Source organism: Hordeum vulgare, chromosome 6H (genome assembly GCF_904849725.1).
Source record: "Hordeum vulgare subsp. vulgare chromosome 6H, MorexV3_pseudomolecules_assembly, whole genome shotgun sequence".
NCBI lineage: Eukaryota > Viridiplantae > Streptophyta > Magnoliopsida > Poales > Poaceae > Hordeum > Hordeum vulgare.
This window is the reverse complement of record NC_058523.1, coordinates 180,225,911-180,297,999: the sequence shown is the minus strand read 5'-3', so window position 1 is coordinate 180,297,999 and position 72,089 is coordinate 180,225,911. Positions and strand designations below refer to the sequence as shown.

Here is a 72,089-nt window from a genome sequence, read left to right as displayed (position 1 = left end):
GTATGCCTTTTTCTTCTTATTTACTGGCTCGGACACAGGAATTCTCGAGCAAGAAAAGCAAATGTCATTTCTCAATTGTCACCGCCTGGCAGAAAAGCTTTTCTTTCTTCCTACTACATACGATATTCAAGTGCCCGTTTTCCTTGTTCACATGAGGTGAACGTCCATGCAGAGGATACTTGGAATACCACCCTTAGCCCCGTCCGTCCGTTGGAAACGATGGCTTAAAATGAGTTCTTCTAGCTTAGCTCAGTAGAAGCAACGGACGAGCTGAAACTCTACCCACGAGGCTTGCTATCAACCATCATGCCGAGGATCTAAATCCGTCCTATCGGATGAGGAGAGCAAGAGGGATTGCATGACGAAGTAGATCTGCACGTGGAAAGAAAGGGGTCAAGCGGATACACGATTCCAAATTACTCCTTTCCGGCTAAGAAGAGAGGATCTACAGGGTACAACGTAAAGTGTTTTGATCACATTGGAAAAGACTATCCATACCGACCTAGAGTCGTCAGCCATCACACTAGCAGGCAAGCCAAGTTCCGATACAATTAGAGAGAAGCCAGCCTTTGGTATAAAAGCCATCCATCAGTCTATCATTGTTAAGTGACTCATCGCCCGTGGGACTTAGAGATGATTGATTCGAAACCGACCTGGACTCTTTCTTTTTTGGCATGGAATTCTTAAAATGCATATTAAAAGTGAAATAGTTGATGTGATGGATGTGCCCGGTATCGATCAATGAAACATCGGCTCGACGCAGGATTTCAATAGAATGAAAAACCTCGTAAGTAGTAGTAATTGAAAGCCTTGGGACTGCAACCGGAACTACCCGATCCGCTGAAATACGATACGAAGGAAGAAAGCTCAATACATGTTCGAAGCTTCAAACAGAGCCAGCGAATCCACGCATGGACAGACCGAGGTAGCAACACCACTATAGGAGATTAAACAAATGTTCAGTGCTCTAGTGAGGATTGAAGTTCTAAATAAAGAAATTGGCTTTTGATAGGCTGGAATCGGATCATTGTGCAATGTTATGTTTTTCAATCCAAAATTGATTTGTTTCGTTGGTAGAACCCACGCCAACTCTTTTCTCTAAATAATAGAGAGATCTTTTGATAGAAGTTTGACTTCTATCAATGCAATGAAAGAACTATCCCTTCCGATTTGTTTGTCCTAATGAGACAAAAAAGAGCCTCCTTCTTTACCACTTTAGGGGATGGGGGTGAAGGGGCGTTTACATACAACCGGGGCAAAGTGGTTTATGATTGAATCTCAGAGGCATTCTTATCATTTGGTAGATCCAAGTCCATGGCCTATTTCGGGTTCACTCGGAGCTTTGGCAACCACCGTAGGAGGTGTGATGTACATGCACTCATTTCAAGGGGGTGCAACACTTCTCAGTTTGGGCCTAATATTTATCCTTTATACCATGTTCGTATGGTGGTGGGATGTTCTATGTGAATCCACGTTGGAAGGGCATCATACAAAAGTTGTACAATTAGGACCTCGATATGGTTCTATTCTCTTCATAGTCTCGGAGGTTATGCTCCTTTTTGATTTTTTTGGGCTTCTTCTCATTCTTCTTTGGCACCTACGGTAGAGATCGGAGGTATTTGGCCCCCAAAAGGGATTGGGGTTTTAGATCCTTGGGAAATCCCTCTTCTTAATACCCCTATTCTCCCTTCATCCGGAGCTGCCGTAACTTGGGCTCATCATGCTATACTCACGGGGAAGGAAAAACGAGCAGTTTACGCTTTAGTAGCAACCGTTTCACTGGCTCTAGTATCCACTGGCTTTCAAGGAATGGAATATTACCAAGCACCCTCCACTATTTCGGATAGTATTTATGGTTCTACCATTTTCTTAGCAACTGGCTTTCATGGTTTTCATGTGATTATAGGTACTCTTTTCTTGATCGTATGTGGTATTCACCAATATCTTGGTCATCTGACCAAGAAGCATCACGTTGGCTTTGAAGCAGCTGCATGGTACTGGCATTTTGTAGACGTGGTTCGGTTATTCCCATTTGTCTCTATCTACTTGTGGGGAGGTATATGAAAGAAGGGAACGAATAAGTGGATTGAGGAATAAAAGCTCGAAGACAAAGAGAACTTCTCCGGGTGACAGGATCACCCGGGCAGCGTGGCTTCTCTCCCGAGCAGGAAGCCACAAAAAGCATTGTGCTCTTGTAACTGATCTTTTAGTAGGCGAAGTTGCCGAATTCTGAAATCACTACAGGCATAGTGTAGGAAATTGTGAGTCCTAAAAAACAGATGCCCCATGATCATTGACTTACATCACGATATCTTTTTCTTCCTCATTCTTATTTTGGTTTTCGTATCACGGATGTTGGTTCACGCTTTATGGCATTTCAACGAGCAAACTAATCCAATCCCGCAAAGGGCGGATCTCGACGTTCTCGTCATGGCCAAAGCGCCTAACGAGGGTGACTTTCCCCTAGACCAACCTCCCGTTGGCGGCTTGCCTGACCTCCGCGAGGAAATAGCCAGGACTACCCCTCATGAAGCAATTCTGTCGGAGCTAAGCTCCCGCGTCGAGACAATTTTCGAGGAAGTAGGAACCCAGGTTCCTTTAGAGGAAGGGCAGTCTTTGCACGATTTCACACAAACTCAGGTCTTATGGGATGGAGAGGGCGAGGGTGAAGATACTCTTCAGGATATCTTTCGAGCCAACCTGGAAGAGGGAGAGGAAAGAGAGTTCGTTAGAACCGCCGCAAATCTGGCAAGAAAATATCGTCACGCAGAGCTAGGAGAGCCTGAGACGCCAGATCCCGAGGATCCCGTGGTCGAGCGTGAGGCTCATTCCATGAAATCCCTTGAAGGCACAGAAGCAAATGATGGGGTTAAGGAGGCAGGCCCGTCTTCTTCGCGGAAGTGTAAAAGGTGGGATGATGATTCGGGGTCCGAAGATGATGATTCGGGGGGATCTAGGGTTTCTCCGGATCCCGTTGAGATCATTTACGAAGGGGACGCACAAACCTGTCCCGCAGATGTAGATAAGATGCGGAGTAGGTATCCATCTTTGCAAATCGAGATACTGAGGCCTCCTATACCTGTAGGGTAGAGGGGGGATAGAAGAGAGGGTATGTGGGCTTCTATCAAATAGTGAAGACCCGGGAACGACAGTCGCTCGACGTAAGGAGAGGAACGAAATATCAATAGAGGCACGAAAACTGCTGGGTATGAAATTTGGGTAGGGTTGGCAGGGAAAGTCCAACTGACACTTTCTTTGATGCCCTTTTTTCTCCAACTGGCGCAGAGATTGCATTTGCCCTTAACCTCCTTTGAATCCATCGTTTAGACCCTCTCAATTGGTATTGGCATTGGCTCGAGAGCAAGGACCTTATTTGATCGCTTAGAACTCTATGGAAGGAAACTCACTCGCTCGAGATATGCTTAAGCTAGCTCAGGAAGAGTACTAATTTTATATGCCTTAAAGAGGGGATTCAAAGAACATTTAAGTTTGAAGTGAAAACAAAACAATAACTAAAAAAATTGACTGAGGAACTATCTAATACAACTATTACTTTCGAGGACAAGAAGGATGCTCTATATCTTTTTCCAATCCTGGCAAAGGGAAAGCCAGTAGAGTATGCCTTGGTTTAAGAGAGGAGCTAAGGTCCATCTTGTGCTTACAATACATCTTATTTAGCAGGACATCTTGGGCTCTTTAGAGAAAGGCGAAGTCTCTACTTGTTAACCATGGATGCCTGTTATATTTACTTATAGAGTGAAGAACAAGCCCACTTTCCATATCTCTTTCGTCCATATGATCGATTGCCTTATTCTTCTTCTAAAATAAGTGCATTTAGCCATTGTGTTTTTCCAACTTTCGTAATAGATCTGGGCATGCATGGTTTTCAATAGATAACCCTAGGCCTTCTTCGTTTCCCCACGGGCATTCACTTCTCTTCAAGCTCGGGATTAGCGAAACATGGATCCGATGCCCATCTCTTTTTCCACTTTGCAAGGCTGAGAGACTTTACCAATTGATAAAAAAAAGCATGAGCGGTATCAGCAGAGGCAAAATCGAATAAAACGGATTATTTGCACCTTTCTTTGGTAGGCAACGAATCTCAAGGAATGTGGGAATCTTTTACAGATGTGAATTCTCGCTTTAACGCTTCGATAACATATTTAGAATTAGGTATCTTCGGGACCGGGGCTCGCCCTCAACATATATTGTCTTTGCTTCCGCTGATGTGGCGTCAATTGCCCGAGGGAGCATAACACTACAGGCCGCAATGAACATGCCCGCCGCATCTCGGATAATTGCTCCAGTTGCACCAATTCCAGTATCCGAGACAGAAAGCAGCATCCACGTGAACTTTGACTGTTCATAATATGGGAAATTCCGAGGTGAAGGATGCCTGCTCAGGTCATGATATCACTGATCCAAACTACAAAATCTGAATCCTGACTAGTTAGCGAATCGTGTGCTCTGTGCGAATGTCTTTATTAGTCTGTTTCATTTAAGCCCAAAGGATCTTCGAATACCGACTGGTCGTCCCAATCCAATCTCCCATCTGCTTATTCCAATTTCTCCTATTCCTAGAGAATCAACTAAGATTTCTGTTCTTCCATCAAGAGGAGATAGTTATAGTTATCGATAAAGCTAAAAAAACCTGTTGACATCGATAAAGCTAAAAAAGTTGTTGACATAGAATGCAATCGAAATAGAGACAACTAGGCGAAAAAAAGACCGAAAACAATAGAAACTTCTACTCCCTAGGTGGTTATTTGCCGCATAAGATAGCGGTGGAAGCTGAAGGAAAGAGTCGGCTTTGAATCTAGGTATGCTTTCTAAGGATTGTGCTGCGCCTAGCCTACCTTTACGAACATACCTCTGTCTTTCAAACAAAGCCCTGTGTGTGGAACTACTTATATTTGTTTTCTAATTGCTTTTATCGGGCCATCGAGAAGTCAGTCAGCGGTTGGCTTGAGTCCTCAAGTTGGTCTTTAAGACTTAGCAGGGCCCTACACACAGTACACCTTAGTAGAAGATAGATTTCTCTCACCCTATGTGCAATCAAGCTCAGAGACTTGAGCCGCAGAATCCCTTATTTCTTTTCTTCCTCATCGATCGAAAAAGGATGAACTAAAATGACTTGATTCGAAGCCACTTCTGACTTGGATTGATGAAACGAGAAGATTATTGGATTGGATTGTTGGTCTTTCACTAATGGAGCATCTCAGCCCTAGCCTTGAAGTTGAACATCCGGGGATATCTAAATATTGAACTAGTGATTCAAAAGAATGGCAAGTCAGCGGTTATGTGTTGACTTCAGAAACAGGAATCTTGCCACTCCAAAGGACGAGTATCCAATGCCGATAGCTGACCTACTGGTAGATTCGGCAGCTTGTATTGAGCCTCTTGGATGCCCACTCAGGATATAACCATGTGCCAATCGCCGAAGAAGATATTAACAAGAATTTAGATGCCCTAGTCTAGTTGGTGCCTATGATTTGTCGATCAATTCCTCGGGTCAAGGGGCGCACCTATGATCTATAATCTTCACTACTAGTCAATCCAGGGAAATATTCCTTCTGGCCTTTTATAGATGGATACCTTTTTCTTAGAAAAAATCCCCTTTCAGGTTTAATGATCAAGGAGCGGGGTACCGATTATCCTCTTTTTGCCGGAGGAAGCAAGGAAACAGAGCTAATGGAATTTCATTGTAAAGAAAATGACTCATAAGGAGGTGAGTCATAAAATCCTTAAACACTAGATCATGACTATATACCCGGATGTCATTCCTTGAAAGATCCCAGGTCGCTTCGCTTAATCAAAGATAAGAAATATCATAGCTGCTTATGAATGCCATCCAACGAGGTAGAACCACCTTCTAATCCTTATGGAGTTTAAGAACAACGTCCACTTGGATTTTCTATACTAGTTAGCCGCAGAAAAAGACGAAAGCGAGCCAAAACATGTAAATCAAAAAACAAAAGAAGGGAACATCCACTGTTGAAATACACTTGCATCGTCGTTAAACAGGAACTCAAAAACGGCACTATAGCATTGGAATTATGGAATTTGAATGGATTGAGTACATCAAGATGAAGAAATTAACGTAATAAGAGATATTCTCAAAAGATTCGGTCATGCCAGAAACCTCAGTGTGCATGGCACTAAAAAAGGGTACAAAGAACCTGAGATGCAAGTAATGGCTGAATAGCTGGGGAAACACTAAATAAAGACAAGTGTCATCCGGACTTACTTGATTGATTGAATCGAGAGATGGAAATGCCATTGAGAGATTAGAAGGGACAGAGAAAACGTCAGATAGAGGTCGTGCTTCTGCTCAGTCCAAAAGAACAATCTGAGTGAGGATAAGGTGGTTTATGTTAGGGTCCGAGAAAGCAACTTGACATGCCAATCCTAACAAGAATTCCACTCTTTCTGGTCATGTCAGAAACCACCTCTTGGAAAGCAGATCGAAAGCCAATCGTTTCAGAAGATGATGACCCTCTTGTGCTCCTACGTTCCTGCTAGTTGGTGGATGAAGAATAGGAGACAACTTGTTTGAGTAGAAGATAACCCGCGAGAAGGATGTTTTGTAGCGCTTTCTCATACAAAAGGAAAAGGCGTCACGAATGATCGATAAATAAAAGAACCGCATCGCTGTCGCCCACCCCACTTTGGGCACGGGGAGGCGAGAACCACCGCTTTTAGGAAAGAGGCCTACAATTTGATTCTCGTCTCGTTTCACTTGCATTTTCTTTCGTTCAGTCTCGTTTTGAGAGTGGAATCGAACCACTCACTCCGTTTGGATTTCGAGTCCAAAGGGCCCAGGCAGCGAAAGAGGATTTACAGTCCCAGCAGCCTGCAAGAACCTTTTTCTTGCTTGATTTTTATACAATTTTTTGAGCAACTAGCGCGAAAGCCGTTGCGCGTTAGCGCATCCGTTTTCTTGCTTGATTTTTATACGATTTTCTGAAGTGATCTGTCCAACTAAGTAGAAAAGGACACTAGAGTGTGGCTACACGTGGTACAGGGCTGCTCGTCCCGCCTCGTGTTGAGAAATGACATCCAATCTTTCGGTACCTAGAATATATTCTTGGTGGATAAACTTATTTTTGATCAACATCAATGGGAGATCTGATGTTTTAGAATGACCTTCCCCCGATCAGAGAAGGGGCTTTGTCTGGAACAGATTGAGACGGAAAGCGGTAATTAATCGCCGCGTGGTGGAACGCTTGTTGGAGAAGGGTAAGCGCCTCCATGTCGTAGGGGTGGGTAGGCCAATAGAAGACTAGGGAACTTAGCCTAGCCACTCAGTTGTGCCCCGAGCCAAGTCTATTTAGTGTCAGCTAACACATACCACTATCTATATATTGGTTTTTATTTTTCGTAGAGGTTGCTGCTTAGGTCCTTGGACCCTTCCTTCATGAAGCTTGAGGAAGCACTCACTTTTCTATCCACGACATTCTTGGTTCTGCACTTAGTCTTTAACCTGTGTTGGTTTGGGACATCAATCACATTCGTCAGTGGTGTGTGCCACGCACTAAGATTGCTTTCTTCTTGCTGTCAAATCCCAGTCTATCGTTCAATGAGCTTCCTTCGCTTGGAATTCAAAGTCCAAAAAAAAGAAAGAAAGCGTACTGTGAGGTATGAATGATCAAATGTCTACGGGTGTCATTGAATATCATGGGGTACGAATTTCTAAGGTCATGGCGTAGGGTATTGGATAGGCTGGTCTACTGGTCGAAGTCATTGCACGGTGTGCTACGGACAACTATTGTTCCATGGCATTTCCTTTCTCTCGTCATCAGGCCAACATACACAAGGCTTGCCTTCACAGGGCCCCACCTTGACTTTCCATCATGGCTACACTCTTTTCATCAAAGCAACTCTTCTTAAGAAGACCCCTTGGTCCCCACAACGAAGTTCCTCCATAGAGAACCCAACTGCACAGCAGCATCACAAAGGTTTCTTCGTAACTCGATTAGTCTCACTCAAGAGAACTCATCTAGACGGAAGGTCTTTTAAGTGCCAGTTGTACCCGCACAGAAGTTCTGCGCCCTCAACTACACCAGGATGCCCCCTGCAGTAGCATCACAACTTTTCTCACCATGGACAACTCGCTAGTCTTCTTGCATCAGCCACACCTAATTACAAATGACCTTGGCCTCTCCATGCTCATCATTTACATTTAAACTGCACACCCCCTTGTTGAGGTCTTACTCCAAAGGTACGGCCTCTAGCACATGACCATTCCTCACTCAAGTCATCGACACCCTCGTCGATGTACGTGTTGAAAGAATAAATTCCACTATCTCTCAAACGAAATGAGATTTTTGAACTCCTATATAACAGAGTTTCATTGATGCCAAAGGGGGTTTTCCTCAAACGATTGGAACCAGAATAAAATAAAATAAAGAATGAAAGAGTCAATCTATCTTAGTCAAGGCGCTCGCTCTGCCACAAAGGGAGGCACTGGCAAAATCTAAATAGAAAAGAATAGTGTGGTTCAGCGTTGCTATCCCCCGGTCTCCCCAATCAAGGGCTTATAGCAACCTCTATCAACACAACTATCCGAACACCTATTGCTTGCTTTAGCTCCAACTACTGCTAGCTTTAGCTGCAACTATCTTCCGACTCTCTACTTGTTCGTTGCCCGACGCGGCTCTGCCTCTGCCTGTTTTTGAGCTCAATAAAAGAGAAAGTTTCATGCCAGTATGGGCGAAAACCATCAATTTTCACATTCCCCTAATAAATGGGTGTTTTTGAGGTCCTTTTTCCGATCAGTTTCATGCCAGTATGGGGTCAAAGTATACAAAAATCACATTCTCCCCGTAGAACGCTGTTTTTAGAGCTCTCCTTTTTTGGAAAATTTCATTGCGCATAGTACGAAAACCAACAGAAATCCCACTGGCAAAGGTGTTGTGCCGGTTGCCGACCGGGCGATCGACCAGCTTCTGACCACAAGCGTTGGTCCAGTGAGGTGAGCCACGACCAGAACAGAGCTGTTACAAAGGAAGCCCACTCCCTTATGTTCTAATGGGAAATAGGACTAGGATCTGTAATAGTTGTATCTGCTTTCCTTTGGTTTGCATGGGCACGTGATACATTCCTAGCATGACGTTGGAACAAGCAAGGACCCAGCGTGATGCAGAGGGCAAGCCCATCCCGGGTAACTTTGTATCCTGACCCAAGCCGGAAGTTTGTCGAACTTGTAGTCTAGGACATTGGTAGGGATCCGCATGGGCACGCTGAACAATCCGATGGCCACCCACAACACGAAACATCGGCCCCGCTCGTAGCACTTGCCGATCATCCCTATCTCTACCGGGCCCGTATTCCCCACCTCGCTAATACTTATTCATTTCTTTGAATCGATAAAGATGGGTATCCATGCCTCTTAGTTCCGGGGAGATACTGGTTATGCCAGTGTGGACAGGTTCAAATGGAGCAAACCCGCAAGAGCATGGAGCATAGGATTTGAATTAGCCCAGGAGGCGCGGGCGAGCAACTAAAGCCGACTTCCTTCCACTGATTGGAATTGGTTGAAAGGAAACCGGAACTGGAAGATTGACTCGGGGAAACAGGAAATCCTTAATGCCGTGGGAAATCCATTGAGTATCCAAGGAAAAGGCAAGCTCAAGGTATTCTCCCCAATCTTTCCCTTTCGGTCAGACATCACTCGTCAATAGGATCGGGTGGGCTGGACACATAGCCGGAGATAAGAAATGGCAACAAGGCTCAACAGAGCAGAGAGACAAGAATACCTATATAGAGACATGAGAAAGAATAAGCCAAGGACAAAACGAGAATTCCGCATCCGGTGAAAGCTGAAGTCACATAGGGAAGGGAGTTTCTGCAGATGGAGAAAAGGGAGATATCACACTGTGTGTGATAGGTTATTAGCTCGAGGATTGAGATTGGTATATGGCATTCAGGTAGTCCTTCTGAACTGAAATCATGGAAAGACTAGGCTCACCAGGCAGGGAAAGCTAGATATAGCCTAAAAAAACCCCACTTACGGATTCACATACTAGTTGGTATGTTCATCAAGTTCTTGATTACTACTTACGGTGCCCACTGACTCCCTTTAATGGTACGCCAAGATATCGCTCATAACAACTTCAAAGGCATATTTATTAGCCAGCTGTGGGATACTGCCCTAAAGGTGATGTTCCGGTGATTAGGTCAAAATAGAGTTCTTTCTACAAGAGCATCTCAAGTTGGTCATGCGTCTCGAGGAGTGTTTCGATATCAGCAAGCACATTCTAACTATCTATAAATGGCATTTTGAGGTGAGAGAGAGTTCCAGCATATTACACAAAAGAGTGGGTAGACACATGCGTTGAGGCATTCCCTACAACAGGTGGATAAAGCCGTTTCTAGGCCATAGAAAAACATAGCATGTGACATTTATTTACATAGGACCAAGCATAATCGTTTTAGAAAAGAATCAATCAGCATTTGAAAGGCAAGCACTTCCTTCCTTGAATCCTACTCTTGCCCTAAAAAGTACTAACTAAAGCCAAATCGAATGAAATATGCCTCTCTAAGTGAATAAGCAGAAGTGAGCCCAATAGAACAGATCAGGAAAGAGTTTACTAAGCTATCGCGCGTAGTAAAGAGAATACCATATCTAGTTCCTGGCTAGCTCCCATCTTTGATGCATGGACCCGACTAACCGGAGATCGGACTCGTGTGCTTGAATCAAAAGAAAATACCGGTATTCTGTTCCAAATTAGGCTTGTAATTAGAGTTACCAATGGTAAGGATTGGCGTGGGTTTAGAGTGGGTAGCCCGCTCGCTATCTATGTCTTTCATTCCCATGGATTGGAAAACATCTTACTCGCAATGGGGCGAAACTTCTCATCGTCAGCCTAAGTGATTGTTTCTGTAAGCTCGAGAGAAGTACCCTTGATTGGGTGCTCCGAACGCCCTTTGGGAAGTGAAAGTGAAGGTTGATCAATAGCTTGAATCAGGACGATGCCACTTAGAAAAGTCTTCTTTCTTCCTTTTCATTGTGACTCAAAAGCCACAAACAAGGGTTACTATTCAGGAGTGGAATTGCATTCTGTACAATGGGCATTTTCATTTCTCTTTCTGTGCTATGGATATGGTTGACTTCTGTCTCTCGACATGTAAAGAAGCTGATCAAAAGGAAATAGTCTTCCAGATGGCAAATATATGAACCATAAACCGTAGATTTACCACCAATTGTGACTCAGGGAGATGAAAGGTAGAGAATGGCTTATTCGTAAAAGAAGGCTCCCAGCCAAATATAGAATAGAAAGGAAGGGGCATCCCCGTGACAAAACCAGGTGGTGTTACTTTCCTGCTTCCACCTGAACCTGCTTGCAGGCCTTATAGAAAAGTCTTGTATAAGATAACTAGCTTGACAACAGGAATTCTCTAACTTACTTGTAGATAACGAACTTGCTGAAGGAGGTTAAGATAGTTTTCCGTTAATGGGGAGAGAGAAAAAGAGTCCTCGCTTTCATAATCGGTAATCAGAGTCCAGGCTTCCAAAAGCCATATCTTACGACAACCTCTGAACCGACTAACTCAACAGCTGGCCTTAGAGAAACTGTCCTAACTTATCCAAGTAGTCCTAATAAATAGCCATGATGAAATACTCTTCCTTTCCCTGCGGCACTCGCTTGAAGGACTCGAAAGCTGACTAATGCTGATAGGAAAACAGAGCTTCCTTCAAACGCTGATCGATACCATCCACCAGAAGAAAACGTGATCGCAACTACTTCCCGAATCAGCACCTTATGGAGGCTTTGCATCTGTATTTGGAGCTGGGCATGCATCCATTGATTCTAGCACTTGGAGCTTTGAACGCTCGAAAGAGAAATACAATCTCCGCCCTACAAGTGGATTGATAGGTTCATACATCTTGTAGTCGGTGCAGTTCTGGGAAGGAATGGGCTAGTATGAGTTCTGGTTTAGTCAGTAGTTCATTTCTCCCTTCTTGTCCGCAAACAAAGCAAACTAGAAACCTGCTTTTGCTGAAGACAGTGCTCAATGAGAGGAGGTGGGCAAGTATTAGTTAAGGGATATCAGGAAGGAGGTCGAAGAAAGGGGAAAGAGCTTCATCATCGATTAGCAATTGAAAGTAGGGGAAACTATGATTCTATCGCATGTGCGTATCCATTGGGGCTAGTGAAAGATTACGGTAGGGGAACCCGTTTCACTACTGACTTCGTGTATGAGTGACAAAAAGTAAGGGCAGAATAGCCCCTTCAAAGTAGGGGCTTCACAACCCGCTTCTCTTCCTTAATTTAGTGAATGGTGGGTGCGCAAAGTCTTGAGTTTTGGATCTGTTACGGACAAAAGGAGAAGACAACCATTGTACCGTTCCACTACTTGAATCTACGAGGACTAGTTTAGTCGGATCTATTGTTTTACCACTCACTAACAGGACTTTCCTGCTTAGGATTGATAAGATAAGAAGATCGTTTTCTTTATCTTGCTCTGTATAATAGAAATAGTGTACTAAGATAAGTTCCATTAAGTTAGGGCTGGTTAGTGAAGTTAAGTAAGAGGGAGTTCTAGTTAAGTATGCCCATAGCTCTTGCTTCTAATTGGTTAGCGCAGGATACTACTCTCCCCGTCCAGTTCTAGAGAAGAGAAAGGTTGCGTTCCTTCTTTTCTTTCAGATAGTGGGATGCGTTGATCTGCTGAATCAAGAAGATCAAGTCCTCCCGGGCAAGGCGAACCTAGTGGTTTCTAGTTCAGTGCAGCCTTTTCCTCAGAGCTATTTGACAATGGGCCCAATGAAGACTTCTTCCCCCCGAGGGAAAGTCGATACTAGTTTCTGGTCTGCTTTGGAGAGTAGAAGTCGATATTTGTTTCTGGTCTGCTACTGAACTTCGCATCGCGCTAGGTGAGACGAGAAGTGCCAGCAAAGGCCTCTGTTACGGATTACGGGAAACAAGCAAACAGAACAAGTTTGATAACTTACTCGGGTGCCGGGGCCTCGGATGCAGAGGTTCCAGGAAGGAGGAAGGCTCGTTTCATTATCGAATATCGTGTAGAATTCACTTGCCCTGCCTTTTGCTAGGAATCCTATTGTTATGCTTTGGTCGGGTTATCCCATAAATCAAGGGCCCTACTATTCTATTATTTTTTGTTCAGATCTGAAAGGACAGATAGAAAGCTTAAACCCAGCTTGTGGGAGAAAGATGAATCTTGGCGAGAGTAAGGAATCGCACCCTTAGCGTGAGGGGAATAGCCGGTTTCCTTTCCTTAACTAGACTACCTTACGTTAGCTCGACTGGGCACGTCAACGTATGTATTCTGTCTTCCCAATCAGACATTAGTCATTGCAGCTATTTCATCTGGTCTACTAGAGTAGAGAGATCTCTCACTTCACTGCACATCGCACTAACTAATAGCTAGCCGCCTCACAGATCACCTTATTATGTGCAGCTAAAGCGGGGTGTGTGCATTGTTCAACTAGAGCCGAGGAGGACAAAAGAATAAGGAACAATAGGTTCGCTACCCGATTTCAATAGTTTCCTTGATTTGAAATCAATCCAATATCCTTTCGAGAATCTAGAGTGATATCAACAACCTCCTAGTTGACGTACAGACGAGGAAGCAGCCTATTAGTTTCGGTCCAGTCCAGGAAAGGAGCAAAGCATATTGATATAGCTTAGCAGAGCTTCGCCATGATAACAGTTTGTTTTAACAAGTAGTAGGAATCCGTGCTGATGTGCCAAATCAAGGTTTTCTCCTTGATCAATCGACTTGCGTGCTTCCTTTCATCTGGCCAACGGTTCCTGTTTCATTAGCTAGATCTGTTATGTCAACCTCAGAGACAGATGCTTATGTAAGAAGAAGGTATCCCGAGGGGAACATGTCAAGTATCTGCCTCGCATCGAACTCTATTTTCTGTATGTTAATGAAAGGTTTAGACTAAAGCGGGGTAAAGGAATTTGTCAACTCATCAGGCTCATGACCTGAAGACAGCAGGTTCGAATCCTGTCCCCGCCTAATCACGTGTACGATTCAATGAAATAGCTATTTGGAGTCCACTGATGATTTGCTAATTGTTTGATGATCCTTGACTAGCTATATAGACCCTAGGAACTTGCATGTGCTATTACTGTTGTATAAAGGAAAGGTGGCTCACGTTAGCACTCTCCCCTATTCCTACAGGAAGGAAGAGTCCATCAAATGCAAGTCGCTACCAGTTTCCTATTTTGGATGAATACCATCGCACCATTTGACCTCGAAGTAACGAGTACTCAAGGAATCCTCTGGAATTCCAGTCATGATGATCAGGTACCCGGAGTACATCACCCTCATCAGGAAGAAAAGAGAGAGAAGTGGAGTAAAATGGATTCAAATGCCGCATTGCAAGTGAACAAAAGAAACCAGTGGAAATAGAAAGAGAATGAACAAGTGTATCAATTCATGAGTTAAGGAATACTATTGGGAAGATTGGGTGACTAATATCCTGAGAAAACGATCTCTTGCTTCCCTTGAAACATGCTAAGAGGACCATTTCGATTAGTGAGAAGCTCAGTTCATGGGTCATGACGACAGATCATATCGTGTACCAGTGCACTGTTCTTTAGAGATCTATGTTCAGTGAACAAGAATGTAGTTAGGGGTGCTACTTTAGTGTTATTCCTAGACTGATGAAGTGAAGACATTAGGCCTCGCTAATAGTGGACCAACTAAGAATGTTTGTTTCTCTTTTCTGTAGATATCTCGATATTCCTTGAAAGACTTATGAATGGTGGCGAGGATGTGGAAGAGCTAGTCCTATAGTCCTTTAAGCTTGATTCCTTTTATCGGTTAGCAAGGAGTTTGAAGCTTGAGTACTTTCATTCAGCTTTCGTTCCTGTGGAATGAAGTTGGTCCAGAGGTCTCAAGTAGATCTTCTCAGACAGCGAGTAATATCTCTACTACACTTTCCTTCCACTTTATGTTGAGCAAGTTCACCTGTTAGCTTTCCCGCCAAAGGACAGCAAGTCAGTAATGTGAATCATCATAGTTTTTGTTTTCAGACAAGTACAACGTCCACCTTTATCATATTAGCAAATAGCCGATCTTAAGAGATCTCAAATAAGGGACATACTTTTTCGTATTTTCGAATGGAGCAGAATAGTCATTCAACTGATGCTTTGAAAGTCTTAAACGAGGCGATGTGTTTATCTGTCTTTCCTCATTGCATTCCTATACTTTCCTGCTTAGTATCAAAACCATCTATGGTACACTATTTTGGCTAGAACTTGATTTCTCTAACAACTCAATATGACTTTCTTTTTCGTGTTGAGAAACATGTTCGGATGCAACTTTCATTGAAAAATAAGCATAATGAATTAACTGGCCAATGGAATTTTATGAAATGAGGGCTCTCAGGAAAGCAAGACTTAAGGAAGGTAGGCAATTTCATACCAAGAAGAGCATTTAAGAACAGCTCATAAGCAATTCCAAGTGGCAGAGATGACTCGAGGGACCTCGTCAGATAAGCAAATCCTATAGTAAATGTGGTACCTGGTCCAGTCAACTTGGAAGTAGAAACTCACCACTAGTGGGTGTCAATTCAAAAGTCACTTTGTGGCTAACGCTTCTACTGCTATCGGCGGGGCTTACTCTCTCGTGGTTCATTTCCACTGGAGAGCATCTGTTTGAATAATTAGCGTATATAGTTGATCACTCTAATGACAACGGATTCGATTCGCAAATTTCTCGTGCTTGACTGAAGGAAAGGTTAGCGACTGCTCTCCCTACGGAATCTCAAGTAGATCCATTGCATAGCTGGCAGACACGATGGGCTCAGGGTTTCGACTGCTGTTCATTCCGATCTTAGGTATCGCTCAGCGAATTCAGAAGGGTTGGGTCCTTTGTCAATGACTAACTTTCCTAGTAGCAGAGATGCAAGAATAACTACTCTCTTCTGCTAGGCTATTCTTTGTTTTTGAATCCAAGATAAGTCATTGCCCAGGGAAAATCTATAATGAGCATGAGGTAACAATTGCATGTTGATCCGAATCAATCCGTATGCTCCCATCTTTCAGAGATTCCCGCTAAAAGCATACATGTACTGTCCCGTACTCCGATTAAGAAATAAATGGAACCACCTAGACTTTGGGAAAGGGGAGTAGCGGACCTTAGGCCGAGATGTGCAATCCTACGGCACATTCCAGTCATCAAATAAAGGAAATCGCAATCCTAAATCCGGAAAGGTATAATGATTTAGGGCCTGGTTTTACTAGAACAATACATTCCCCACGAGAGGCGGGCAATGCCCACTAGAGACTAAGAAAGCATGCCTGTGGAGAAGAGGCGTATGCCAAGTCAATTGGTCCGATTGTACAGGAAGATCGATACTTGTTTCTGGTCTGCTTTAGGCAGAGGGCAGAATCTATTAATTGAGGAAAGGATTGTTATCCTACATACAAAGGAAAGAATACCCGGCAAAGTCATTCAATCTCCAATTCTTCCTCACCTGGATCAAGCCCAAGGCGAGAAATACAAGCTTCTTTGCTCTCGGCCTAACCGGTCTTAGCTTTTCCTATTCACGACTCCGATCTTTTTCATCCGTAGTTCTTGCTAATGTCTTCACTTTAAAGGGAGAGAAGGAACCCGAGCCAACAAGTCGTTCGGTTAGAAAGCGCTAGCGGTCTTACTTAGCTTAGGAAAGATGCCATTTCTCTTGTTTTAGCCAAGAATGAATTGCTCAAGCTGAATCAACTGGTAGTCTTTCCCTGGCTTGTAGTTTCAGCGACCGCTGTTCTATGTCTAGATTTGACACATCGACAAGTTCCTCCACTCACAGATCCACTTTCTTTTGGGGCCATCAATAGAATAGTTCTGTTCTTTAGCCGATGTTTTTCCTTGCCGTCTATATCCGAGCGGTTCCCTTTGGCACATTTCACTTGCTTTGCTACTACGGTACCCACATTCTTGAAAGAAAAAGGGATGGATAGTTGCCCTTAGGAGACACATGGTGCCCATTTATCCATAGAATAGGTTCAAGAAGATGAAACGCATTGATGTTAATGAACTTGAGGTTGAAGTTCTAGTAATCTTAAGCATAGGTTTAGGTGCACAAGTGGTATACCAAAATACTCGTTTAACTACTCCGCAATGGGACACCCTTCTCAAGGTGGGTCCCCTTTCGTACGACCTATTCTCTCTCTCTGAAAGTAGCAATAGAAGAAGGATAGCTTCATGAGTTCGTTCTGACTCCTAGTTCAAAAGATTTTGCTTCTGCTTGGGAACTATCTTATCCCGAGTCCTCTGTGGAGTGAAGGAAGTGATGCCAATTCTACCAGGTCCGGTACCCACTTAACAACGGATTCCATTTCTCTTGACCGATGGTGTTCTCCCACTAACTTGCTAAGGAAGAGGCTAGTTCGCGTGGACGCTGCCCTACGTGGTGTTGCTCGTTTTTAATGACTCTTAAAATAGTTGACTAATGAATTCCAAAGGATTTAGGTATTTGACTAGCAGTCATCTTCATCAGGTCTAGATATTGCTCTGAATAATTGTTCTTTCGCTTGAACCTATGGATTGGCTTAAGCAAGCATGGTATCTTTGGACCAGACCTCGAACATCTGCTTCTATAGGAGTTCATGTGTGTCAACATAACTAGTTTGATCCCCCTTCCTAAAATATACATACAACTCTTTTCTATTCTGATAATAAGTAAAGTCTCCCTCCTCCACCAGTCGACGAGCCTGCGTGAGAATCTACGCACTAAAGCCATACTGCAGGATTGCCCCCCATCATTCCAGCTTTAACTGCCTATTCGGCTTCAGTAGTGGGTTTCCAAAGGCGCTCTTCCCAGATAAAAACGGTTTTTATTCTATCCACAAGGACTTTTGCTCCAACTATATTGAGCACGAAATCCAAGGACCTTGAGTGACCACAAAGCCGAAGGGCGAGAGCAAACGGATCAATCACTAGAGACAACTTTGTTTCTTGATAACAAAGATAGCCTGCCTTGACTTGAATTGAGATAAAGGAAGTATAGGTAGTACATTGATATCGCTCCGCATTGAATTGAGAAAAAGCATTACCGGATTGTGGAGGATCAATAGACTCTGCCGTCGATAGACAGAAAGACGCTTCAATTGCCCAAAAACTATAGAAATTCATTAGCTAGAGTTTGCTTACAACAACTCCTATCACTCTAGCATCGAAATGGCACCTTTCGAAGCACTCTACGGGAACCTTTGTCGCACCCCGATTTGTTGGGGTTGGCACGTACCGACCGACGGGGCCACAAAAGATGAAGGAGAGTGCCGAGAAGATTCCACTTATTCTAGATTAAAAGTAGTTCAGGACCAGGTACGCCGACCACGATATTTGGAGTTTGCAGTAGGTGATCTTGCTTGACTTCGGCTTGAACCTACAATGGGTGTGATGCGTTTTTGAGTGAAGGATTAGGTATAGCTGACCGATACATCGGACCTTTCTTGGCCCACATCCCCCTAGCCCTTACTCCCTTGTTTCGGTGGTTGGTCTCTACCTTTTTCTGTCTGTTGGCTAGTTTGTCTTCCTCTTCTTTTTGAGGGTAACGTAGTAAAAATCCTTTATTTCAGGGGATTTCCCTTTTCTTTCCAAATGAATTTATGCTTAGTCTAAAATTGGTAAATACCAAATAATAGTATATATATATAATTATTATTATTATTAGAAATATGTACCAGTTTCCTGAAACTAACAAATAGAGTTATATCGATATATCGGAATAAGTACCCCTTTTGTAATATACTTCCGCAGAGTGAATACTCGCTCAATGATGAACCTTCAAAAATGCGATATGCCGCAATAGGTACTAGTATCATTATAGCAAGTTATTTGACTTCGAATGCAATAATTCCGCTAACATCCTCTATAATAGATTGAAAAATAAATGATCAATTCTATTCCACGATGTATTCCTAGTTTGAAAAGAGATGAATGAAGGGCATGATCATTATAAAGTATACCCATTTTTATTTATCCCAGCTGGGTTCTTGTTGAATACCCATAGAGCTCGGATTCCGACGATACGAGCAAAATCTATGAAAGCATTAGGAAAGGGACACCCGCCTCCATTTTGGATTCGGCCTGTTCCATCTTTTACCTTTGGGAAAATAAAGGGATTGGAGCCGCAAATCCTTGTTGAAGAGGATATCGAGCACAAGAGTGAAGAGTGAAGAGTAGAGGGCGCATTGGATGTGCGCTCCCTATGAACGATGTCCCACTAGAAATGGATCTTCGGAAAGAAGAGTGTTTCTCTTGATATTTCTATTCTATTCTATTTCTATAAGTGAATTATTGATCAAGATCAAATGGAGAAAATGTAGATGTGAAACTATGTTATTTGAACACCTTCTTCCATGCTATTGAAGCTGGCAAACAGGGGAGTGAGTGAAGAGAGAAGCCATGCCTCTTTCGATGTGAGGCAAGCGATGAACGAGTAGATGGTGCCCTTAGACCAATTTTCTCTTTCGGTAGCTGACATCGAGATTGGCTAGGCTAGGAAACCTTATTCGAGACGATAGGGATGGTAAACAACGCGATGGGGTATACATACGAATTGGAATACAAATGAAATCATTGCCTATAATGATGAACCCGTTAGCGTATAGGAACAACATCATATGAAAGTTGGGTGGATACTCCTATTTAATTGGTTTAACCAGAAACAGAGGATAGGATTCGAAAAGTCAACCGTGCCCTAATCCTTATTTGAGTTCAATACCGCCACTACTAGTATTGGCATTGGTTCGTATGTATACATTCGTATTGGCTTAGCGGTGCACTTCGTATCCCGCCACATCCGATCCTTTGCTTTGCTTCCTTCTTACTTTTATGATTTTATTGACTACTCTTGTGCAGCTGGGTATAGTGAGTTGAGAAAGGAGATAGTGAAACTTAACTAGTCTTTGTCATGGAAGGGAGCAACTTCTCTCGAGTACGTACAATACCGAGGATTTACGAATAGGCTAACGTTACCAGTACATAGTGGATCTATGATAGTGATGTATGGACCACACCAACCTCTCTTTCTAGCCGTAATCGATAAGAAAGGAAGAAATATCATGGCATGTGAAAGCAATAAATCCATAATAAAATAGGTAAAGAAAGGCAAATACTCCGGGGTAATTGGCTTATACCACAATGTTACTCTGACAGTATCCTTGACAAAATAGTCTTGGCTTGTAACCCAGTATTTATTGGACAATATAATTGGCTGCCGAATACGCGCGGCTATCCTGCTAATACTGGCAACCAAAGACATGAGGTTCTTCATACCAACATAATCATTCTCCCAGTATTGGAAACATACTTTTGTAATAACATGAATGTCTTTAATCTCTGTGTACCTTCCTATTTGCTCTGTCAGCTCATTAGCTGCTGCAAATATTTCTTAGCTATTAGATCCTCTTTCTTCATGGTAGAACTCCAAGACAGATGATAGCTCTTGCTTGTCTTCATGAAAAAGTGCAGAAGCCTGTATCAATGAAGAGTAGGCCGGTACCAGCAGAAGATAGTAAATAGTGAGGGAAGGTTGGCTTGACAGGCTTCGTTCTGGATGTTGTAATCTCTTCTCATGGTCTTTGTTCGCTTTATTATCCCGTTGTGAGAATGGCTAGGACTGTGGATCCACACGCCCTCTAGTCAGTACTTTCCGAGTAGCGCAAGGCTTCTTCGTTGGCAAACAAACGAATTAATGAACTAATTTCCTAATATGACGTGAACTTGAACTAGCATTGATCATGTCCATGAGCTCATAAGAAGGAGTTCTTCACGTGAGAAAGTCCATGGCTTAGCTTAATTCAATAAAAAAGAAAGTATCCAATCGACTTTAGGAGCGCCATATGTTTCTATCTGAAATGGTAAAGCGAGGCTCGCTATAAGGGTCATAGCTAGTTCAGGATTGGTAGGAAAGTAATACAAATGATTGTAATATGACAACCCCCAGGGGAGCTAGCCTTTGTGTTAAGATTAAAAAGAAGAGCCCTCTTGTCATACGACTCGGTGATTCCATTGCTCTATCCGGCCACAAGATTCGATCGCGTACAACACGTGCACGAGATGGGTTGGGGACTTAGAAATGAGCTATGCTCCAAGAATTGACCCCTGAACTACCTTTGCCCGCCTTTTCTTGTAGAATCCATTCCCCCTCTTTTACATATTTAGAATGCTTTTAGGGCTAGTGGAATGAGGCTGGAACCCATCAATATCGCTAAACCGGGAGAGTTGCTTGTGTTGGGTTCAAAGTTTCGCTCTACCAAGGCAAGATATAATAGAATATGCATCCAGCTTTAGCTGAATATAGTGAGTGTTCAGCGAAAAAGAAGCTATCCCGCTAAATCTTCCCGTGGGGCCAAGGTTTGTTTGACATAAAGATAGATAAGTGACCTTACTACACACCCATGGGTGAAACTCTCACTCCGATTTGATTACCAGGTTGGGGATAGGCAAACTACTTATCAATGCATTTGTGTTGCTCTGGTGGCCACATATAGAAGAGTTGTTAGTGAAGTTAGCTAGAAAGGGTCCTCATTTCCCTACCATTCAATCTTCCACCTGCCAGATTTATCGTCACTATTTTATTATAGTGGGTATCAGTATCCATTGGATAAATCCCTCCGCATAACACTTCAGCCCTGACTTTTATTGATAAGACGAATGTCTATTCTGCGTGGTTAACAAGAGTTTTCCGAATCATCTATACCTTCTCAGCAGCCTCCTGGACAAGATCCGGAGCACTTCTCCCGATGGACTTAAGCTCTTATGTAGTATATAGTGACTGTAAGGAATAGAGCTTATGTATAGTGCCTGTACGGAGCCACCCACCTCAATGGTGAAATGGTAGCAACTATTGTGTTGTATGCGAACTCCCAGCTGATAGGCAAGAGAGGGGGCGGCTAGCAAGGGAAAGGAAAGCCGTATCTTTGGCTAAAGTATGTCATAAGACAATATATCAGTGGTCTATACTGCCTGAATCTGAGCCTGAACTGGTGCTGCACATACATGACCAGGATAATATTATTCTCCACACTTATAACACAGACCATTAGCCCTTCTCTTCTATATTCCTTCAACTATTTTGCCCCTTGTCGAACTTTGACTGAGACATAGCCTTGCTGCTGCGGGGCAGTCGACTTATAAATTACTGTCCTTCTTGTTCATGTAGTGCATGCCTCTCTCCAAAACTCCTTCCCGCACTTGATTGAGCAAAAGATGCAGCTTCACTAATTGAGTTAGGCACCTGCACTTCCACTGCAGCTCTGAGTTCATTCTTCAGACCCAAAAGAAATTGTGTCACCAGCAGCAGTCCTCCTACATTCAGATCATACAATTTAACCTAGCGGAGTGGATTCAACTACTTAAGATATTCTTCCTCAGAGCCAGTCTCCTCTCTATCATCATCTATCGTCTAAATAAGTAAATAATGAAACCGATATAGATCTTGTTGAGGACCCCCATCCAAGCCATAGGAAAGAAAGCCACTGGAGTGCGACGCTCAAAGCAAAAGTAAGTAATAGGGAAACAAGGTTCTATTAGGCTTGCAGGGCTGTTGCTCTTTGAAAGACGAGGTCTAGTGGAAGAGGCGGGTCAGGCAAGATGAGTACTCAGATTCGGCGCTTGCTTGACATCTCTCTTTGAATCTGAAACTTGACATGACCATTGATTCCGCCTCCATTGCCGGAAAGGATAACGATGGATCTTTAGCTAGCTCATAGGCAGAGGAAAGGTATACGTTAACAGATAAGGAAAAGTGGATCCGCTACCAAATACGTTGTGGAGCCGTGTTCTCTAGGGAGGTTTGAGGGTTCTTGGGATGGGTTCTATGTTGCTGCCCATTCATTTCCTATTAATAAGAAGATATGTAAAGCCATTCATTCTATTAAAGAGAACTTCTAGTGGCAGATTTTAGATGGTAATTCGGTGCGATTGTTATAAAACCCTTGGCTCGGTGGGACTGCATTGAATAGAAGGCCTATTCCTATGAACATGTCAGAGCTGTTGGAAGGTTTGTCTCTCTCCCACTATCTCATTCCTAACAGGGATTGACATATTTGTTTATTATCTTTTTTTCTCCCTGATGAGGTGGTGCGAGAAATTTCAGCTGTACCAATTCCTAGAAGCATCTGTTCTGATACTTTGACATGGGGGTCTTCTGTTCACTCTGACGATTAGGATGAAGGAAGTATACAGGGAGGTCTGCCAGCCATTTAATGAGGAAGGTGGTCTTCATTTCTCTTGCGTATGGATGCTTAAGGTCATTCCCTGCATTCCATTTTTTGCTGGAAAGCTTATTGGAATAGACTTCCGTGCAGATAACGAACTTCTTGTCTCAAGGAATTTGCTCCCATTGTCTGAGTGTTTTTTTATGTTTGTGAAGGGGTAGTGGAGGACATAGACCATGTTCTGGTGAAGTGCACAGTAGCTAATCAAGTGTGGATGGTTGGTCTCCCTGAACTCTTTGAGCTGGAGCTTTGGACTCTACGAGATATTGGGTGCTTGCCCTATTGAGAGTATCTTACATTCTCTCTTCATCACACAGATAGACAAATAGGCAATCCGATAGAAAGATTATGGCTTTCTTACTATCAGCAAGCTCCCACAGGCGATGGACTGCTTCTGACTTCTTCATTCGGTTTGTAGCCATACCGTATAGAGTGAAAAATGCCTTTTTTGGAAGTAGCTAGATTCAAGCAAGCATCCTAGCAAAACGATCTTTTGACAATGGGCTCTGCCTAACACTGGGACTGACTGACTTTATACAGAGATAGAAAAGGCAGCAATCCAAGCTCTTTTTGAATCGGATATTGGATAGGCTAAGCTAGGTGTAGCTCGCTTTCTCTACGGTTTTGCTGAACTTGTCAAGCCCGGGGGGCCTTTAGGGAATTTTGGAGAACGATAGATTCTAGGATAACACGACACTAAGGTTCAAAGGGATGGCATGGGTTAAGCATCTTACTTTGGACCTTCGAGCTAAGTTATTTAATAAGGGGCTTCTCCTACTAATTAATTGGAAATCCTTTTTACAAATATCCTCCTCAGAGCGCCCTGTAACCTTACCTTTTCTGAATGGTACACTTTAAGACGTTTGGAATAGAAGAAGAGCAGTCGTCGATTGATTGAAAGTGGATTGACGGCATTCATCAGTTGATTGAAAATGGACTTCTCTTTTCTGATCGAGCGAGGTCCCTTTTGGGCTTAAAAGTCCTTTGAGCCGTTGAATCCCTTTTGTCTTGATTTAGGAGAATAGGCGCATTGATTAGGTTACGTGGTTTGAGAAATCTGCAGGAAGTTTCTTTTCTATTTATTATATATACCATTCATATTCAAGTAAGACGGATAGGGCATATTTGACTAGGAAGCAAGCAAAGCAAGTCCCTCCATACCAACTAGCAGTCTTGTTTAGGGAGTATCCTTCTTTACTGAGTCAGGTTCCCGGGTGCCTATGCGATTATTAAGGCAGGGTGCTACTGTACCCGTAGTAGAGTGGCTTGAATCAAATCGTTTGTCTAGAGAGGGTGTAGCGATAACCAAAGCTGACTGTACTAGAAACTTGAGATCCTGTACAGGCAACTGGCCTTAGAATAGTGTATTGAACTACATGACAGGAATGACCCATAATCATTGGCGAAGAAGGCTTGGAAAAGGATAAAACATATTGAAGAGAAGCTTTCACAAAGGCCAATAGCCGATAGCTGATGTCACTAGCCTTAACTTCTTTATCTACTTGAAAGTTGATGAGAGTACGGCTTTCTTAAAGGAAGTGCCCGTGCCTATGATATTTTTTCCTAGTAAAGTAAATAAAATTGGATTCGCCTTTTTCCGTATATATAAAGGCAAGGGAAGCTCTTCGTCGAGATTCTTATCCATTGAAGAAAAAGACAGACTGAAACATTAAGACTCAAACCTGCCCCTTTATTATTATTAGTAAGTAAGATAGGTTGCTTGAGCCAATCCTTAAATCGTGGGAGGAAAAGGCATAAAAGTGAGCCCACCCGACTAAAGGGGAGAAATACAGAACTTCAAAATAATCGAAGAGTGGTCGGAGGTTTGATAACCCAAGGCAAATCCACTTCACATTATCTTGTTCCTGGTCAAGCTCCCGTACCCGCTCCTTAGTCCCATCCTCCTCATCGAATTAAAGTAACGTAAGGTTTCATAAGAAACAATTCAATAAGCGTATCAAAGAGAATGAGGTCTAGCACTCCGAAATACCATCGAGAAAGAGCAATAGAACAAGGTTAGAATAAGATCTCCAAAATGGGTGGGACAACCAAAGGTAATTCAATGGATAATCGGTCTACTTAGTGCGTAGGCAGGCCCAACGGTATCCAATCAATGTAGTCGGCAGAACAAAGGAAACATGAATGAGAGATAAGAAAAAAATATAAGTACCGAGAGGAAAATAAAGCTCGAATCCATAACATTCTCCACGCACCCACCATTCATTAGCAGCGACCTTACCACACATCATTACCACCAACCATTTCACTTGAATCTGTAGCTTTGCTACCTTCGCAACTAGAGGCAATGAAGATATTCTTCCTTTATTTGTCTTTCTTGGCATCAATAACAAAAAGAACCATAGGTGCACCAACCAAGGCAGAGATTGGAGATACTACAATTGGAGTGCAGTGACCATACCCGAGATAGATCTGAACCGACGGTTGCGGAGAATAGAATAGGTACAACGGAAAACCATGGGAATAACGAGAGGGTACGTAGGGAACATGGCTGACCAAGCTCCTTTTTCTAAAGATTGCAAAAATTGGCCGGTGTTCTTCCCAACTGCTCCAATAAACGTGCCTACACCCCATTCCGTCTAGAAAATGATATGATTGACCGATAGTACTTATGAAACCCGGCACTGAACTAAGGGTTTGATTTGCGACCTCCTGAACTGTTCGCATTGCTCTCCTCAGTTCAAGGCTATGATGAAAGTTCAGATTGCCTTCCTAATGTACGGAATACGGAATTTAGTCGATGCTAAACCTCTGTTCTAGCTGAGACTAATGGCACAGATTTCTAGTGCTATAACAGAAACTGCCCTTAACGCGCAAATGAAAGACCTCACAACACTCTTTACCTGCAACTGCTCCCGCTTATGGTAGTAGATAAACAGGTGGTGGACATGTATCTGTAGCCTCTGCTGCTGGTAGATTGACTGTTTTATATGGACTGAAAAAAACAGAGGGTAGTGCTTGAGAATGCTACTCTATTCCTGGAATTAGCCATCCCCTTCTTTGACTATTCGACCTGCTCCTCGAAGCAAGGAAGGGAATGAAGATGGCATTGAATGCCCTTTCCGCAAGAAGGATAGGAGTTGGCTTACCGCATCTACCTTCTCATCGCGGGATAAGGGCTGGGGCGTTAACTCAAGTACTAAAGCTGCTGGAGCGGCTGCCTTCGTTGATTCCCCACGAAGGAATCGGAATATCGCTACTTCCCCTTACTGCCCTAAGCGGGGGAGATGGATTAAAAACCTTGTGTGAAGGAAAGGCTGTCAAAGTCGTTGACCATTAATCCGGTTGAAGGACAAATGGATAGTGAATCAACGGAATCGAGTTGTTCTAAGGACTCGGATTCGGCAGTCGAGACATCTATATCTATGGAATTTCAAAAGAGAGAGAAGGATCCGAATCTGACCCGAGGACGAGCTCAAACCTTAGGGTTTGAAAATAAGAAGTAAATCTCTCGTTTACTTCAATCAAAAAAGGTAGGTCATAACACATATTGAATTAGACCTTACTCAATCACTCATCGCTGGAAAAAGTAGAGCGATTTCCTCGCAAAAAAAGCACGAGCGAGATATTCTTCCTTAACAGGGATCTCAATTGCGGGAAGAAGTACAAAGGGCAAAGGCAGAAGTGGAAGGGTCAAACTCCTCTATCGGGGAAAGACAAGAAGGATAAAAGTGTAAAATCACTTGTTTAAAACATCTAAAAAATAGAAATGGCTATTAGAAGTTGTATTTTTGGTGGTCAAAGGGAAGGAATCAGAAAAGAGGGAAGCGCTCTCAAGGTAGAATCAGTTCCAGGCAAGTATGTCCATTGAAAGGAAAGAGTCCCTAAACAAAACAGACAGGTTTTCAGCAAATAAGACGGGTCCTGGTCTTCGGCAACAAAAGAAGCCGAAGCGAGAGCTCGAACAAAGAACCTTTATAGATCCTCATCATCCTCAGGTTCTGGATACACAACGAGAAGGGAATCTTCCTGTTCGAATGGAAGATTTTTGAAAGAGAGGGGAGAAATCAATCACATGCGTGAGCGGATCGAGCTATTATATAATAAGTAATGGCTGAAAAAGCTATTCTTGGTAGATCCACTTGTCAAGGCGCGGAAAGCCGCGTTCCTTCTCAGCTCACGCTTTCCTGATTGATTTGAAAGACCCTACACACCACCATATGCTTGGATTTCTTCCCACTTTCAAAGAATTTGCTATCATTCTTTCGATTCTATCTCCTCGCTTTAGGTCTTATGCTTCTTATTAAAGGGGTTATGCCACTCTGAGTCCATCAGTGTTGAAAGAATGGACAGAGACATGCAAATACAAAGTACTAATTTGACTACCGATAGAGAGCAGAGCTAGAGACAAGATGCCTAGGACCTGGAGGAGATCCATAAGAACCAAGTTGTGGAGAAGATAGCATCAAACTGGAGATAATAAACCTAACTCTCCATGCTTTAATCGAGAATGGATACAGGGTCGTCGAGCGAAACCTTTATTAGGGGGTAGACCTACCTTGTTTTGTTGACTTATTGCTTTCCAGCAAAGCGTGCCGGCCCTATCTCTAAAGCACCAAACTTCCACATTTTAGGAGATGCCCTATCTTCCCTTAAAGAGCCAGCTTATTGAATAGAGCTGTCACTCCTTACCTTACCTAAGACCCCTTCGGGATATCTTTTGAAAACCTTTTCTCTGAAAAGAAAAGATGTTTGCGATCCCTTGCCCGCTCGATTAAAGAAAGTGGGATCTGGCCTTGCATTTTTTAGATAGGGCTCCCTCACGGCATTCTTGCTCTTGCATTTGAAAGTCGAATCAGGATTCCATCTAGAGAAAGGTTCCGATTGGAACTAGTGAATGTGTATGCCGAACGTAGGCAGGTATACCTGACCTTTGATATTAAGCTATGATCTCTCTTCTCTCTCTTGAAGTTCCCACAAAGCGACTCTGAACCTAAGACCGGGTTGTGGGATGTCTTTTGATATTCTAAACTAAGAAAATCGCAATTGGATTTCTTTTTATATCCCTATGATAGGAAATGAAAGAAAAGGCCGAGCTTAAGCCGATCCCATTGCGGAAAGAAAAGAGGCTCTCCCATTCCCACCTGATACGTCAAAAGCAATTGACTAATAGGGGAACCAACCAGTCGAATTCGATTGATTATGTCACTCCGCATTACTATAAAAGGGCAGCATCTTTCTACTAAAATGGGCTTTGGCACTCCTTCCGCTATTACTCGAAATAATAATAATAGTGAAAGGGTAGTCGAATTTGTGACTACGTCAAAGGCTCGTTTCACTTGAATTTAAAGGCTCTAACTCCTACTTATTTATATTAATTAAAGCTTGCCCATGGCTGCTTTCTTCCCGTTTCTTTCTTCTTTCCACTAATCTAATGGTTTCATTCTCCCATCGAGAGGTTACGATACTAGCAAGAGTTCTATTCTTCTCCTCTTGATCCTACCTTGGGTTATGTTTGACAGGGATGGTCAGTGAACTTCTATTGGTTTCAGAGGAGGATAGAGATCCATTGGGGAAGGCTCGAAAGGTTATTCGATATCAAGGTTGACCCTCGACGCGCCGCAGCCACTATTTTTACTCCTTTTATGCAATTATGAACGAAACTTTCTTGATTCCAATGCAACTTATCCTTTTGGAGTTGACGTAACAAACTACGCGAGCCTCCCGATGAAGCCAACAGAAATGCTATCCGAATACTAAAAATAAAAGGCAATTTCATTATGGTGGTATACCAGCCGCCAGTTCTGGAACTTCCAGTTCCAATCGGAGCATATAGATCCGTAAATGGATTTGTATGTATAGCCACTTCAGTCGTGCTCCTCGTTTCTCGAATGAAAAAAAAGTATCTTCTTTCTGGGAACAAGCTAAACCAGAAATTATTACGTTCGTGATTCTTCATCCACCGATGCAGAAAATCTTCCAGTTTTCCATTCTCATATGAGGCAGGAAAGTTTATGGGCAACAGGTCGGCATGAAGTGATTCATCATGTTCAAACATGAACCTTTCGCTCGTTGGGGACGGTTTATAAATCATCGAATTCCCACAAATGGAATGAGAAGTGGGTCCATGTAAATGACCGAGACCTCACAAACAACAACGTTCCTTCCCCATATGGAGTTCGGGACCCAAAGGCAATCGTTGAGTGAAGTGTATCTTATTCGTATTAGTTGACCTAAGCCGCACCATTATTGCAGGGGTGGGGCTCGGCCTCCGAACCGTACGTGGGACGAGTTTCTGCCTCATACAGCTCGGGCCGAAGACCGGGGAAGTTGAGGAGAGATGGGGAGACCGAACTGCTGCCGGTCGGGACGGACAGGAAAGGGGGCGGGGTAAGCTTGTGAAGAAGCAAGCTTATTGCCCCACCCCCCAAAAACAAACCAAACCCAGCAAGAAAATGTATCCGCTTTAGCAACAAAGCGCTCATCCCTTGCTTGCTGCTTCGCGTTCTTTCTATTCCATCCCAGTCCATTCCGGGATAGGCGACTAATATAATATGTGCAGTAGTCGTCGTCTCACCAATCGGCCCGGACACCAGACCGCTTGTGCTCGCCCATTCTGTCTCGCCCTAAATGGAATGGCTCTCTTAGTTACGCTGTGCCCCGACCCGAGTCCCCACGTCCGCTTTTATCCGCCCGCAACCTGGCCAACACAACATTAGGGCCGTCCCCCCCCATTCTATGCTGACCCGGGCCGGGGCTCGCTTTTTAGGAAGCCCGTTCCCACCGCGCTCACTGCCCGGCTGGCCTGCCAGCGGTAGTGGGAATTCTCCCGTTCCCTGGTCAAAAAAGGTTGGTTGGATGCGGGATCTACTCCACGAGGAGCGGTACGGACGTAGATGATATCATCACGAGCTCTCTTTGCGTACCGCTAGGGATGCTTAACGCCACTTCGCCAACTGGCATTACTTCCGCTTTCATGTCTCTCAGTGTGGTTAGCACTAGGTGTTTCCGAGCAGCGAGGCTTACACCCATTCGCATTAATTCATACAAAGTTCCTTACCCTTATGCACGAATTTTGGAATAAGCCATCTTCCTATCAAGGTTAAGGAGTCAACTGAGCATCTCAGCGGCGGGATTGAATACCCGGATCGAATCAGAGTTCACGCCGCCCGCCCTGAACAAATAGAATAGGAGGCGTGGGCCACAAGTCGCACATAAGCCATCGGGTCGCACGACAGAAGAACACCCAACATAAAGATGCACACTCCTCCATGTGAAATAGAAAGATTCATCTTCACTTTTTTGTAGTAGTCGTGACCAACGGCCATCAGCAGTCGGCTCGTTAGTAAGGTGAGAGCTTCAAGCCCGCTTTCTGGTGGCACACCCCCCAAACAAGCACCACTCGACGAGCGGGGGGCGGGGGGGGGGGGGAAGCTACATGCCCAAAACCTTCGACCCTTCTTTCTATATGGGGGTGCGTGGGGCATCTCATCTTGTCATTTTTTTGCTCATTCCCCTTAGGCCAAAGTGTTTGGCCTTTACTTCGGAGCGCCCGCTCACGCTTCGCTGACCTATCGCGTGGTAAAGAGAAGAGAGTACGAAAGAATTGTAAACAGAGCAGACCGCAAAAAAATTCTAAATATGACAAGTCCCCCATGGATTCGATAATAAGGAAATGAAGAACGGGAACAAAACGAAATAAAGCATTTCTAGCGGATGAGGTTCTCTCCATTTTGTCTGGTAATAGAATAGGGCGGCTTGCTTTGACCAACACTCCACTTTTTGCTCTGTCCATGGAGCGTATGAATTTCCTTAAATGTAGATAGACCAAAAAAGGGAATAAAGGGATAGGAATAGGAATTATAGTACCATTGGAAGAAGAGGCACCAGTGGGAACATCTCTACTGACGAACCATTTCAATAGTACAGGTGCTGCCGTGCCACGGGGCACGACCATGGAAGTAATGAAAAACAAGAAGTTCTGTAGTTGGACCATCTGCTCTATCCGTTCGATTTGAGCTTCTCCAGAGAAGATGAGACGATAAAAATGAAAGTGTTCGCAACGCATACCGAAAAAGGGTACCTATGTTGCCGACCATTAATGACTAGTTTGAAGACCAAGAGCAGGGGCACGAGCCAAGAAAGATTTGTTACTTTCCCTATGGTTTTCGAACATTTTCAATGAAACCTTCTCGTAGAAGTATTTTCACAAAGTTTTCGGTAATATTAGTAGATGCTATTCGAACCCTTCCTTTTATTAAGATTAGAATTCTTATTCTTATTATTATCTAATTATTCTTTTTTTTCATGTATATGCGTCAGACACAATCTACTAATTGATCTATATTCTGATACCCTACTATATCATAGTCTCTACTACTAGTATTTTTAATACCTCAGGAGCTCATGAGACTCTTTTAGTGAAATTCATAAGTCTCAATTCCCGAGCGATCGCACCAAAAACTCGAGTTCCTTTTGGATTTCCTTCTTGATCAATGACAACCGTCATCATATCGTATTATCATACCGTTGTCACGTTTGAGTTCTTTACATGTACGTACAATTACAGCTCGTCTTACTTCTGCCTGATCTTTCTAGAGGCATTTTGGGCACTGCTTCTTTGATTACAGCAACAATAACGTCACCAATATGAGCATATCAGTGATTACCAGCTCCTAAGATTCGAATACATATCAATTCGATAGCCCCACTCCGTTGTTATCCGCTACAAAAGGGTCTGAGTGAGATGGATCCTGGAAGTCTGGTTTTTGATTGGATAGTGATCTCGGGCACGAGTGGTTGATCTTCGCGGGCCGTGAATGGCCATGGAAAGGAGTATTGATGTCAATATGTTCGATCGAGAAGATTGGACGATGAAAGACGGATCCTTTGTGGTTTGAGTAATAGGCTGTGGTCTCGATATTGGGCTATGGGTTGATTGCTTTATGTATGAGCCTCTTGTGATTGGGCTCTCGTGGACGGATTACCCGATGTGTACTCATCTTCCAAAAAAGTGGAGAGGACAGGGCTACTACTGGTCCACGCATAAGAGCTCCTCTATGTCTTTCCGAAAATTACTTTGACTCGCAAAGGTGATCCCAACCCACAATACAATCAGTAGTTTACTTAACTGATATAAAGAGTTTCCCCTGCGTGCCCCTACTATCAATTGATAATACATAAATGATCCGGGGCTAGTGTTGGGTAGACGGGCCCACTAGAATTCAAGTGCTTCTTATCGATTCAATACGCCCTTAACGGATCCCCGTGCTTTATCTCCATTGGGTGGAGCAAGACCCTTGTCCTATCTTTTCTTTACACAGCAACAGAAATGATGGTTTCCCCTCGCTGCACTTACCAATGATATCTCAGAAGAGAGAAAGACTTCTATAACTTGCCAATGATATCTAGTGGGCACTACGAACTCCAGGCATACTGTACTTGACCACCCTACTTTGCTTTGTCCCTATTAGGCGAAATCAATACTTACTTTCAATTGGTAGAGAGGAAGAAGAGAACTGACACTAGTAATAGGTTGATGACTCCTCTTAACAGAACTGACACTAGTAATAGGTTGATGACTTCTTTGACTTAATAGCTGGCCGACTTCTCTTCATGGATCACCGTTCTATATAGTTAGGCGCAACATCGCGTTTAACCACCTATCCCTATTCCCTCAATCGATACCGTCCAACTATCCTTTTATTGGGACAGCAGCATAATTCTCGTTAGGGACAATAGTTCCTATACTTAACTAACCTCTGTGCGCAATCACTGTTTGACACTTCATTCTTTCAGCTTTACGTTCTTGACGACTCTGTTTGACGGAGCCTGACCTTGAACTAGCTTTTTGCAACACAAACCACTATCTTTACTTTCCTTTAGCAATAGTATCTAACTATCAATTCATAAGAGTCAAACGGGTGGGTCCATCCCATCTATCAACAGGTCCTGATACCGGATCTGGGAAACAAGCAATACTCGCCGCAATCCCTTAATGAAAAAAAAGACCTATCTTCTCTTGAAAGACTGTCCTTTCCTCGCTTGTTATTGTGATATCAATGAAAGAAAGCTGGATACTGACTTCTTCCCAAGAGCTCTATCAGCCCTGAATTCCTTAGCCATACGACTCTTCCTTAGTTTCCTAATGCTGGTGGCCCTAGCTAGTGGTGAGACGGGGCATATACTATTCTCGGTCTTATAACGAAGAGGTTGCCTAGTTTGAACCGAACACTATACTTGATCTCTCGTCCTATCACAAACAAGTCTCTTCCCCCGAGTCCTAGTAGACTAGTCCAAGTAGTCCGGGACAATAGCGTCCCATCTCTTCGCTGACCCCTGGCACACAATCACTATAAGACAAAGAAAGACAAACCTCTCTTATCCTTCTCGGCTAGAAGTTACAAGTTTCCTGTTCCAGTTTCGGCTTGAGGGAAGTGCCTGAAATCGGTTCAATTCTTATCTCCGATTTCGAACTCCGGCTGGTTTCTTATGACCAAGAGCTATTTTCTTGGTCAGAAGAATGGAAGGACAACGAGAAGATGGTTCGGTTGCTCCTGCTGGAATATTCCATTTATTTAATACTCCAACTCGCGTAACCCCGAATGGCAATGTTGTTATTGCGGTTGGTCGGATCAATAAGACAACAAGGGAGTCAGAATATTCTGATAATAGCAAAAAGGGCTTTGGAATCTATGGAAGGAGCCTTCAATGCTTCTCCAGTGTCAACCATTAGTCGATAACAGAATGAAATGCCACAATTAAGTTGAAAAAGAGAGTCATTAAAAAGAGGCATGCTTGAAAAAGAGTACAGATAATATGTTATGGATGTGAGGAGCCTCACCCAGTACTTTTCTTACTAAACTAAAAAACTCTACTCTCCTTTCACAGCCAACCCACCCATTGCTTTTTCGAGCTCGATAAAAAGGAAAGTTCACGTGCCAATCCTTACCATTGGTAACTATAATTACCAAGCCTAATCTTTCACTAAATACCGAGTAAAGCAAGCAAGAAAGAGGGAAGGAGCAGCTGTTTTCGAGCTAGGCTCGATCCCTTTTTCATCCACTTCTCGCTATTTTTAATTCTACTTGAACTAGTTCTTCCTAAGTTTAGTGAGGTCAGTACTGCATCCATAACTAGAGGACTTGCTTTTCTGCTTGGCTCCCACGGGAAGTTGGATTGGATAAGAGGAATTGAAGCGCAAGGAAGGCATTCGGTATTCAAACAACTATTCAGAGTTCCCAACTCTGGGTAAAGGAAATCTGTACTTGACGACTGAACCAAATCCTTTGCCTTTATTTATTCTATTATTTTTATATAGATCAGCTAAAAACAAAACAAAATACTACTACGTTGGGACAATGACCCACCTTTCTCTGCTCAACCTGTCATCTTCTCTCCTCGCTCCCTGGGACAAATAAGACTATTCATTAAGTGATAAACAAGAGAAACTAGTGATATTATCTAAGCTTCTGGCCATGTCTGATTGGCATTCAAGTCTGCCTTCCATTGCTTGAAAAGGCCTAGCACCGTAAGTAGAAATTGGCTATGTCCAAACTCAAACGTCGTATTTTATCTAAGCACATGAGTTATAATAAGGAAAGAAGACATAAGAATGGGAAGTATCCGCTAGTTATAACATAGTATAAAGATAGCTATTTCATGGATCTTGGTCACAATAAAAAGAATCCAATAATGATCTATCAACTAAATGAGTTTATTATATAATCCCGTATCTTCAAGGTTGTTAAGATGATTTAGTAGATGTGTCGGTATCGTTTTCATCTGCCGTGGGGAGTGACTGCTTTGCTAATCTATCCTTTTATCCTTCTTTTCGGAGACAAGCACATATTACCGTAACCTAGTGATTAATATATCCCGTTGGTACTACTTCGTCGAGCAATCAATCCTTTTTCCATTCTTGTTCTGAGGTTGTCAGCTTCCTCCGATGGCACCACTTGTACTCTCTGTCGGAATCTGTAGACATAGTTTCTGGGCGTCTTTAAAAACTGATCGACATAGTTGTCACACACAAACCTGCGCAACGGCTTTGGAGTAAAAGAATCTCCTGCCTGGTCACACACATCATCTCGAGCACGGAATCTACTACTCTAACAAGATACTCGGCTCGGGTATATCATGCTTTCGTTATGCGAGGAAAGTGAAAGGAAAGAGGGAAAGGGAGACACTGAGCAATCCGGAATCGATGAAATCACTGTTTTTCGCCTTGTAATATGTCCGGTTACATTCCAAAGATGAATCAGAGCAGGAGATAAGAATTTGAAAAGTAATGATCAACTTTATGGATCCATAGGTAGATTCACTTGTGAAGCTATGGGATGGGACAAGATTCAAAAGTACCAAAAGTAAGTTAAGTGGGACGCTGAGTTCATTGCTGCAATCGAGGGTCCAAAGCTTTGGGAGAAGAGGGGATCTGTACCTTCATCTGAAAACTATTCGCCGGTTGTCCGCATTCCTCTCCTCGAGCGAAAGGTGTTCCCACGCAATCGCTATCGCTGTTCCTACGACGTAGTCAATACGCATTGGAATAATGGCATCCCCTCCACCATAGTAAGAAGTAACGGGTCTACGCCCTGCTTCCTTGTTCGGTTCTGGTTACGGGAACGGTTGACTTTCGAAATAAAATACCCTTCTTCCCTGTTTTGCAAATTCACCTAGAGCTAGCGAAGCGAGTCCGTTTCCTAAGGACGAGCGATGAAGAGCTTTTTAGAATTAAATATTGGTCTACGCCCTCCTTTGATGCCCAGAGGAAGAAAAGCGAAGGCAAAGCAATGGCATGGGCATGAAAGGCTACGTGAATAAGTACTTCCCCGAAAGAAAGGGGGCAGTCTAAGGCGGGACCTATCCACTACTTGTGAAGTAATAGAAGAGAGGATTTCTCATATCTAGCGGAAGTACCACTACAAATGCTAGGCTCCGTGGAAAGGACATCGGCTCCTACGCATCCTACGCATTAGCGAACCTACGATAAATGAAATACGAATTATTAGCGCTATTAGGGACGAGCTCCTGCTTCCTCCGTTTCCTATCCGATCAGAAATCCTATCCTTGCTAAAACCAATCCAATCCACGAAAAGCATCGTATTGTAACACTTGTTAAAAAACAAAAAGTGTTGTGAATTCGATTGAGTTCGAAAGCACATTCCCTTGCTAGAGATATTCCTTTTATTCATCCCGGATTGTGTGAATGCGTTCACACCTATCCCGAGTGGGTATAGTTACGTGGTTAAGTAATCCCTTCCTATGCGAGGTTCATTGTATGAGAGAACATAAGGAAAGGCTTGATACATCCATGTCTAGCTCATGTCGATCTTCGTGTCATTTTTCTTTCATTAGCTTAGTAGGATAGTCCACATTGCTAGGATGTGTGGGTCTAGTCAGGTTGTGACCCTCGATCAAACCATCCTAGCAATGCCCTCTTCTCAAAACAGGCGTTCGATGTACGGATCATCGCCGCTTGTCTTTGGGGGTGGGATTTTGGAATTGGAAGGTTTGACAGCGCGGCAAATAAGTAAATCTCTTGGACATAGCTAAAGAGAAATCGAGATTGTGTGTTTGGAGTGGTGTAGATTGTAGATTCCAGCCGAGAAGACCAGGAAAGATAAGGATAAAGAATCTTATATAACTCAGGAGCTAGATCACTTCCCGATGAACAAGTCAGAATTGCCTCAACAAAAATGGATGGAATTGGACCGAAAAATCCATTCAGCTTCGTTATCGATTAGGTATCAGTGGGAACATCAAGATGAATGAGTTAACTAAGTATCAGATCGACCAAATTGAACAAATGATAGCTCAAGATCATGTTGTTCATTGGGAATTGAAGAGGGGAGAACGAGCAGACATCGAACGATTAATTTCTATTTCTCGTTATCGTGGAATTCATCATCAAGATGGATCGCCCTTACGCGGTCAACGAACTCATACTAATGCAAGGACTGCTCGCAAGCAAATTCGGAAATGAAAGAAGGCTACCGAAAGAACAAGCAACGGATTTCGCGCTCATCCCTTGCTAAAACGCATACATTTTCTTGCTCCTTGGTACTTGTCTGATCAATCACACTGTTCATTAGTTCACTTGATTTTTCGTTCGATGTCTTGAACCGCTTACTAGTCACGTATACGTATAGTAGGCCCCCTTCGCCACTCCACGTCTGGCCCGTCTTGGTCTCGCTCACTTCACCCGCCTATCGTATCGGCTCGGCTTCGTCCGTCAAGCGACAGCTTCTGCCTCTGACGGCTTCACTATCGCTCATGACTGGTAGTAGTTGTCTCTATGTAGTAGTCGGCCTTTGTTAAGCTTCGCCAGAAGCGACTAGTCGCTTCCCGAATGCCTCTTTCATGTACTAATTAATGTGTATGGTCTAGTCTTTCCAATGCCTCCTTCCTTGCCGCCAACGCACGCTAGATGGAGAGTAAGCAAGCTACCTTTCTTGCATTGCATTCGTTAAACGGTAGCTTTTGCGCCCTTCCTGCCTGCTTCAATTGATGTGAATGATCGTGTCTTCGACATCAATTTCAGTCTGATTAGATATGTCATTGAAACAAATCTGTTTTATCTCTATTTTCTTGTTGGATGATGAGGATGAGCGAGCCGATCCTAACATAATTTTGGAGGAGTCGGACGACGAAGCCTCAAAATCAGATAAAGATGTCTCCGACGCGATCGGACTTCCACTAGATTTTTATAGGGGTCAGGAGGGAAAACATATGCTGTTTTCTATCAGTCCCAAGCGGATACTCCCCATCTTCCACGGTCCGCTTACCGAGGAAGAGATGCGGGAGGACCCAGGGCCAGAGCAAGTTGGGTTGGGGTATAGAGCCGTAAGCACGGTGAGGGTGATAGAGGATGTGCTCGTACGGTTCATAGTTGGGTATGATATTCTCGTGGATTGTTGGGAACGTCCTCTATATTCGAAATATACCTTTCTAGGAGCATTACGATCTGCAACTCAAATGGTCCCTTATGAAGTCTCTATTGGTCTTATTCTTATTGTGCGCCTTGTGAGCACGTTTGGATCCGCGAAGGAAATCGCTCGGATCTTCCCCTAACCCAACCCGGGAACGGACCGGAGGGAACCGCAGCATGAGGAATGTCCGCGTCTCCTCGCAAGGCTCATTTTGGGTTTTGGGTCATAGGGCGGGCAGTGCAGTTCGGGGCACAAGGGTCCTGGTACTACCCAGGTGCGAAGAACCCTGGAGGCGACTGCAATGAGAAAAAATGTAACTCACCAGCCTAAACGACGAGCAAACACTCGAACGTGAGAGCAAGGGATCACCCAATGAATGGACGAGCTCAAAGGAGGGAGGAGATAGGGAGGCAAGAACCATGCTTTCAGAGAAGTGGCGGTCCGAATCCACTCTGACAAAATAAAATAACAGACTAAGCCGTGCCATAAGGGGGGCATTCTCCACACGGGACGGGGCCAAGGCCTTCATGTATGGGTGACAGATCGGCCATAGGAGCACTCCGGGATATACACCAGGGCAACTAATGTCGAGCATACAATGATGCCGCCCGTTTTCATTTCGTGAAAGTCCCCGGCAGAGGAAAGGGCTGTAGGTGATGGCGCGTTCTGCTTCTTAGGGCGTTGAAATCGTTCCTATGGGATCGTGCGTGGCAGCTGGTATAGATGATGATGAAAGGCGGGCCGCTTGAACCGGGACCTATTCTCATAATAGGCAGCAAGCAAAGCTAAATAGGAAAGGGGGCGACTGATGACTGCCTTTTTCGTCAGAAATCAAAAAGGGTGGAATGTGGAGCCAATATGGCTAGCTACAAGTATAGCCAAAGAAAGATGAGACGAGACGGACTATCAGAGGACGCAGCGGGACTACCAGGGGAAAGCCCACCCCCTCTAGCTAACATAGATATCTATTCTCGGTGCGCATATTCGAGATTTAGAACCTCTTTCCGACCAGGCTAGGCCGAATCGGGCCACCACTTGGGATGGGAATGGCTCAGCCCACATGCATCATTTGATGAAAGCACTCCAGTCCAGTCGCCTCCGATCAGTGGCTTGTCAACCACCGGACCGTAGCTCCTCACCAAATGCCCCTGCGTTGGGGCAAAACAGCACATGACCAGTTCGCTCAAGGACCACACCCTCTCGAGAGCAGGATGCCGGCCGAGATGGAGCGCTAACCTAGACTTTCCTTGGGCTTGCCTTGCCCCAACATCTAAATAAAGGGCGGGCGCCGAAAAGGAAGCAGTGACGCCTTTTCGACGAAAGCTTAGCTTGGTAGGCGCAGCTTACTCACCCTACTCCCTTAGACAATGCAATGCTCTGAACACGAAAGTTTGCAGTTCCGCCCTCTTCTCCCATGCAGAGTCGCAGGCAGCGCCTCGGATAAAAGCACGGACGAGCCACATGCAGGGAAACTTGCACGTGTGGTTCTGGCCGGGGACCCCGGTATACAGTACTAATATGTGTAGGTCCCTGTAATTCGAGTGAGATTGTCATGGCGCAAAAGAAGATATGGTCCGGTATTCTCTTGTTCCCCGTATTGGTTATGTTTCTTATTCCTCGTCTAGCAGAAACTGATCGAGCTCCCTCTGTTCTCCCAGAAGCGGAAGCTGAATTAGTTGCAGGCTATAATGTAGAATATGCGCGGGATGCAATGCTTAATAGTTCACTGTTGGCGGAAGCCAATGTCTCGGGGACTCATTCTGACTTAAACAAGGGGTGGGTCTTTACCAACTTCCAAATCCAAGATTTAGGGAAAAAAAAGAGGGGCAGGGCACTCTTCATTCTTCATTCGAAACTCATGAATGTCGGGTCGGAGGTTTTTGCCTTGTTATCAAAAAGGGGAGTTGGGTAAAGCAAACTCCCTCCTTGGACGAGCACGGGGCTTAGTCAAGTAGAACCGGGTTGCGCTGCTTGATGCTCCGATTGAAAACAAATCAGTGGGGCCATGCCGGTACGACAAAATATGCGTTAGAAATGTCAATCCCTCCCCCCTTTTTGATTTTTTTAATGAAAAACCGGGCCGAACTTCTGAAAAACAGCCCACCCGCTTCCATAGAAAAATATCGCGGCAACATAGACCTAAGTGGATTTATTGGATCCTAGGGAACCATCACAAGTACGGCCAGCCTATAGAACGAGAATGCCGTGTCGTCCAGCGGAGTTTAGAAGAAGGTGACTCGGAGCCTAAGGAAGGTGACTCGCGCAGACAGCTGACTCCTTTTCAATAGAAAGGAATAGCCAAACCTACCCAACTGGCTGGTCAATCTCAGTGATCTTATCGGCTGGCAAAGCGGAGACGACGACCACGGTCCCGACCTTACCAGCACCGTAGGTTTACTAATCAATGAAGCCCCTCAACCTACTATCTTTTCTTACAAACTAAACCAAGCCTAACCAAACCCCATGCTCACGACATGTTCTTGATATTGTTTGAGTAGGAGGGACTCAGAGACTACCATGGAATGCTTCCATAGTCACCCCGGTGACCTTCGTCACCAAAGCGTCACGACAGTTTCCAAGACCCCTCATATAATCTCCAGTGGGGATCAGTCGGAGCACGTAGGAATGCCAACCACTACATAAGCAACGTCTGGCTGAGGCGAGCAGCAAGCGGGGGAGAGTATTTTGAAGTACAAGAACGTTGGGGTGGGACGCTAGTACTTAAACTATGGTTGCATCTTAGCGCTAATCTTGCGTTTTTCAGCAGTTAGTTGTAGCGCGCCTTCCCTCCTTCTCTCATTTCGGAAAGATTTGGCAGTATTTTCTTATGATGACCTGGTCGAGAGAGTATGAAACATCGGTGTAAAAGATTGAGTGGGATGGTTATAGTAAGGGGCGAACCAAGTGCTTGCACGAAGAAGCGAATCAATCAGAATGGAGACAAGGAAAGGAGGAGAGGCGAAACTCAACAAAAAGGGAAAAGGGAACTAGACTGACTATCATGAGCAAAGCGAGGGAATTCCTTCTGATTGGATCCCTTAGGAGAGAGACAGAAGGTATTATGAAATAGAATCAGATCTTTGACGATCCAGTATTAGCTACCAAGTGTATGGACTCAGACTTTGATGACTCCCTAGTGGCCAGGGAAGCGTTAGCTTCACCCTTTGAACGTCTCATTTACTCTCTCTAGCTCTCGGCTTTACGTATAGGAATTTCAGGTACATTGGTCGATGAAAGTGAACATCTATCTTATCTTATCTTACGCCACTTACTCTAGTTTTACTTTGTGGAAGACGTCTGATTGAATGATCTCCAGTCGGTTCTATTACCATGTGTACCCAGGCCTGCTTCCTTCTTTTTTACTAGCCTCTCTGCTTCTGTCAGTATAGAGGAAAGTCTTCAATCCCTTGAGAGAAATCAAAAAATGGCCAATAAAAGATACCTAGCATGACACATCAGCTATGCCATCCGAGCCTGTCCACTTGCTAGTCAGGAAAAATAACCGCTCCGTTCCGTGGGCTTCTTTCGCTGCTCTCTTCACGCTCGCTTTACGAGTGCAACCAAGTTCAATAAACTGTTCATGCTAATTCATAGACTATGCTGGTTTCTATCTAAGAGTCCTGTGAGACGCTTCCTTCTCATACACATCTGAAGCAACGTTTGATTATCCGCATTAGAGAGTTTTGCAGGTCCTTGAGAGAACGTTATCCAATCAGTTATGATTTGACCATGGTCTGAGGTGAAATTGGTCTTGGTCCATAAAACGAAAGGTGCTGGGCAAGCGCAGAGAAGTCGTCTGAAGGGGAGTTCCATAGGAATGTTCATCTTCGATCAACCTTGGTTTGGTCCCATGCCTAAAAAAGAAATAAGGTCCAAAACAAAATAGGGGTGATATAACCCACTGCTCTCCTAAGAATGTACTGACGTAATCCCTACTATGGCTCCCCGAAGGATCCAGCTGCTAAGAGGGTCCGAGCCATAACGGATTGATGTGACCGTAGCGGCGACTGGAATCGATCTGAATGAGGCAGTTATGGGACTTTTCTTATATAACAATATATATGGAGGAAGGATTCAAAAAAGGTGGGGGTCAAGGTGTATAATACGAGCTCCACTTTCACGCAATGAGCTAGCTTAACCCTGATTGCTTAAGGTTTAATACAGTCATGTTGGATCTGCTACTAAGAATGGAAGAGAAAGACTGATTGCGACAGCTCAACCGGATGAGACATCTCTTATTTACAGAACTGTGCCAACGTGTGCCTACATTGTTTGATTTACCAGTTCCGGGTATTGGATTTTGGAATAGAAAGAATGAAACTAGTACCAGCTTATCGCCAACCGTGCTTTCTACCAACTCCGCCGACCCCAGATGGGAATATTGATTGCGATTTAGCCGCACCTGAGCCCGCAACTGCTGCCTCTACTCCGCCTACTTCTTGTGCCGACTTCGCTAGCCTCGCGGGGTACCGATTTCCTCCTGCTTTGTGTGCGTGCCATTGACTCCTTTAATGGGTCGAAACCTACTTAGTTCTCATTTTTATTTTGTCCATACAAGAAAAGAAGGATTTGTGTTTAGCAAGACAGAGAATTGAATAAGTAAAAATAAAGTAGTGTGTACCCTTTACCGAAAAGCAAATATGACAGATAAGGTACGACATATTGCTTATTCCTGATTGATCTAGTTGATGAAAGTTGCCTTGTTGGACCGATTGTGGATTGGAATAGAAGTTTCTTATATATAGATATTCGTGTTTACTGATTTCGCATACTGGGAATGGAACTTGATGTAACCCATTGGAAACTCTCTTTGACACTCATTATCTGTTATATACGACAGGCTAATTAAGTCCTTAAATTTAAGAAAGGAGTCTTTCCTTACTTCCTTACACAAAATTGTTATGTTGTTATGCTGCTCGTGCAATCAAAACTTAGAATAGAAGAAAAAGTGTTCCCTCGGGACCCATCCTCTTCTCCTTCGCTTGTGTGACTATCATGAGAAGAATTCCATTCCAAGAAGTCAAATAACAAGAAAAAGAAACGAGGTCAAGATCCGTTGTTACCAGTACCGACGAAATGGAGAAAGTGTCCTCCGGGAACGCAATCTACTACATTAGTTGGTGTAGCCAAAGAAGAGGATATCCCCTTTTTTGACTCATTGGTCTTTAGACCAGACCCATACCATAGCTACAAACACTTTTGAGTCGGAGGAGACTGGCCAGATCGCCTTCTCGAGGCTCTCTGGGCTTATCGGACGTCAATCTGTATAGCCACTGGTCCCCTTCTCCTTAGTCGTTGGCATGGACGCCATTCTTCCCAGTGAACTCGACGATTCCTTCCCTGCGCGTTCTGCTCGACGACGATATGACTGATAATCAGAAGCGAGAGGCTCTCGAAACTAGTCCTACTTGATTCGATCGATGGGAGAAAAAAAGGTTACGAGCGGCAGAGCACGCACAAGTCTATCAACGTCAACTCAGCCACGCTTTGGACCGATCCTACGAATAAGAGGCATTAACAAAGCATTTATGAGACACCATACTTTCAATAGGAAAAGGCCAGCTCGAAGATCAACGGGATCTTTCTCCAAGCTAAGTTTCTACCCCCGAGGGAACCGGCCACGATGCGTGGGGGTATCGGTGCTGATAAACTCATCTCCGCTCATCTTACCTGGAAATGGAAATAAATTCTGGTAGATTACCTACCTCATTTGAGATGAAGGAATTTCCTACTTAAGATTCATATGCCTATTTTGTTGTTGATGTGGAGGAATTTGTACTAGCCTACTCGATATGTTCCTTGCCTGGTTCGCTATAGGAAGTGCTTTCAGCAAATGAGGAGGGGAATATTCATAGGTATGAATCTTCCGTCAATGGTTAAGGTTGAAGTGAAGGAAAACCTTCTTTGAATTTTGACGCCTAATTATTTAGCTCTAGTATTGAGAAAGAAACCATTCATACGACCAGGTCGCAGGAATGCTTCTTCGGCTTACAATTCCGAGTCAAGAACCGTAACTCGAGCACTTAGCCCTAGCTCTTGCTCTTTCCTTCCTTGCAATGGGCTGCCTGTGTGCCTACTAATATTTACCTCAATGGTGCGCTAACTTTAGAATTAGGATTTGCCAAATTCATATTAGGGGGGCTATGCAGCAATTCGACCACTATTACTGCACTAGATATGTCAGGCTTATCCTAAAGAAATTATGGCTTCGCTTCTCTTCTTCCTGGTGATGGATATAGTCTCGATGGCTTTGCCCAAGTATGGCATAAAAGTAAAATAGGATATCCTTCAAAAGGGAATTTCATGTGTGAGCACCTTGCCTCTTTTAGGGAAGGCTATTTACCAAGTGAGTCTGCGCAGCATGCTATGAAACATAAGAATCATTTGGAATCCCATTTGCACCCGGATTCAGCTTCTTTCGAACTAGCAAATGCACTTTCAGAGCCAACAACGGATCGGCTTGGCTCATTCCCCATCTGGGGAAGAAAGAGTACCTAGATCTGCATCTACTAAGTATGCCCTGAAATTCATGTTATGATTCGGTCTTTCCCAAAGCTAGGGCTTCTTTTCCCATCCCTATCCTCCGCGTCAACCTGTACCGGACCCAGAGTCAAAACTAAAAAGAGAATGAAGTCTCGAAAACTCTTAGTTAATAAATATTCGTGTGCCTACTTTGCTTATCCTTCTCTGCCCCATTTTAGATAGTTGGGTAGAGCGAGGGATATCGGGGAAGGAAGAAAAACCTCCACTTGTTTTACGGATTCACATACTCGTTGGTATGTTCATCAAGTTCTCGATTACTACTTATGGTGCCCACTGACTCCCTTTAATGGTACGCAGTCCCTGCCAATTTATCAAAAGAAAATGCTATCCACTGAGGGCCAAGCGGAGGAAGTGCAGAAATCGCGTATCCGTCTTATCCTCGCTGGAGTACAGTGGCTATAGAAAGAAAGGAAGAGTTCGATTGCTTGGAGAAGGTATTCTTCTTGGTCGACGGGACCTCCCCTCTTCTTACCCAGAAAAGGAAACGAGTCACTTCTTGCGGAACAGTAGATCCGTTTGTCTTGATCTACCTAAGCAGGATTGAGTACGATGATGCTCCCTACCTATGTGTACCTCATACTTTTCGGGCTAGAAATGCCATATAGTTAATGGAACTATCCATTTTGGTCGATCTTGATTAGTAGATTGCCAACTTCTTCTTCTTCTGATAGGAATCTTCCCTTTATTAGGTGGCTATAGAATAACGAAACAAGTAAAGTAGGTTATTCTTTACTAAGTTGGTTCCTCGACTCGACTGGTAATGCAGAAATCACCTGGGCTTGCAAGCTATGTGATGTGACATACCTGGCTCAGCTCAATCCTATGACGAATACCTTCTGCGCCTATGATGAATACCTTCCTTTCCTTAGCGGAACAAAAACTCCTATCTCCTGCTAAAGCTGGATGCGCACCGGCACACGGGGCAAAGAGGACTAAGGAGAAGGGATGCCATACTAATAGACTGGGCAAGCAAAGCAAGGCAAGCGTTGATGACTCTCGATTGAAAGGTTAAGAAAAGGATGCGCATGGCACGTGGAGCTAGCGACTTCGCGTATTACTTATTGATCGAAAGTAGGGCTTACAGCAACCAATGAATACATACCGGGAAGGGCTGAGAGCTACCTACTCCTTACAGGGCTGCGTTTACCCATTCCTTGCCTAGAAGAAAAAGAATAACCATCTTCCCTCTTCTCCTCCCTTCACACTCGACTAGAGGGCGGGATTCTTTCATCCAATTGATGGCACTTTACTAAGACTGGAAAAACGGGTAAGAAACCCCGTAAAATTGATTCAACTTGACTGTCATAATTAAGAAAGTGAAGAGATAGGGGTCATGGATTCCATACGCCCGCTAGACCCATTCTTAAAGAAATGCGTAAGGCTTTGGGCTTTCACCGTAGGTTAGGTTCCTCATCTCTCTCAGATGTAGTAGTTCCAGTTGCTCCGGTTGTCTCAATTCATTCGATTGTGATAAGGCAAGAAAGCTAATAGTTGAACAGGTGGTATAGTCACCAGTACGGTAATGATGCTCGGCATGTGGAAGTTCTCGTTTCTCAACGTGCCATTTGGTTCTAACGAATTGAACTACAAACGGGCTTTCCTTTATCCTCCTTGTACGCCAACCTACTGACAAAACAGGATTTCTAGTTGCCTCCTCCGGTGAAAACGAACAGTAAACATATTATTAGACCTAGGAAAACCAAAACTCGTCGAACAGAAGAACCGAGTACTATAGAATCTAAAACACACATATGCGAGCTATTAAACATACTGTTCCTATTTCTAAATAAAAACATATTACCGCAGCGCTAAGAAAAGGGTTTGAAAGCTCTAAGTGGTACGATAAGCGGAATGAATCAAACGAAGTGCATCATGAGGGTTGGGGATTTAGCATACGCTCTACTATCAATTATAGGTTCACATATGCCCCAAGAAAGAGGTGCAGAGGTGGAATTCAATAGATTTAAGCAACTTCAGTATGCGGGTAGCGATGCTTTTTGGAATCCAAGAGAACTTTGAATCGGAGGAACGATCAACACAACTGGCATGGCTTTGTTGAATCAGGATTTGATGACAGGAACGTTGTTGAAATAACTTCTTTACCCCCCGTAAAATCCTTTATGCCTGATTTCAGTACTAACAATAAATGGCTAAAAACATCCTATTTTTTACTGTAAAATATGGAAAATCATATGGGAAACGAATAACGAATAGAAGTAGCCTAGCCTTTTCTTTCAGTCTCGGTCTCTACATTCCCTTGTTCTTACTGTAGCTAGCACTTGTTTTTGCAGTCAAGGAGCCAGGAAGCGGGCGGGCCTTCAATCACATTTTAGCTTGACGTTCTTCTCCTTCTTGGGGGTCGACTTGTAGTAGCAGGCGTACAGGACGAGGCCGAACAGCGCATCGAGGCCATTGGCGATCTGCAGTGCACGAACGAAGACAAGAGCCGACACGGTTAGAGAGACACTCTCAAGTTATATAAGATTTGGTTGGAATCTGAAGATGGAGATATTACTGATCGTGACGTAGAGGTTGAATTTGATGAGAGCGTAGGACGTCCAGCAGACGCCGTTGAGGAAGCTCACCAGCGACAGGAAGAAGGGCATGTACTCGACGCTCTTGGTCTTGATCACTTTACCCTGCACGCAACCCACAATACACATTAATTCCTCCCTGCAAAAATATATATTCATTAATTCCAAGCAGAGGATGCAACAGCTCGAGCGTTCAAAAAAAATATATATTACACAGACATAGGTAATTAACAAGATTGATTCTATGTTCTATGTAAAATGTAAATAAATTCCACAGGTAATATTGGTGAACTCTACACCTGGACCACATGACCCACGAGAAGAAACCGACATACAGGATCCCTTTTCTGTTTCAACGTGATCATCTCACAGAGTTGGCAAGGGAAGATCAAAAAAAGCACAGACTGGTACAGGGAACACATGTACTATCTCCATCCAAGAACACATGATTCGAAATCTAGCACACCTGAAACTTGCATCCCCTAGGTGAACACATATGTTTATGATGAAGCTGAACATGAAAGATTTCATTAGATGAAATATTCCTCCCGTTCCAGACCCGTCAATCAACAGCCAACGAGTTTGGCGAGAACAACAGAACAAGTTTGGTTGGCTAATCAATTGTACAACATAACTACCTGTATTGAATGCAACTGCAAGTAACCAAGGATACCGCATCGATAATCAGAGGACACGTAGGGGCTACGGTATCTTTTTAGGTAGAAACGAACAATAGGCCTTTTGACGGAACATAGAGCAACATGGTCTTGGGATGTGCCACACGAACACCATGACAGTTTAGCCCAAAAGGTAGCACGTTGGTTTTTACTGGTAAAAAGGGGGAAAGAAGAGATTTGACACGATGGTTAAAACAGGACCATTGATGCATCTTTTAGAGATGGATTTGGTTCCAAAATTGGCTTCCGCATCCATGCTACCAGAACAAATAGCAACTAAGGTATGCTAATAGTGGTACATAATGAATGCCTCAACTATAACCTAATGAGTCACTTGCCCTGAGTAAGCTGCAAGATCCTTCACAGATCACTATGTCTAGATCATGCAAAAGATTTGAAAGATGATGGCAACCCATCATTAATGAGTAATCAGAAAAGAACCTGGAGACTGGAGAAGATGAATATGGCTAATCTGTTTTTAAATAGAAGTTCCAGAAGAATTAATATCGACTTTTTTATCTTAAACAGTAGAACCCCTGAATCACCAATCCATTCTGAACTGCAAAGGCAACGTGTCACTGACAGCTGGGTCCAAAAAATCCTTGACTGACCCAACAGTAAGTGACCATACACGACAACTTAACCTATGAAACCCTCATCCACACAACACCAACAACATCATCGCCGCCACCAACCGAAGGGGAACGCACGCCTATTCCCCAACAATATCACTAACATCTACCAATATAGATCTAAAAAGACATCTATGCACGTGGAGCGAGATTGATGGGTACGTACCATGATGGCGAGCGGGGAGGCGTACATTGCTGAGCCGAATATGACGCAGAGGATGCCGTAGAACACCCAGAGCATGCAGTTGAGCAGCGTCGCTAGGTACGGGTCCGACTTGAACTCCTCAAGTCCTTGTTCTTGATGATCCGCCAGAACGTCGGCCTGCACATGTACAAGCAAAAAGCAAGCGCCCCCTCATCAGAATCAAACCCTAATTACCAACCACCTTCCATAGAGAGTAGACTAGACAAGCGGATGAGGGGGATGGCGGCGGTGGCTTACACAGGGTAGAGGAAGAGGCCGAAGGAGATGACATTGCCGATGATGTTGCGGGCCGCGTCCGGAGAAATCATCTTTCTTTGCTCGCCGCGAGCGGGTGGGGACTTGGGATTGGTTTGGATTGGACGGCGCACGCGGCGAAAGGGAGGGAGAGAGAGAGCCAAAGCAATTGAGATTTGGGAGTCGGTTGAGGTCGAGGGATTAGCTTATATAGATAGACGCGGCGGGGTAGCGGTGTTTATCCGGTCTCGTGTTAGATCCTATGATTTGGTTAGTTAGCCTACGAGAACAAGTCACAAGTTTCGAGTTTTACTATGCATCCAGTTCGTTGCTATCTCTATCTTTATCTACATGGATATTAACACGCACTATTCTTGAGAGTCAAGACACCGTTTTGCTTTAAAGAGCAAAAGAAATCCCAGATAATTACTAATGCACTGTTGAGTACACAGATTCTTTTCCTGTTCGTACTGGAGTATAGTAAGGAAAAACTGCTTGACCGAATCAAGGTCAAGATAACTAGTGTGATTCCTACACTGGGAGAATCGTGGATATGTAAGGAATAGAGAAATTCCACCCGCCTAAGTAAAGAACTGTTACAAATAAAGAGGAAACTAATAAGGATAAGTAAGAAACAAGAAAAAAGAAACCATATTTAATACCGGAATATTCGGTTTGATAACCTGCAACTAATTTCCCCTCTGGGTAATCTTTCACATTCGGCCAAAGAAGAAATTCTAAAAACTAGAAAGCCTATAGGCTGACACCAAAGATTCCATAAAAAACCATATTTTGGCTGTGCTTGAACTATATCAACTGTACTTGAACTGTTAGATAATCATAGTCGATAATAACATCACAGCTCCCACCGCTATTGCAAAACCGTACATGAAACCTTAGCTTCATACGGCTCCTCTATGATTAGAAAAAAGGACTGTTTCGGTATTATCCCCCTGGTTTATCAGTTGCAGGTGAATCCTGTGAAACATCTCTCTCGAGGCTAGTAACAACACTTGGAAATGAAAAATGAGCTTAGCGGTTGTACCAGGTCAGGACCATAAACACCACGAGCCGGTTAAGCAACAGAAGCTGTGGGCGAAAGCACACTCGTCATTCTCAGACCTGCGGTCGAGGTACATGCGAACAAGTTCCCATTCTCTATGTTTCATGGCCTATCAATGAAAGTCGGTATCAGGCTGGCTTGCATTGCGGGTCGTCTCCTTATATACCTAAATCCTCGTTTCACTCATCTATAAAGGTCTACCCTTCGAAAGGTAGGTTGAGTTCCCCCGTATGTAACCAGCCACACTCTACTCGCAGGTCAAATATTGGCGTAGACAACAGAGAATGTGCTAGGTAGGAAACCGGAGGAACTCTTACTATACGAGAATCTTCAATTCAATATGACAACCGATCAGAAGGGATTGGACGATGCCAATGCATTGCCCTCCTTCTCAATACCAGAACTATCTGACCGAGCTCCATCAACACAGAAAGCAGAAGGGACAGCAGATACGGATAGACTGGATCCAGAAAGGGATTTCAGCCAGTCCTTGCCTATTGCTGGGCTGGTTGTTTTGTCACGGTCCGATTAGTAGAAGATGAGTGAGTAAGACGAGGCCCCCGAAGAGTAATGTAGAGCTATACTGCTCTTGTTTTTCCTTCCGCCCTGCTTAGGAGAACTTTGTCTAGAACCCACTTTAGCTAGCTTTCGAGGATACCATTACAGATGAGTGAAGCGAGTATACCTTTTCCGGACCTCCCGAGGTAGCGCGGTAGCGGAAGCCCTTTCTAGTTCAAGCAGTTCCAATTCCTATTCCGCTTCACCGCTTACACCACACTCTATTGGTTCACCTTGTGGTGCCTTTCGATCAAGGTCTACTTTGGTTGATCCAATTTGTTCTACAGCGCGTTATCCGCATCGAAGTTAGCCAGATTCCTACCGCTTCTTGATATTATGGATTTTGCAATCCCTGAACGCTAGTGCTTCTACAACCAACGGATACTATTTAACAGAAATAATAAGTAGAAATGGACAAACGAGTGTGGCTACATAAAGTGAGGAAAAAAACATGGTGGTACCAGCATTGCGTATCACTCACTATGCTTTATGTAATATGGCCTACGTCGTCTCTCTTCCAGAACCTCACAATCATCAGTGTCTGAAGTTTCATGATGAATATTGGTTTCAAATTTTATTGCTTACGTGAGAAAATATCAATTTGGAACTCGAATTTGTATTTGAGTTATGATGAGGAGTGAGGTAGATTCGCATTGTTGAAGAAAGCAAAGAAAAAGGATGCTGCTATGGCTTGCTTGTGGCTCTTTCTTCTATTGGCTAGTCTCAGGCATGATAGTTTCAATTTCTTTTGGAAAGCAAGTGCGGCTCAGTCATAAGTGTTAGTAATAGCATGAAGTAAGTTGTCGGTAGCCGGCATTAGATAGAAGGAAAAGCTTCTCAAAAGCATCCTGAAATATCATAGAATGGCGATCGAGATCACCTTCACGGGAATCATCCTTTGCAAATTGGGGGAAGGGAACCAATCAAGTCACCAACAAGTTCCCGAAACTTGGTTTAGTATTAAGGTTCTTCTCTTCCAGCGTTTACTATTCAAGTTCTTCTCTTCCAGCCCCCTGGCCCCTCTCTGATAAGTAAAGTTTTCAAAACGAAAAGAAAATGACAAATCTGGTTCGATGGCTCTTCTCCACTACTCGCTTTACTACTTTCTATTTTTTCATATGTATTAAGTTTCCCTTAATATATAATTTTATATTACTTTCGATTTTTATATTTTTATTCCTTTGGCGTTTTATATTAATAGTAATAGCCGTTTTCAATCTTTTTTGTTCGTGCTTCATCGGCTCCTCCTTTTTGATCACTCTCCCGCCGGAGATTCAAGACCCCCAGGCTCTAGCTCATTTAGCAGGGCTAAACTTCTATCTGAGTCTTTACGAGCAGGATCCGGGATGGGTTACGTTCATTTAGAATGAGCTAAATCACAATACCCCCTGGAAGACATACCTGGGCGGCTTAAGCTCTTCCTAATGGAAGAAAAGCTCTCTTCTATGCGACAAGATGTCATTCAGGAATTTGTGGCGCTTTATCAAAGAGTAGGGCCTTATCTACCGATCGAGCCCTACTTGGTCGATGAAGCGCTTCATTCCTATCTTTTCCATATTCACGCAACTGATTCTTTCACTGTTCTCCAAGCGTCTTATCAAGATCTGCGGGAGAATGAGGGAGGATCAGTTTTCCTTGAAAATGTTGTTTCCCACAACCGGGATTTCCTTGAGGCGGAAAGCTCCGCAAGGAGGTGCCTGGAAGTGGAACAGAGGATCCGGTGGGAAGAAATCCCCAAGAGCAAGGCAAGTCTCGAAAAGGCGGAGCACGAGCATGCTCTCGACTTGTTTAAGTCGGGGGATCTTAGAAGGGAATTAGAAAAAAAAGAGCGGGGTAGCTCAGTAATTCTGATTCTTTTCTCTTCCAGCATTTACTATTCTCTTTCTTCTCTTCCAGCCCCCCGGCCCCTCTTTGATAAGGAAAGTTTTCATTTCTAAAAAACAACAAATGACAAATCTGGTTCGATGGATCTTCTCTACTAACTACAAGGATATTGGGACTCTCTATTTCATCTTCGGTGCCATTGCAGGAGTGATGGGCACATGCTTCTCCGTACTGATTCATATGGAATTAGCCCGACCCGGCAATCAAATTCTTGGTGGGAATCATCAACTTTATAATGTTTTAATAACGGCTCACGCTTTTTAATGATCTTTTTTATGGTTATGCCGGCGATGATAGGTGGATTTGGTAATTGGTTTGTTCCGATTCTGATAGATGCACCTGACATGGCATTTCCACGATTAAATAATATATCATTCTGGTTGTTTCCACCAAGTCTCTTGCTCCTATTAAGCTCAGCCTTAGTAGAAGTGGGCGGCGGCACTGGGTTGACAGTCTATCCGCCCTTAAGTGGTATTACCAGCCATTCTGGAGGAGTAGTTGATTTAGCAATTTTTAGTCTTCATCTATCAGGTATTTCATCAATTTTAGGTTCTATCAATTTTATAACAACTATCTTCAACATGCGTGGACTTGGAATGACTATGCATAGATTACCACTTTTTGTGTGGTCCGTTCTAGTGACAGCATTCCTACTTTTATTATCACTTCCGGTACTGGCGGGGGCAATTACAATGTTATTAACCGATCGAAACTTTAATACAACCTTTTTTGATCCTGCGGGAGGGGGAGACCCAATATTATACCAGCATCTCTTTTGGTTCTTTGGTCATCCAGAGGTGTATATTCTCATTCTGCGTGGATTTGGTATTATTAGTCATATCGTATCGACCTTTTCAAGAAAACCGGTCTTCGGGTATCTAGGCATGGTTCATGCCATGATAAGTATAGGTGTTCTTGGATTTCTAGTTTGGGCTCATCATATGCTTACTGTGGGCTTAGACGTTGATGCGCGTGCCTACTTCACCGCAGCTACCATGATCATAGCTGTGCCCACAGGAATCAAAATCTTTAGTTGGACCGCAACCATGTGGGGAGGTTCGATACAATACAAAACACCCATGTTATTTGCTGTAGGGTTCATCTTTTTGTTCACCATAGGAGGGCTCACTCGAATAGTTCTAGCAAACTCTCGGCTACAAATTGCTCTACATGATACCTATTATGTGGTTGCACATTTCCATTATGTACTTTCTATGGGAGCCGTTTTTGCTTTATTTGCTGGATTTTACTATTGGGTGGGTAAAATCTTTGGTCGGACATATCCTGAAACTTTAGGCCAAATCCATTTTTGGATCACTTTTTTCGGGGTTAATCTGACCTTCTTTCCCATGCATTTCTTAGGGCTTTCGGGTATGCCGCGGTGTATTCCAGATTATCCAGATGCTTACGCCGGATGGAATGCTCTGAGCAGTTTCGGTTCTTATATATCCGTAGTTGGGATTCGTCGTTTCTTCGTAGTTGTCGCAATCACTTCAAGCAGTGGAAAGAACAAAAAATGTGCGGAAAGTCCTTGGGCTGTTGTACAGAATCCAACCACACTAGAATGGTTGGTACAAAGCCCTCCCGCCTTTCATACTTTTGGAGAACTTCCTGCGGCAGAAGAGACAGAAAACCTCTCCTAACTATGAAGGAAGTTTCATAGAGATAGGTGTGGGGACGGGGACAACAATTGCTTTAGCTGTTTTTTCAACTAAAGCGGGGCTTCTTTCTAAGCCTAATCCCTTCACTTTTGAAACATAAGGAGTTTTTGTGTAGTGATCTCTGTTCATGGAGATCACGAGGCCACTGATACCCTATGTGGATAAGTGGGATAGAAGAGTGGGAAAGCGGGCTTCTATCACATAGTTTATCTTTCAGGGTACATAGGACGGCCCTCTCGTCATTACCTTTTGTGCTTACCCGTAGCTAGTTGTGCCTGAAGTCATGGATGATGCTATTCCCACTGAGAGATGTGCTGCAAAATGGAAGCTGTGTTAGTCCTCGGCTAAAATCATCTTCCTTTATTAAAGACCATATATATCCATATGTAGATAGAAGAGGGGATATAGTCGTTCAAAGCTAAGGTGAGTCTGTTCCAGCTAATTCCTTGGATTCCACTTTCCTGTCAGTCCATGTAAAAAGGAGTCCAGCCCACAAGGAGAGGGAATCCACAAAAATATTTGTTTTAGATGATTTCTACTATGTTTCAAGTGATCAAAGAATAGTATAGTATCTTTAGACAGAACTGAAATAGCAGATGCAGATTCGAATGTTAAGGTTATTAAAGCTTAAAAGAAAAAGCAGTCATAGGTTAGGTGACTAAGAAAAGAATGTGGAAAGGGTCATAGATAGGATTGGTATATTAGTTTCAGCTATAACAGAGATTTCTCAGCATGTTTCTATCTGGTTGGTATCCGCTCGTACCATTCATTGTGAGTTCTTTTAGGGGTTGCTCAACTCTCGGCTATTTTCACCATCTAGATGATTGCATCTTCCCGTTCTCACAATTTCTCAAAGGTTATTGTATCGATACTATGGAATTTTTAGTGAAAAAACAATAGGGTTCAATTCGATTCATTTTGGAAACTCTAGCGGGGCCATCCCCAATTCCTCTCAGCTGTCATAATTGAATAAAAGGGATCATATAGCTTTCCAATCCAGCAACATACATCTATCACCTAAGCATAACTGCCAACATCAGTATGCAGAAAGAATCTGTTTATAACGGTTTAGAGTCGGAAGCAAGGCAAGTCACAGGCCAGCTTTCCTGCTTAAAGCAAACTGTCTGGAAAAGGAAACATTTGTGGCACCTAAATTGGTGAAAGCAAACAGATTGGGGAAACATGGCAAGCTAATAGGAAGGAAGCCGATCAATCGAGTACGAACCTACACCGTGGCCGTTGTTTGAAAGTCAACCGTACCGTTGTTGGAAAGAATCGAAGCCGAGGACGCTACTACCCGGAACTCAATACGATTCAACCAAAGCCTTTGCTTTGCAAAAGATACCCGTTCAGCTGTTCCTTTACCGGCAACAACTATGGAATAACAACCTTCGCTTTGCTTTCGATAGTCTCTCGCATTAGCAAATCTCAAAATATAGTAGATCCCGGGGCGTACCTAATGGTTTCATTGATTTGAATGGATTGACCCGTTGTACCGTTGTAGGAATCCTCATCCGATGTGCGAATCCCGTGGAGGAAGGGGGGAAACAAATCAAATTATTTGATTTTGATAGGAGCAGTGCGGTATTGAGGGTTTCTCTATCTATTCACTCATGAAGTTAAGACAAGTGAGGATTGATTTCAGTTATTCATATAAGAAATAAGAGGAAGACTGTCTTCTCGGGGAAGACATGCTTTCCCGCTCTCGGCACATCTGTGCTAGGGATACCTTCTTGCGTTGAGATGCCATCAACTCTTTCCTGGGGAATCAGGTCAATACGTTGGCTATGGAAAAGCAAGCTATAGCAGATCGTTGAGTATAGAGAAAAAGGAATGGAGTTTCATTAGCTCTCTGCACACATCCAGTATAATACCTTTGCGAGCCCCTAAGGAAAGGGGTGTCGTGTTCTCTTTACAATGGGGGTGATCCAAGTTTCCAAAAGACAAGGTTGGTTGTATCTTTTTCTATTGGCAATCCCCAATCCGTTGCTTGTTCGTTATGAACAAAAGAAGCCGATACCAGAAGAGGTGTTTATCCAGCGGAGGTTCGTATCTCTTCCATGTGAGACCAGTGACCTCAGATCATCCTGGACTTATGTGCTGGAATAGCTTCGTTATGAGTTGAAGCAGCCTCAGCTACTATTCCTACTAAGGAGGAGTCGCCTTTTTCAATTCCCTCCCTTTCGCAATCCCATGTTGATGTAACGACTGTAGAGTATTGGCAAGGCTGTAACATTACATGCAGGTCCTAGCCTACGTCCGTTGGTGGTTGACTACCGGGAAAGGGCAGAATAGCAACAGTGAGGAAGCATACCACCCAAAGCAAGACGTGAAAACCTCCTTCGTATCCAAAAGCCCCTTTTAGTCTGTCTGGCCTTAGGCGAAATGATACATAATCGTATCTTCTCCGCTGGATCGAATGAAAGTAAATGGTGGTTGGATCCCACTAAGGAATTGGCACGCCCGTGGAGCTTACAAACAAGCAAGCCAGTAAAAAGTTAAGGAATTCACAATATCGAAAAAGAGTTGGTTGGCTTCAGGAGTCACTCAATTGGATTCGATCGGGGACTGGAATGAAACTTCTCAGAAACGATAGCAGATTTGGTACCATAGCTGAGGCGAATGCTCGTTGACATGATCCAAAATTGAATGAATGTTGCAAGATAGATTTATTTAGAATAGTAGTCTTAGACTGGTGCTCTCTGGATCACCCCTACGATGAAACAAAGCCCCTATTATGTCCCCCAGATTTGCACATTCTTCATCCCGTTTTGCCATTGTGCATTAAGTAATCCAACGTTTGTGGAGGAAGCTGCAATGCACCACATGTTAGCTTATAGGCCAGATTTGGGTCCTGCATTCTTCACTACCTTAACTACTATATTTATTGAGGTGAAGGTCTTACTTAGTAGGCAAATTCGAGCTGTTGTTTTAATTCAGAGACCAGACGACTTTGATACTGCTGCTTCTATGGCCTTGACGCTGACATAAGCGCATTTATATTATGAGTTATTAGGCGAGGCTGCCCCTAGAACCATCTTATTATTTTTAGCGTAGCAGTTGCTTAAAATTGGAGAAAAACAACCAATTGTGCCTATGTTTCAGACAATCCCATGCTTGCCCCGGATCCAGAACTGTGATTAGCAAGCACTACTGTCAGGTTCTTGACAGTTTCCTCTCGACTTTCAAAACACCTATACTCATACTCTCAATCAGTGCACATTTCTCTCAGGGTATCCAATCGATGGGATACTGGTGCTGGGGAGGGCACTAAACTTACAGGAATGCTTCTCTTGAATGAATTCATTGGTTCGAATTCTTTTCTATCTAAAAATAAAGTGGAATATGGTAGTTTTCTGGGTGAAATGGGCAACTGGATCAACAAACATGAGTGGAGCCATAGCCTTGTATGAGTAACGGTGCAACTGCCTATCTTATCCATCTCGAGCCCTAAGCAATGCGATTTTCCTTTACTTTGCCACTAGCTATATCATTGTCTAAATGTTGAAGAACTATTGTGATTTCATTTCGATCGGAGGTTACACATGGAGGCTCTGGGTCAAGAGGGGAAAGCATGGCTGAACATAGCAGCACTTCCCACTCACTACCACCTATGTCGCAAGCGCCTTCCTCCGTCTATCTGTTGTCGCTTCCGGGCACACCATCAATTGATTCATCTTTGAATAATAATGGGTTTCAGTGGCGGACAATAGCAAGCTACTGACCCTCTAGAATATGGGTGCATTCAGCATCGGATTGACAAGTTCTGCTGATAGCGGATCCTGAGACGCAACAAGGGCGGGGACAATACCTATAGTGGGGAGGGGACCCAAGCATCACAATATCACGATGTTTTCTTTTCATTGATCAAACCGCTTCGCTTGCACGGATCTAGAAAGAATAACAAGAGCTGAACTACCGGTATACGGAGTGGCTTCGACATGTCTAAGCAAGGGGATGAGTCGGCATCTTGTAGAGGATCTATCAAGAGTGGCAAAAAGAGATGCATTATTCATGGCAAGTAGGCGGTTCCTTTTCCCTATTACCTCATTGACTTCCCGTTTGGAGCTTGCAACCATTATTCTAGGGAGCACGAGCACATATGAAGGGGAGAAGACGACTGGTGAGGGTGGATTTCAGTCGAAAGAGCTTCTGCAGTCACCATTGCGTATCCGTATCGTGTTCCTCTATTCACAGGTTCTCATGCCCTTACTAAAAAGCTCTATAACATGGTCCCTCATAATGAATGTCATTCCTTTTCGCCTATATAAAAATCCTGCAGAATCACATTCGCTCTTGGGAAATAGGCATTGTCGAGCTTTATTTTCAGACAAGTTCATCTCTGTAGTGGCCCAATCCAACAAAATAACATCTCGCAGGTGATCCACCGAGCGAATCCTGAGGCTGTGGTGCTCATAGTACCCGAACCCTTGGATCTCGCTTTGCAATGGAACCTCTTCTGTGGACTCAGCTTAAGTAAAAGATGGAGGTTTCGGCGATGTCTGGTTGGACGGACCCCCTATTCAGAATACGCGTGCGTCCCCACGTACGCGCGTGATAAACCATAAACACAAAGGAGTGATATGACCCTCTAAGAAGATGAGGAATCCACTTGTTAAAAGAAGAAAGAATCAGCTAAACCACTGGAATAGAGAGATTCGCCTCATGGAATATAAGGAAAACATGCACAAGAAATATGAGGAATGCACTAAAAAAGAAACTAAACAGATCCAAAATATAAGGAATGACCGGCTTCGACTTCTATTCAGATGCACAATCCATTGAAATTATTCCACTTTACCGATGCATTCATCTGGTTTTGGATGCATTCATCATGTTTTCAGTATCCATTCCCTATGGTGTCCAAAGGGATTGCCTTATGAATCGAAAATTCCGATCAATCGAAAAACAAATGCAGCAGGACACACTTTTGAAGATAAAACGAGTGTGCAGCTGTGATGCACACCGGGGGAATTCCAAAAAGACTGGCTTCCCCTTCTAGAAAGAGAATACGCGTGTGTCCTCACGTATGCGCGTAAAAAATGAAGAAAAGAAAGGTGTGGATTGCTGCGAGAAAATAGCTTGCACGAAAGAGCTCGAAATTGAGTAAGTTAAGTTGACCCAATTAACCGATTTTAGAGTCTTGAAAAAGCAATCGAATTAAGTTGTATATAGTCTAACTCAAATACTTGATTCATGATTAGAAATCTCAATCTTAAATTAGCTTATATAATGTTCTTTACTTTTGATGCAATGACAGATTCTCTTTCGATAACATAGCACAGCCATTGGGCGAGACCACGTGAACATGACTACTTAGTAACGTCGTTGAAACCGGCCAACCTGCCGTCGTAAGAGAGATATTTTAGCATTGTTGCAACCAGTTATCAATCCAATCCTTCGCAAACCAACTAAGCTATAAAGCTTTTTTTGTTGAAGTGGCAGACACAAGATAAATAATGTGAAACCGGACCTCTCTTACTACAGTGGGAGGTGTAGGCCTTATTTGCAGCATCAGGTGCAACATTATTCCCCCCTAGAGAGCCAGCGGGTCCCCACGCTGGTGCATTCGGGAAGCTGTATGCATTCGGTGCCCTCAAGCGGGGATTAAGATTACCCAAATCAGCATAACAAAATGGGAGCTCAAAGACAAACTCCAGAATAGCTGAGTTGACATCAATACAGACCATGCAATGCTTAAATTGCCTTTGCTCATTGCTGCTAACCTGACTCCAACAATTAGACAATTGTTGCAACTCGTGTCATCCGTGAGGGTAACTTGAGTAGTAATTTTACTGAACTACAACAACAACCATGAACTCACAAAAGAAGTACTCCATCATGGTAGCAGTCCATGAATCCCATTCAGCACCAGAGCTCAACATACACAAGACTAAACTGCCAATACTCTAACCACCAGCTACAGGTGGCTCACGAATGAATAGTTCCAGGCGAGTAGCTTCAGGTGGTGGTCGTATCTCATCTCCATCCACGAACCAAGGTACTAGCCAGTGCCAGACTGTACATGTAAAGGAAGAGACGCTGAAGACTGCCTTTTATTCATGGAAGATAGATAAACAAGATTCATTCCATCGTAAGACAGAACAAAATACTACTAGCCAAAGCCTACTTCGGCACATGAAGGAAGTGAGCAACAGCCCTTGGGCATGAGGCGGGTAAGATATGCCTAATCTATTGGGCCGATAAATACTTCTTTCCCATGGGTACGATATTAGAAATCTTTGTTGCGAACAGAAAAGAGAGAGACATAATAGATTTGGTAGGCGGAGGAATGGAAGGGCCAGGCTCACATCTTATGAACGGAGGAAGCGAAATGCTGCAGTCAAGAGAAATCATTAACACTTATTCACAGCTCAAAGCCATAACCATAGGGGCCTAGTCTACGAGAGATTGATCCGACAAGCAACTCCGGGATGTGAGGCGTTTAAGCCATAGTTGAAATAGAAAGTACCGGTAAATGACTTGCCGGGGATCCGCTGAAATACGAGAAGATCCCGACGTTTTGCAGTGCATGCGCTTGGTCATTGGCATGAGGAGTGCGGCACGGGAGAGCGTGATGTTGCCAAACTAGGATGGGCCCCGTTCCTGATAGCAGCTTCCCTGGAACTAGCTGCCATTGTATCGGTTGGTGCCATTTCTTCTCTTGGAGGCACGGCAATAGATTAAGATTAGGCGGTAAGCGAAGGAACTGTAGGGCTTAGGGCTGCGGGTGAGCGCAACTTCAATAGGTCGAGGGGAGGAAGAGAAGAAAAAGCAGCTATTTCACCTGGTGTCATAATAACCACAGTTTTCGGGTTTTAAGGCATAAGCGCAGGAGAGATCTTCTTTCATTTAAGAAGAAGCCACCGTAAAGAAGAGGAAACAAGGCGTTTAAGGGACACTGACTCCCATTATTTTCTCCATGCCTGCTTTGGCTAAATCGACGGAGGCTTAGCTTATTATGTGTCAGGCGTTTAGCTAGCTTAGAGAATAAATAAATCTATCCCTAAAGGGGGAGCGGTACCACTATTTTAGGTTAGAGGAAGGTTGAAGAGAGAATAGCTAAAATAGCCAGTCGGGTAGCCAAGTGCGGGTGGCTATGGTCAAAGTGAATATGTCTTGTCGATCAACTGTTTAGTATACCCAGTTCTGTAGAATTATTTTGTGCGTGGAACTCCGAACGACCCTTATACTGTTTTGCTTTCTGCTACTTCTTGTTCTGCTTTGCCTAGAGAATTTCACGTCTGTGGAATGCCCTATAGCTATATTTAGGTATATTACTCCTCTAGCTATATTTAGCTAGTTCACCATTGTATACGACCAAGGTTTACACCTGAGAGTCATAGTGAATCCTTGCATTCGTGAAACTGACCAGATGAGAACGAAACTGGTGGGAACAATCAACTATACGACAACTGCGAAGTTCAAGTTGGCTTCTGAAAATCAACTATGCTGAAATAGATTCTCTTTTGAGAGCCCTACATATACCGATCAAACATTCCATTTCAGACTTGTCTGCTTTACTATCTAATAAGTTTGATAGAAATCAAGGCGGGTATAGCTTCCTTTGATCCATACCGTAATATTCAAGCCGACTTTGTCAACTTATTCCCCTTTTTCAGGTTGAATTGACAATGCTGTACTTTATTCAACCATAGGAATCAGAATTTCGTAGGTAGAGGGGGCCAAGGTGCCAGAAACATGGATTTCATGGAAACAAGGTAATCCATAGTTGGTAGCAGATGTTCCATGGGATCAGTTATCCTCCGTCTTGTCTCTGCATTCGAGGAATGCTTGTAGCTATGCTAGGCGTGAGAAGAACTCTACAATACGATTTCTACGATTGGTACCACATTGGAATTCATTCTCGGAACTCTCCTCTAGAGAATGGCCTAGCTAAAGAGAGTGATAGATCCATCGCGTCGTGTGGAAACTAAAGCTAGGTGCCGCCATTCGTCCTCAGCCGTATTCTCATTCTGGGAAAAGTTATGGCTCGTTCTGGGAAACGATCAGTAGTAGTGGTGGATGGCAGGTATGGAAGGATCCCGGCAAGTTCCTATCTGAGATTACCACCGGCCCTTCCCTGAGCTGACTTCTTTGCTAGTAGTGAAGTGCGTTTTCACTTAGCTGGAAAAGTCCATAATCCGTTTTGACCTCGGGAGCCTGCCCACGGATCTGATCAAAGTATGATTCCCTAGTGCCAAAAGTCCTAAAGCCTATGGCGCCAAGCATGGGGAGTCCGCGGAGAAGAAAAACTCTATTTCGCTATGGGCCAAAACTAGTGTTTTTTCGGATTTCTAGTCTAGTTTAAGTGCAGGGCTAGAGAGTTCTCTTCCAGTATCTTAGCTGACTGTCCGCTTGCTTGACTCGAACAAATAGCTTTTGTTTCCACAAGGCAGATCCCATTCCTCGAATGCAAAGGACAAGAAAGACGGATTCTGGCTGGAAGAAAGGGTTCTCGTATTGGTTCTTCTGGTGCGCTACTTCCTTGTGCTGTGCCAGATTGGAATTGGTATCGGAATCCTGGTTGGTAGAAGGAAGCTCGGGTATTGCTTATTGTTGAAAGCACTCGTTTGTTTCGGCTCGTGAGTTGAAATCACTCGCTTGTTCCGGCTCGTGATGTGTCTGACGCATGCATAGAATCAAGATCTATTGAGACCAGGATGTTTGTTTCTTGCTCGAAACAAGAGATACGCTCCGGCTTATTTGCATTCAACTGGAGAACCTCACTTATCAACTGCCCTGGATTGGATCTACTTACGATTTGAGAAACTGGCTCCAGAACCCATGTTTTTGATGCAGAATCGGTGGTTCCTTCTCTTTTTCGTGATTTCATCCATAAATCAATGGAAAGAGCACTTTATTCAGTGAATTGACACGTTCCTCATGCTTTTACAGTAGTAGTAGTCTCGGTAGCAGAAGTAGATCCGAGTGTAGATACCGGGATCATATCACCACTATTGACTATTTCAATTCATTCACATCTGCTCGTATCAATCAAAGTTTCCTATCAAGCAATCCCAGCAGCAATCAAGTTGGCACCCACTATATAAGATGCACTATTTCCTGATCTTGTCCCAAACCCAACTCGACACTTTTAGACCTGGCCTGGATCCCTCCCTTCTCCGACAATATATGCAACCTTAAAGAAAAGAGACCACTCTCAGAACGACCCTTCGGAAAGCCCCACAACAAGCTATCCCAGAAGAAATTGTATAACTTGGCCAAAGTATTCACTTCCAATTCCCTTTGCAATAAGATCACAGTAGATACTGTTTAGAAGGTTCACTCTCTCGTCTACAAAAAATAGATGTGTGCTTACTTCTTGGAGATTAACTCCTGCGGGTAAGTGCACACCCTCAGTAGTATCTCTATAGACTTTATAGAGTATTTCCAATTGATAAATGATTTGTTCTTTAAGAACATCTTTGGATATATCAGTTACTTGTGTTTCAACATTAATAGCATTTATGTGATGGATCATCGCCCTAACGGCGACAAGAATAGCTATCGACAATGACAAACCCAATGATACAATATACTCAAATATAATCGTTTCCATAAAAATCTGCCATCATTTTTTTAGTCATACTTGTCCCTTAGCGGACTCACTCTTGTCTTGCTTCATCTAAGGAGTGATAAGTGCCAGGAGTCTGCCTCTAGCATCAATACATGTCCTAGTTACGAACAAAGAAGCGGTGTTGTCTCCTTAGCGTTAGCGGCCTTATGCCTATTCCAGTATACGCCCGTGTCAATATGTCTAGACTTACCTATACCCATGCTTCCTTCTTCTTTGACTAGCTTGCTTCCCCTATCAAATAGAAGGGGAATGACTGCGTGCTTGGCCATCGTTAGTAAGCCCACGTAGGATAGGACCATCATCGAGCAAATGTTCCTTCAAAGGCGCGGAGCGTGCTATGGCAGATTTTCATCCCGCAAGAGGATGCGCCTAACTAAAACGCCGTAAGGCAGTGCAGCTCAATCCGTTGCTTTGCTTGTTGGATCCACTTTTGGAAAGTTTCTTTGTTCGTAGCATTAGTAGTTACTCACTGCATTAGTAGTTACTCACTGGGTGGGTGCACCAACGGCTTTCTAGGAATTTGAGTTGAAGATTCTTTCGTGAAATAAAAGAACGGCAGCGGCAGGTTGATGAGGGAAAGGAAACCAGATCTTTTTTCTATGGTATGGCCTGGGTGGCCTAAGTGAAATCCCGAGATATGAAGGAGCCGATCAATCTACCCGCCCGAGGTAAGCTTGCTCCTCACTTGAGTTGAAGCTGCCTCCGCTCCCTGTCGTCATACGGATTGATTTACTTTATCTTGACATGCGCTACACTTATATTTGCTAGAGATATCAATCGAAATAGGAGCCTTCTGAAAATAGAAATCGATATATCCATGGTATTGAATGGCCAAGAATTGAATGGGATTGTGGCACCCAGTGATACACTACGCCATGTTACGAACAAAGAAATGATAGAATTTCATTATGGCATGGCGCTATAGGCCATCGATTCGGTTATAGGAGTAGACGCGGGCAATGGCAAAGAGGAACATTTGGATGGACGACCTCCAAGACACGAGTCACTACTTTAGAACTACGTTATTCCCTGGCGTGAGGTACACATCCGGGGTTGAAGAAGGGACGCATATCAAATAAATGTGATCTAGATCCCTTTAACAGAATAGCAGCATCTTTGAATTCCGAGCCGAGACTATTATGATTACCTACCGAATTGGAGGAATCAAAGATCCTTACTTGAGGAACTTAACTGGCACTCTACTGATTGGACTTTACCGACTTCAAAAACCAGAAAAGATTCTATACCGAGCTTACCTATCAACCAGACGGACTTGAACAACTGACCTGTATGCTATTGTTATTGTCGGGCCTCCAGACCATACCAATTCACCGAGTTAGAAACCGGACCAGAGCTATTAACCGACTTGACGTGCTTTCCTGACTAACAGACCGGACAGACCAATCCAACGAACTGACTTTGCTAGCTTATCGAGCCGAGGAGACAAGACGGATCCATATAAGGATACCAGCAACCCGAAGAGAAGAACCCCGGTTTATTAGAGAGATCCGTTCTATTTCACTAGTTGGGTTTCTGTCTCGGCCTGGCATCTTTGGACAAGAATCATAAGTATAAGTAGCAGCTTCCTATTCCTTAGTACTTTCCTGTAGTGTAGTTTCTCAAACCAGTGCTTTTCCTGGAATGGATAGAATTCCTCAACTCTAGGAAAACCTGGTATGAAAAATTCCGTATAATATGCAAAATTACGTTTCCGTATAAAATAAATAAGTAGACTAGCTCTGGACCGGAAATCGAAACCCTGGAAAGAAAAGACAGGACAGGTATGAATCACTAAACCTGAGAGCTTCCTTGTCTTCTCCCAAAGCCAACTCTGGATTTTCCTCCTTCCCGCAAAGTCAGAGTGATGCTATCTCTCCTCTCCCCGGCCCTCTGGGATGAAGAATGTCCAACATCCTCTTCTTGGATACCAGATTCCATCCTTATCCACCTGGCTAGAAGCTGGCTAGAAGATCGAATTTCTTGGAATGAGTATATTTTAGGTGTTTACGTAACTCATCCAGTCCAGAAATAGCTTGACCTGTACAATTTCGAACGAATCAAGATATCCTATCGTTCTGGTAGCTATAGTAGCTATCTGTTCTTCCACTAGGAGAAGGTTTGATTGGGATTGTTTAAGCAATTCCCGTCATAAAAACAATGGATTCTGGCTAGTTTTATCGAGAGCATAGGTGAATAATAGGCTTGTCACTCTGCGAATTGAGCTAGTTCCTATTTTGATTTGCCAGCTACTTGTTTCATTGTGGCACATTTGAGCCGCTGATCCTACTCTGGAAAGTGAAATACCCACATGAATAGCAGGTCGAATTCTGGCATGGAATAGATCCGCGGATAAGAAGATTTGTCCATCTTGGAGATGACATTAGTTGGAATATAGGCGGAAACCACTCCAGTTGGGCATACTCTCTTCGCCTAAAAGAAAATTGTATTGAGTGGCTCTTTCTAAAAGGCATGAATGCCAATCAAATCAACCCTATCCTGATGGAGAATAGAGATCCACCCACCCACCTTCTATATTCTCCCATCCCCGAGGGAAGACCACGCACGGCCGAGAAAGATGTGTCTCGTATTCAGCAGCTCGCCTAAGTCCTAACGTTAATGGAAAGAGTAAGATAAGAAAGCTTAAGCGTGGTAGCCCATAGAACAAATATGAGAAGTGATGTTTTGAAAGCTTCTTATTGAGTCTAATACTATCCTTTTGAAATTCTTGGTCCTCAGATCAGATACCATAACCAGCATCTACATGCTCATGCTGCAAACTATCACATAGGTCCTATTTCAGGTTCATTTACTTTCTCAAATAAGTAACTTTGTCTAATGTTCCCCGAGCGATTAGTTAAAACAACCACCCCCTGATCCGAAAGGAATGGGTGTTCCCGAGGCTTATTCAAAGGGCTTTCTAGTGAGTTAATGGGGAATGAGGGTATCACCCATAACCAGTTTGAAGATGCAAAAATTATGTTCTTGTCAAGGAGGGGGATTAGCTACACAACCAAGGAAGGCCTTTTTAGATTATTAATATTCTGACTGCTTTTCACTCTTGTCTAGATCTTGCTATTGCTTAGAGGGCAGGCCGCAGGACAAAGCAAGAGCTTGCATGCGAGGGGCGCAGCGAATGTTTGCTTCAAAGGAGCCTGTGAGCCAGCGATAATTAGACCCGTTAATTAGTAGGGACAACTTGAAGTAGGGACAACTTGAATACTCCACCTGTGTCTAATCATCCACTCGACCAGCCAATGAAACGAATTGAGATGAAAGTGATCGAAAGTTATCTCCCGTAGAAGGAGCTATGTTTGCGAAGGATCGAAGAGAGCGTTGAGGGCGCTAGCAACAGCGTGTTTGTTTCAACACAAGAAGTGTCGATCCAAGCTTTAAGAACTCAATCGTCCGTCCGACCGAATCACTCGTTTATGGCTCTGATTCCAAGTCAGGGTTTAAAACAGCGGTGACCCAGCTAGTTGAATAGTTTTTACTTGGAACACCAGACATGAGAGCCAGCTACAAAGACAGCTAATGATATCAAAGTTGACGAAACAAGAGAGTTTCATTCAATTCTTTTCAGAGTGTACGCCTATGATCAATAGTTCCTTATGTAAAGGATATTTCCCTTCTCATATTCTATTCGAGAGTTATCAGTATTTAGCAAAGCTGTTCCTATCTAACGGAGGGCTATTGGATCAAATGAAAAAACATTGTTGAGAAATAGTAGCCACCCGAAGTAGAGGGAATCCAACCTTGCCCAATCGATGCTCAAGTGGCCCAAAGAAGCAATCTGAAAAGGGAAGAGCTTGTTCTGAAGGAACCGCACTCAAAGGTAATGTTTACTTTATCAAATCATTCTTACTCCTTGGTTACCCCTGATGAAACGATCCTATTCATTTGACCATTCACTAGTTTGTAAATTGCGCCTACTTCATGCACATAACTCCACTCTACTGGAGGCTTGGCATGCTCGAAAAGAAAAAAACGGAGTCAATCTTTTCAAATTCCTTGCGAACAATACCGAAGACTTGCGGTGTGTAGTTGCTTGTGTGAGATTTCTCAAGATTGTAGAAAGGGGTTTTTAAAACAGGTTCCTTCCGTCTGAGAGGCTTTGCAATCCAACTCAGTCTCCTTTGTGTGCGCACACACGCAAGCCAAGTTTCACTTTGAATACCCCTGCCTTCCTCTCCTTTCAGTAAGTTTGGTATTCTGTCTTGTGAGGTAGGAAAAGCCATCATGTTTAGGAGATCAACAAAGAGTGAATTGGTACATATGGACATCGTGAAAATAAGGAACTAGGGGAGTTACAGCATAGTGAATGTAAAGCTTACCTACCCGCCTATCCTGCATTGCTGACCTACCTGTACGAATGTGCTTAAACGGAGAATGAGGCGCCCTACCAAATATCCTGCTTGGGGCTCCCTACAAATAGAATTTAGGGAATCCCTGCAGTGAACGATGACATTATATGGGCAAGAGCTTTACTTGTCCATCACGGACTACTTTTCTCTCCGTTCAATAGTGAGTTGCCTGATAGATATCCTTCTATGCTTCTTATCTCTTATCCTTTGCTGCGCGCCTTGCTATTCTTTATTATATATCGTATCATTTGTTCCATTCTCAATGGTTGGCCAGAGGCCAGGATGCTTTAGTTTATCGGATCGATCGCTGTGGTCAAGTGCGCTGGTCTCTTTCCCAAGTCACAGGGGTACGGATACCAGAAGTAGATCCAGCAGGAGGTGGTAGCCATTATTATTGAGAAATATAAAGAAAGCCGCTTCGTTCCCTTGTTTACTGAACTCTTTTTGGGAGATAGGTCTACCGTTGCAAACTCATTTTCTTGTAAATTCATTGTCTAAAATAACTCGTAAATTCATTGTGCCAGAATTGATCATCTAACTAGAACTAGTACTAGATATGAGCGTTATTTCTGCGGGTTGCTAGTAGTTTGTTTCATTATCCCTCCCCGTCGTCCTCGATGATGAACCTTACAGATAGGTCCCCATTACGCACCTGTCTCTCTGCCCTGACCCAGTTTACTGCTCGAAAATAGTAGCGGGAACTGTTTCCATGATGCTTAAGACTTTCATACACGACCCAAAGCTTCTCTGGGTCATTGAGCTCCTCTTCCTTGTGCTGGAGGGCCGAGGCAGCGAGATCCTCGACGCTTTCCTCCGCGAAGTGGTAGCTCAAGACCGAGGTAGCATCGAGGTCTCTTAACAGAGCGCCGATGTGCTGGTGGTAATTAAGGACTAGGGCTAGCCGTTCTTCTTCCCCCATTGTAAGCGGTCGTCCTTCGGGCAGATTTACACGAGCCTGACCTCCCTGCGGGAGATACGGGGCTACGGCGCGGGACAGGTCGTCATCGCCTAAATGCATCAGATTAGTAGATGCTTGAGCCCTTGCTTGCTCCCCGCCTTCCGTCAAGCCCCCGGGGGTTTGACTTGTGGACGCGACTTGTTTCTCACGCCTATTGGCACCCCCCTGGAGAAGCGCATCCCAGAAGCTATCCTCCAGTGGTGTAGCCCTAGCCCCTGACCCCGACGGATCCTCATTTTGCGCGGGGTCGTTACCCGGTGAGCATTCTGTAGGAGTAATGTTAGACCCCAGCACCGCGCTACAACAAAAGCCGTAAAAAACTTGCACAGCCCAGACCGGGCAACGCGGACATAAAGCGCGAACCAACATCCGTGATACGAAAACCGAAATAAGAATGAGGAAGAAAAACATATCCAGATGAATTTGATTTAAATTTAAACCCAAAAATAACTTCCCAAACAATTTGGAACAAACAAGTTCCATACGAGACATAATTAACAACATGGAATGTCAGAGAAATTCAAATTATGTAAGTTTGATAAAACAAAGTCCCTCGTAGAGTCCACGGGGAGCCTACTTCTATTTTTTCTGTAGTCAAACTAAGACTGGAGCTTGAAGCCACTACTCTAGAACCGGAAGAAGCCTAACTTTTGCATTTTTAGTATTTTTTCTTACTGTCATTTCCGTTTAATTACAATACGAAAATCTTCGATTGGTAGAAGTGAGTCCAGATCTCCCTCTTTTCCACTAAACCATTTAATTTCTATATGAAAATAAGAGATGCTTCTAGGGACAATCAAGATCACTAGGAAAGAGCTGAGTTAAAGTGGCACTCACTTGATTAAAGGGTTTTGTGTGTACTGACTGATCTAAGTGCAGAACCATTCAAGAAACGTAATTGAAAGAAAGAAAGAGCGCTATTCTTCTCTAGTTAGGTACTGCCATCAATGAGTTTGCTAAGAAAGACCCCGGTGGAATATTTGGCCTGCTTACTAACTTATAGGCTTTAGAGGGGACCCTTTCTCGCCCAGCCCTACCTACAGGGATTGTAGGATTTCGTTTGCAACTCTTTTTCCTAGAAATCTCAATCCAGCGAGTCACTACTCTTTTTCTCAAACAAGAAGCTGACAAAGAGATCCATCCATTTGATTTTCCCAAGAGACTAGTTTGATTCCACCAAAGTCTCTCTTAGCGCATAAGTAGAAATTCATTATGATTAGCATGAAAACCATTTTGCAAGATATCAAGAAATTCTTTAAATAAGTCATCATTCATTAGCGCGTAAGAGCATTCATTCTATCAACAATATTTCTCGAACTGGCGCACTTCCCTGTAGAGAGGAAAGTAGGAGATTTCTCGTAAGGATTATACGTGATTTTCCCATTATGTGAGCGTGCATTTCCTCAATCATTAAGAATTGGGCTTTGGGAAGAAAAACTAGTTCTATGTCAATTCTACAGCCAGAGGAAGAATCAAGTCTATCTCACTCATATAACTGCCAGTGGCACTATTTCTTTTCAGGACAAACCTTTTATGGTATTTTCACTCCGATTGCGGGAGGGAAGCAGGGCTATAGAAATCAGTTCAGAAAAGGACTGATTGATAGACTTAATTTTACGGAGAAGAAAGGAATATTCACAGCATTCATCACTTCTATATTTTACTATGATTTTTCGAGCGTGTATAGAGCCTATCTAGCTCTATTTCCTAGTTTCTCCTTTAAGTTGTGAGGATTGAGTTTGCTTTGATTCTGGTTCAGGGCAAGGGCTACTTTCTTGAGTTCGTATAAGCATGGATCTAATCTTACGTGGATTGGTTATCGAGATGAGAAGACCGACACTTTAAAGCGGGTAACGTAAAGGATAGTCGAAGTAGAGATGCCAGGCCGGGTCTTATACTAGTAGCTTCAACCCAGTAGGTTATTTTGACTGGCCCTTTAGTTGGCAACTCGACTCCAACCCGATCTGGAAGAGGATTTATTTTTTGCGAACTCATAACTTAGCTAAATGGGGAGAACGAAGAGGCGTGGAAAATTGGGGGACGGACTCCTCAATACCGGATGAAGTTGGCTTACTTAAGTCCTTGGAGCTTCCCCCGCGGTAGAAGAATCTATCTTAAGGATATCGTCGGCATCACAACGAAGACACACATTCCGCACTACTTGCTCATCCCACGACTTCCCATCAAATTTTCGTAGATCCCTCACAATCGAGTTAGGCCGATTAGGGAATTTCTCTCTCTTCGAACCTTGGGATCCAGTAGTCCACCCAAACTTGCTGTGCTTAAACCATCTCCAATGCGCCAGATCAGACCCGCCCAAAGAGTTTCCCTTGCAGCACAAACACCCTCCTCCATGTGATCGAAGCCTGAGGCGGAACCTTTGCCCTTAGACAATATCTATTCGGGTAGTCACGCCCTTGAAGCACCTGAGCACATAGAAAATCAACGGCAGTCAACAGACTTCATCTCAACTGAGTGTGCCGGTCCCAGGTTCTCCAGTGGAGTCGATATGTGTGAGTTGAGTCTAGCAGGGGCAGGGGAGTGAGAATAGTCGACAGTTGAATAGCTTGGCCAGAGAAAGAGGGAATGAATGACCGGTCTCGTTCTGGATCTCTTTCCTTGCGCCCTAGTCCATTCCATCTATCTTGACTGCAACTTGGATTCTTTCTTGACTGCTATTTGGATTCGTAGTCCCTCAAATCTCTAAGCAGGTGGCTAGAAAACCTTCCGGAATAGGAGGAATATCTGATAGTTTCTCATCAGGAATGGAATTCGGTTTCCAATCTGGTCACACATGAATCTTGCCCTAAAGCAATTTCTTGATTAGGAGCAGTAGGTGGCCCATAGAAAGGAATGTCTGCCTATCCATAGCCGGGCAAATTGCTGCATATTCAAGTCACCCAATTCTCTTCTCTTGCACTATGTCTATTGGAATGGACCCTTGATTCTCCAGCAGATCCTCCTGGTATGGAAGGATATCATCCACAAAACAGATTGCTGAAAATGCCATCCAAGTTCACAAAGGAGCGGTCTTCCTAATATCTCTTTTGTTTGTGGGAATCTCTAGTGAGACCTTTTGATTTCCGGGGTTTCCTACTGTCTTT

At 43.7% G+C, this 72,089-nt stretch overlaps 4 pseudogenes; 2 read left to right on the top strand and 2 right to left on the bottom strand.

Annotated features, from left to right (window-relative positions):
• Positions 1–1,207: 1,207 nt before the first annotated feature.
• Positions 1,208–2,133, top strand: LOC123404104 (annotated as a pseudogene).
• Positions 2,134–30,238: 28,105 nt separating this feature from the next.
• Positions 30,239–31,161, bottom strand: LOC123404102 (annotated as a pseudogene).
• A 15,740-nt stretch (positions 31,162–46,901) lies between these two features.
• LOC123404105 lies at positions 46,902–50,089 on the bottom strand (annotated as a pseudogene).
• Positions 50,090–51,597: 1,508 nt separating this feature from the next.
• LOC123404103 lies at positions 51,598–52,506 on the top strand (annotated as a pseudogene).
• Positions 52,507–72,089: the final 19,583 nt, after the last annotated feature.